At 41.7% G+C, this 60,948-nt stretch overlaps 5 protein-coding genes across 10 annotated transcripts; 2 read left to right on the top strand and 3 right to left on the bottom strand.

The window, feature by feature from the left end:
- The first annotated feature begins 672 nt into the window (after window positions 1-672).
- Window positions 673-2,683, top strand: cmbl (carboxymethylenebutenolidase homolog (Pseudomonas)). Of its 3 annotated transcripts, none has more exons than XM_080865620.1 (6): window positions 673-732; window positions 1,020-1,237; window positions 1,364-1,471; window positions 1,574-1,716; window positions 1,796-1,887; window positions 2,008-2,682. In XM_080865620.1, exons 2-6 carry the CDS (start codon window positions 1,023-1,025, stop codon window positions 2,185-2,187), a joined length of 738 nt encoding a protein of 245 aa, XP_080721746.1. In that variant the 5' UTR covers window positions 673-732; window positions 1,020-1,022; the 3' UTR covers window positions 2,188-2,682. The 3 variants fall into 3 exon arrangements, with proteins under 3 accessions (XP_080721746.1, XP_080721745.1, XP_080721747.1); XM_080865619.1 differs by having other exon boundaries at window positions 675-732; window positions 1,023-1,237; window positions 2,008-2,677; XM_080865621.1 differs by lacking the exon at window positions 673-732 and adding an exon at window positions 784-913 and having other exon boundaries at window positions 1,023-1,237; window positions 2,008-2,683.
- Window positions 2,684-2,750: 67 nt separating this feature from the next.
- On the bottom strand, window positions 2,751-6,748 carry cct5 (chaperonin containing TCP1, subunit 5 (epsilon)). The gene is made up of 11 exons (XM_080865617.1): window positions 6,508-6,748; window positions 6,062-6,122; window positions 5,705-5,869; window positions 5,306-5,504; window positions 4,649-4,841; window positions 4,340-4,489; window positions 4,089-4,208; window positions 3,743-3,928; window positions 3,510-3,647; window positions 3,227-3,407; window positions 2,751-3,061 (listed from the first exon to the last, which is right to left on the bottom strand). The coding sequence occupies exons 1-11, from the start codon at window positions 6,610-6,612 to the stop codon at window positions 2,934-2,936; spliced, it is 1,626 nt and encodes a 541-aa protein (XP_080721743.1). The 5' UTR covers window positions 6,613-6,748; the 3' UTR covers window positions 2,751-2,933.
- Window positions 6,749-6,945: 197 nt separating this feature from the next.
- mtrr (5-methyltetrahydrofolate-homocysteine methyltransferase reductase) lies at window positions 6,946-43,007 on the top strand. Of its 2 annotated transcripts, none has more exons than XM_080865615.1 (15): window positions 6,946-7,052; window positions 8,026-8,170; window positions 8,600-8,753; window positions 8,926-9,043; window positions 9,166-9,670; window positions 9,760-9,873; window positions 9,979-10,135; window positions 10,228-10,316; window positions 21,221-21,401; window positions 26,001-26,043; window positions 28,216-28,396; window positions 29,050-29,168; window positions 35,150-35,242; window positions 39,071-39,265; window positions 41,963-43,007. In XM_080865615.1, the coding sequence occupies exons 2-15, from the start codon at window positions 8,027-8,029 to the stop codon at window positions 42,105-42,107; spliced, it is 2,238 nt and encodes a 745-aa protein (XP_080721741.1). In that variant the 5' UTR covers window positions 6,946-7,052; window position 8,026; the 3' UTR covers window positions 42,108-43,007. The 2 variants fall into 2 exon arrangements, with proteins under 2 accessions (XP_080721741.1, XP_080721740.1); XM_080865614.1 differs by lacking the exon at window positions 6,946-7,052 and adding an exon at window positions 7,082-7,450.
- On the bottom strand, window positions 9,987-17,021 carry LOC308386221 (uncharacterized protein; the record flags this gene model as incomplete). 3 transcript variants are annotated; one of them, XM_080865612.1, is made up of 3 exons in its annotated part: window positions 9,987-10,123; window positions 11,871-11,960; window positions 12,981-17,021. In XM_080865612.1, one exon carries the CDS (start codon window positions 17,019-17,021, stop codon window positions 13,173-13,175), a length of 3,849 nt encoding a protein of 1,282 aa, XP_080721738.1. In that variant the 3' UTR covers window positions 9,987-10,123; window positions 11,871-11,960; window positions 12,981-13,172. The 3 variants fall into 3 exon arrangements, with proteins under 3 accessions (XP_080721738.1, XP_080721737.1, XP_080721736.1); XM_080865611.1 differs by lacking the exon at window positions 11,871-11,960 and having other exon boundaries at window positions 9,989-10,123; XM_080865610.1 differs by lacking the exons at window positions 9,987-10,123; window positions 11,871-11,960 and adding an exon at window positions 12,630-12,665.
- On the bottom strand, window positions 17,080-19,669 carry LOC308386224 (uncharacterized protein; the record flags this gene model as incomplete). The annotated part of the gene is made up of 2 exons (XM_080865616.1): window positions 19,534-19,669; window positions 17,080-19,218 (listed from the first exon to the last, which is right to left on the bottom strand). Exon 2 carries the CDS (start codon window positions 19,009-19,011, stop codon window positions 17,080-17,082), a length of 1,932 nt encoding a protein of 643 aa, XP_080721742.1. The 5' UTR covers window positions 19,012-19,218; window positions 19,534-19,669.
- Window positions 43,008-60,948: the final 17,941 nt, after the last annotated feature.

Raw genomic sequence — 60,948 nt, 5'->3', positions numbered from 1 at the left:
AAAAGTGAACATTTTCATCATTTTACATCAAAAAAATTCATTCGTTCATTTATTTTTGTGTTAATGTGGGTCTCTTGTTAAAAAACAACAACAAAAAAAACCCAAACAAAAAAACAAGGAAAAAAGTCCCAAATCTATGCAAAACCAGCCCGATTGGAGTCGTTTCCGGGGTTATTCTGGGCTCATGTTTCTATCCTATGCCATTCTATGCTATTCTTATGTTTGACACTCCCTGCATACATACGTTATCAATTAATAACACTAAACAACAAAACCCTATCCCATTTAAGCAAGCCAGAGATAGGAAAGAAAAAATATCAGTCAGCATGACTTGCAGTTACAGACACACATACTATGAAAACAATACCAGGTTTGTCCTCAGATAGTCACTTCTCACCTGTTTAAAGATTAAATACAGTTTAAATTCAACTGATTTCATTCAAAAATAGGACGCGTACAGTTTGCAGCATAAAAATATTCCCTGTAACCATGCATGAAAGAAAGAAAGAAAGAAAGAAAGAAAGAAAGAAAGAAAGAAAGAAAGAAAGAAAGAAAGAAAGAAAGAAAGAAAGGATGGAGAAAGTCATAAAAGTGTTATCACTTTAATTTTGAAAGTGGGAGTGGAAAGGAATTTCAACTTTGTCCAACTGCTAGCTCTCTCCCCTCTTTATAAGCAGATCAAGATTTTGACTTTCAGCCAGGCAGCTACGCAGAAACTCGCAAACCAGCAAGGTATGTTTCTCACGTCGTCTTTGCAAACGGATTTTTCTGTCCAGTGTTGGATTTCATTAGTTTACATGGAAAAAATATAGAAGGGGTGGAATCGTTTAACTGAAAAGAGTTGTGCAGCAAAGCATGTCGAAGTATTTTGCTTTGTCATGCTTTGTTGCGCAAATGTCACAAGTGAGTCCAGGTGTGCACACGGGACATTATTCTTTTTTTTAATTTTAATACATCCCAGTTTTGCTGTCTCCTTTTTTTACCAATACTTTCTGTGCTTCTGTTTTCATCTCTGCCAGCAGATGGCAAACGAAGCCAAGCCGTGTCCCTGCGATATTGGTGATCGCATGGAGTATGGAGCGCTCGGCCAGGAGGTCCAGATGGAGCACTTTAAAGCTTATGTAGTAAAACCATCCACTGCATCCGACAAGGCTATTGTTGTCATTCAAGACATATTCGGTTGGCAGCTTCCCAACACCAGATACATGGCTGACATGCTTGCTGCTAATGGATACATGTGCGTTTATGTGACTGACTCATTGATAGACTGGATTGAGATTCCTGAGGCGAATGTAGGATTTCTAGAATCAGTGATTTTGTGAGATTTTGATTCCTCCTTTTTCTGTTGTTTTATTGTGAGCAGAGCCATTTGTCCAGACTTCTTTGTTGGAAAGGAACCTTGGAGTCCAACAAAAGACTGGTCCAACTTTCAAGAGTGGCTTCAGGACAAGAAGCCGACAGCTATTAACAAGTAAACAAACGCGTGAACTACGTAATGCAGCAGCTACTCATAGCTTTGATAGCTTTCTGACCTTGTGTGATAGCGCACACTCATTGAACTTTTCCTTCTCAGAGAGGTGGATGCAGTGCTGAAGTTCCTGAAGAATCAATGCGGAGCCAAACATATCGGAGTAGTAGGCTTTTGCTGGGGAGGGGTTGCCACACATTACCTGGCCTTACTGTATCCAGAGATTAAAGCTGGAGTGTCTGTTTATGGTATGCCATTGTTACAGCAGAACACGAGGCATGGTATACGGAAAATGTTTTTGTTATGGTTTTATGTGATCCTGTGCAGGAATAGTTAGAGAGAGAGAGGACAGGTATGAGCTGAAGAGTCCAACACTGTTCGTCTTTGCAGAGAATGACAGCGTTATCCCTTTGGACCAGGTTAGTGTGAGTTGTGGACCGATTAGTTTTAGCAGCAACTTTTGTATGCAGACAATGTTAACTTAAAAATCTCAGAATTTCTGCCATGACATGTGCGCTGACATCATTTTTGCCCATCAGGTGAGTGCTCTTGAAGCCAACTTGAAGGAGAAATGCAAAGTGGACTACCAGGTGAAGATATTTCCTGGTCAGACTCACGGATTTGTCCACCGCAAGCGAGAGGACATCAACCCCGCTGACAAACCCTACATCCAGGAGGCCAGAAAAGACCTGCTCAACTGGCTCAACACGTACATGTAAATATGAATGCCAGGAAACACCTTAAAACTCTGCTTTATATAATCATATCCACAATAATTAATCAGAACATTATAAGACGATCTGTAAGAGGTGCTCGTAATGAGTCTTTCTGTTGGTTTTGTCTGAATATTGATGCCTGTGTCTTATGGAAGCTTGTATCAGCAACTGTTTTTTGCCATCCGTAAATCAAAATTTCAGGTTATTGTATATCTGACTGCAAATTTGGTTTGAAACTTACTAACTCCATATTGACAATAAAGACCTTCAAAGGTATTAACTAAAAATTTTGATATATTGAACCAAAATTTTGACTTATATAGGCAAAAAGCCCCCCTCCCCCAAGCCATAGCAGAAAAAAGCTTCCATGTTATCTTAGGGGTTTAGGAAATTATGATATTATTGTTAGTGAAATAAGAATTTATATCAAAACTATATGTATACTGTTTTGTTAATCTCAGATCATAAACAATAAATATGAACTATTTCAAGAGTGCATGGATTCATTACATAATTATATCTTCTTGAATAAAAAAATAAAGAAAGAACTTGAAAGCAAAAGTGTGGAAATTTCAACAGACCAACATTTTAATGGTGACTGGTACTACAACAGCTTGAACATGTTGTATCCAACTATAAATAGCGATTCGTGGTGCAGCTTGGACACGATGCTCGGGGAAGTGCTGAAAACCTCTAGAACGGCATTTGTTTAAGAGGGCGCCCGAGCCTTTCTCGTGTTCAGGAGGGCTTCAGTCCTCGGTCTCCCCGGGGCTTCGGATGTCGTCTATCTTCAGGATCATCTTGACTACCTGAGTAGCGAGCAGGATCTGCTGCTTCTTGCCAATCAGGGTCTCGATCACATGCTGTTGCTTCATGTCTACAGGGGGAAAGAAGGGAGGGAAAAAAAAAGAATTCAATAAATCATTGTGCTTTAACATTGAAGTGCAGTGCTGTCATCTCCAAAGGTGGTAATCCAGACTGAAGCCATGTTTAGTTCAGTATCTACTGCAGTGTATTATGTGCAGAGCAGGTGGTTGCTTACCATTGGTGTTTTTGTGTAAACAGTCAATGCCCAGGAATGGGTTGTTCTCTCTGACTTGTTTGGCTCTGACCTCTGTCATGGTCTGGATGGGGTTCAGCCCGCTGTTCTCAGCCAGGGCCATTGGGATTACCTCTAAAGCATCAGCAAAAGCCCTCATGGCATACTGTTCCAATGACGGGCACTGAAAAGGAAATTGACAGATGTCAATGAGAGTCGAGCAGGAACACAATCATGTTTATCGTAAATGCTAAGGTCAGAAAGTCTCTGATGCAATTTCTCTTACTTTGTCTGCAGCCTGGTTGACAGCTAGGGCACATGCGATCTCTGAAGCACCACCTCCGTACACGACTCTGTTGTCCTTGACCAAATTGCGGATTACGCACAGAGCATCATGGAGAGCACGCTTAGCCTCCTCGATGATCTATCAAGAAAGATGACACTTAATCAAAACTGGAATAATAATTGGAAAAAAACAAAACAAAAAACATGTAATTATGAATTTGCTTTTGGGCTCACCATCTTGTTGCCTCCACGGATGAAAATGGTCACAGCTCTGGTGTTTTTGCACTCCATGATAACCAACATGTGATCCTTGGTAGTGCCGAAGGAGATCTCCTTCACCAAACCAGCTGTGCCGAGCTTCTCCGGTGTCAGCTCACAGAACCTCGGGACAATGCGGCCTCCTGTAGCTATTGCTATCAACTGCAGACAAACAATTGATATCGACACTTCAACATAAACTCCACTTTATATTTTGTACTTGATGTAACATATGGCAAAAAGTTGCAAATACCTGACTGATCAAAGTGACAAAGGACAAAAAAAGTGTTTGATTAAAGAGTAATTTTGCATCTCGTCTTACCTCAATCTCAGGCCCTCCAACCCAACGCACAGCAGGCAGGTCATTTTGCAGCAGAAGATGGTTGGCTTCATCATCAAAGCCCCACTGGCAGATGGCCAAGTTAGCCCCATTACTTTTGACCTAAAATAAACGTGTCCATAAGCATGTGTGCCGATATGTGTATACTTATTTGCGGCTGCGATTTCTATGTTAATCAGTCAATAAATGAAATGGTTAAACATCAGTTGTTAACAGACTCTGAGGGTACCAACCTGTTGGATCATCTCCTCAAATTTCTCTTTTTCATATTTCTGGAGAGCTTTGTAGTCTTCCACAGAAGTCACATCCAGCTTATGCTTGGTCTTGGGCTTAGGAGGCTCAAACGGGCAGGTAAGAATGGCAATTTTAACATCTTTCAGAACCTGTGAAATAACAAAGGACAAGCTGTTAATCAAATTTTACAGATGGAGGTCAGAACAGAAACATTTATTTTGCCCCAGAAACTTTCAACTGATTTGATTCTTTTTGATCAAACACCAGACAGCCAATGACATCGTGTTACAAATTCCCATCGATCATACCTTGGGCATCTGGGGGTGGCTGAACTCTTTGTCGACTATGACTCCCTTGATGAGCTGTGTGTCCTCCAGCTTTCCTCCGACCTTGCCTTCCATCTTGATGAGCTCGAAGTCGACATCCTTCCTCTCCATATCAGCCACAGTGAGGATGGCATTCACTGCAATCTCTGCCATCTGTCTGTGGCACCGGTTGATGCTGAAAGACAAACAGAACTTTAGATAAAGCGTGGTAACAATGCTATTGCAAAATCACTGAAAAAAGGTTTTGCATTTGTTGCATGATGATAAGTCTGTGTCAGTTCTGACAGAAACACAAGTGCAGGTTCATTTAAAATGAACAAAAATATTTCTGCATCCATGCTGGAAGAACTTTAGAGATTTTGTTAAACAAAATGTATTGAAACATCTTTTCCCTTCCTTAACTCAAAAACAGAATAATAATCAGGAAATTTCTCTACTGACAGTTGTTATTATCTGCTCTATGACAATGTAGAAAAAGACGTGCCAGCTAGGTCAAAAGAGCATTTGGAAATGTAGACAAGCAGAGGAAACTAGTCCAAAAATAATTACTGTTAATTGTATTACTTATAACATAATAGTAAAAATAACACTAATAAACAAAAAGAAATAACCCAACAATATTTTGTATGGGGGACTTACACTTTGGATCCCAGTGTTGTCATGGCTGTTTGAACGAGAGGTTCTGTATTGTTGGGATCGTAGGGGAAGGTTTCAGCAATTTTGTCCAACTGCTCGGTGGCGATACGTGCGGCCTGGTCGTAACCGTCAGAGATCCTGATGGGATGGATTCCACGGTCCAGCAGCTGCTCAGCCTGTTCCAGCAGAGCTCCGGCCAGAACTGAGGGCAACAGAGAAGATGCAAATGCAAAAGCTAATTAATCTACAACCATAGTTTAGATAAAAGTTCCCTCATACGATGGAACAGTCTATATTGAGAGCATCAGAACTTCTCCCAAGTAGTCCCAAGTCTGTATTTCTTTTTTTATTTAAAAAAAAAAAAAAAAAAAAAAAAAACATCCTCATCTTCCTTTTCCATACCTACAACTCCAGTGGTTCCATCACCAATCTCATCATCTTGGGACTTTGACAGCTCCACCATAAGTTTGGCAATCTGGTGGTCCACATCCATCATGCTGAGAATGGTGGCGCCATCGTTGGTGACAGTTACCTCTCCATCTCTGTCAACCATCATTTTATCAAGACCTGCATGGAAAAAGTAAAAAGAAAAAAAAAAGGCACAGGAGAAATAAGTGTTAAAAATCGGTATTCTAACGGCCAACTCTAATTCACGAAAAGCAATAATGACATATAGTTTCAAACACAAATGCTTCACTTTCAAAATAACAAACCGTTTGGACAGTTTGGTATGACAACACTACACTGGTTCAGACTTACCATTTGGTCCCAAAGACGTTTTAAGCGTTGACGCGACTGCCTTGGCTGCCATAATATGAGACTGCAAAATAGAAACATTTCCGAGTCATGCACACGTTTTTATTTTATTCCAAAGATAGGTATAACTTCCCTGTGCCTGAAAACCCCCAAACCTAAAATTCTGTGCATCACCGATGAGAGAAGTGGGCACAGCCCTGTCAGCAGCTCCTACCGGCTAAACGCATTACAGAAAGCACATGGGCCCCACCATTAGCATGACTGGCTAGTTATTTGGCTAATGCTATAGAGATGCTCTTGCACAAACAACTTAAGATTACATGATGAACCTGTGCTTAGTAATCGCAATCCACCTGTCATACGAGATCTGTGTACCCAACTCATTAAATTAACTGTAAAACAGCAGCTTTCTAACGAAAAGCTGTGTAGCGCTTGCTAGCCCATTGTACCTTCAATGCGTCAATTCCCGTTAACCGTGTCTTCTTATCCTGGTCTTTAATGATGATAAAAGGCCTTCCATACTCATCGAAAGCCAGTGTCCCCAAAGTGGACATGTTGACGGAGGGATTGGGTCACGTATTAAGTATATAAAGAATGAAATAATGAGTTTTAATAATAGAAATCTGGAGTATGACTAAGCTGTGAGCCGCACGGGTCCGCCGGCGACTTCTGGAAGGCTCCGCGGGCGGAGAGGGCGGAACCAAGTACTGCTCAGTGTATCCTATAACATAGTTGTAATCTCTTTCTTTATAAGATAGCATTAAGAAATTTAAAAAGTTTATACATATTCTAAAAAAAAAATTATCGCCTCATCGCACTTAGAATATTGTAAGAATTAAAGTAAAAATACACTTTTTTACAATATGGTTTCGCCCGATCTCGTTCAATCTCAGTCTGTGACCTGGTCTCGCGTGAATTGCAGTGACAATATTATAAAATTCCATGGGAAGGGCAGGACATATTACTGTATGATTTTCACCGCACTTTTGTAAAGGTAAACACCCACAGAGAACTGAATACACTAGATATATCTGATTTTAATTCCATATAAGCATATTTCACAAAAATTCGTGTTTTAAAGACGGGACTTATACTTTGACAACGTGACCTAAATGCGATGTGTCAGAATTAAGTTGTTAGCTGTCGCCTCTAACTAACTTTTAGCGAAACTTGTAACTTTGCTATCAATGTAAATCCGCTGCTTTTCACGGAAATGCATGAAACGTATGAAACAGCACGCTAATACCCACGTGCACTATTATGGTAACTTCTCTAAACGTCAAGAAATGACGTAACGTCCGGTTACTTGATGGTGGTGTCCAGGGCTGCGAAAGCTACGAAGGTTGTTCTGTGGCAGTCTGTCTGTCACCTGTCAAATGTTCACGGATGTTGGTAAGCCAAAACACCTGTAAAGACTACCTGTTTTTCTTTCCTTACCTTTAGAAAAAATAAAATATTACGGTCACTGTCATGTCCACTAAGTCCATCTATGTGTTGATGTATCTTTGAAATTACTGTATGCGCCTCTGTATGTTTACCACAGATTACAAGCACAAATGTTTGTGATCAGAACTACATTAATACGCTAGATATGCAGTTAGAGCCGGTCTACAAACACTTCCTTTGATTTCCTTTGTACGCTGTGGTAACATAGGTAAGCATAGGTAGCAAATCGACTTCTTAGTACTAGGTATGAGTAATGATATATTTGCATCTGTTGCTTGATCTTTGTTTTACATAATTTTGGCATCATGCTTGCGCTGACAACCCTTCACACCCGAGTGGACATAGCAAGTTTGTAAACATAAAAATGAATCAGCATTAGCCTCCTGGTTGTGTGCACTAAGTCCTTGCTGAGACACACGATCAGAGCAGCCATGGTCTACTGTGAAAATTGTTAATTATAAAATGTCATGTAGTTATAAACACACTGCACAAATGACCTCGTTTCTGTATGGATTTTCTAGCATGCCCTGTGAAGTGAAGCCTCGGTTTGTGGTCCTGTATGGGTCTCAGAAGGGCCAAGCCCAGTCCATAGCAGAAGGGATAGCCGAGGAGGCGGAGGAGCACGGGCTGGTTGCTGATCTCAGTTGCTTGAATGAAAACGAGAAGGTACATTCTAGTTTTCATTTATGTAGCGATCTTAGTCGTGTGTTGTGATGTACTTTTCCCAAATAATGAAGATATTGTCCCTTTCTTCTTTGCTTTATTAGCATCTGTATAAAGGGAGTTTTTACCATAAAGGCACCAGTTTGGGAATGGTAGAAAAAGATTAACACATGAAGGCTCTAACACCATAAAAGCATAAATATCAACAACAATTAACAACATAAATATGTCAATAAAACAAATACAATCACTTTAGGTGAAGTACATATCTGTATAAAGTAAAATATTTACCAAGTCGCCCTCAGTTCAGCGATAGTTTAAAAAAGTTTAATATAAGAAAAATGATACCAAACAACACATCAACAACATTTTAATAAATATGATGCTGACTGATGGTTGTGTTTCTCTCGTCATTCACATAACTGGTTCCAGTACAATTTGGAGAAGGAGAGTGCCCCAGTGGTCTTTGTTGTTTCTACTACTGGAGATGGGGAACCGCCGGATAATGCCTTAAAATTTGTAAAGCGCATCAAGAGGAAGACCCTCTCCACTGACCACTATAAGCACCTTTCTTATGCACTTTTAGGTAAATTCTTTTATAAGGGTCTGTGGTAGCGCTCCTTGTAGCTCATCTGTCCGTATGGGAGTTTAATTTGAAAAACATGTTTGTATATATCATCACGATGCAGAGCATTGCGCTGTTTACTTTCTGAACAGTTGCTGGAGAGTCTCAATCTGTTTCCCTCTGTCTGCTCCAGCTTTAGGAGACACAAATTATGCAAATTTCTGCAACTGTGGCAAGACCATTGAGCGCCGTCTACAAGAACTCGGAGCCAAGCAATTCTATGCTACGGGTTATGCAGATGATGGTATAGGGTAAGTTTTGCAGAGAAAGAAAATGTAAACATCCATCTTTAAGAGCACATGCAGACACATTAAACCCATTTTTGTTTTCTTTTGTTTATGCTGCTGTCATTTGTGAACTTTGTTCTCTCTAGGCTGGAGTTGGTTGTGGATCCCTGGCTTGGGGGACTGTGGAAAGCTGTCAAAGAATCCTTATCAAAAATGGCTTCTGTTGGGACAGCTCACTTGAAAGAGAGCCCAGAGGATTCAACCAAAGAAACTCCAGATTCATCAGTTCCAGATGTCCAACTGAACCTCTTAAGCATCGCTGACCAGCAGAACTGCGAGTCAGTCAGAGCATCTGTACCCGCGGACTCCAAATTTGCATCTGTTGCTTCATCTTCAGTTTCTGCCGCTTCTGATCTCAAGCCAGCTTCTCCTGCGGGGAGCCCTGGGTTGGCATCCCAGTCTGGTGACGCTGCCAGTGTTTCCACATCAGCATCAAAAACACACACAGAGGAAACTGGAGTTCCCCACGTTGCACTGGCACATTCACTGTCATGCTCCATGCCACCCCTGTCTGAGTCCTCGCTCAATGTTCCTGCTCTGCCTCCTACCTATCTAGATGTTTCTCTTCAGGAGGCGGACACTATGGAAGAGGTGATGGATGTTCTTGCTGCTAGAACTTGGATTTAGCCCATGTTTCCTCCTTCACTGGCCACTAATTTTTTATTTATATATATTTTTAGATTGTGGGGCCATTAAACAAAGAGGCTCTTCATCAGGTGCCTATATCCAAGGCAGTTCAACTGACCAGTGGAGATGCAGTCAAGACAGCACTTCTCCTGGAACTGGAGATCTCTGTAAGCATGAGAAAAGATGCTCATTTAAATGAAGCTTTAATTAATCCCCAGTAAAGATTTAGATTGCAAGTTCAGTGTTGTAAGTTTCTTTTTTTCCATTCTCAGGCTTACCCAGTGTTGGCTTATCAACCAGGGGATTCCTTTGATGTGTTCTGCCCAAACAGGGCCGCAGACGTGGACCACATGCTCCACAGGCTGGGCCTTCACAGCCAAAGGAACCACCATGTCAATATTTCTCTGCAAAAAGACACTAAGAAAAAAGGTAATACTACAACTGGTACATTCTTGAAAATAACACACAATATGGACCCCATTAAGCTCATCCTTTTAATTTTCCTTCTTCCCCTCTTAAAGGTGCCCAGGTGCCACCCTACATCCCACAGAATGTTTCTCTCCTGTTTTTGCTCACATGGTGTCTGGAGATCAGAAGTGTTCCTAAGAAGGTACCATTTTCCCTATATTGCTTTGCAGCTACTTGCTGCATAAACAAAGTCACTTTTTCATGTGACAATCTGCTTGTTATTTTACTGTCTTAGCATAATAAAGGGAATGTGTCTTTCTGACACCGCTACCTGCACGTTGTTTTTATTTGTTGTGTCAAAGCTGGGAGAAAAATGTGTCGAGTAGTGTGAGTCAGCAGCGGGTCTGGACCCAGAAGATTTGCAGGTGTTTGTATAGTTTGGTTTAATACGCTCAGGCAAGGCTGGATTTACTAAGTCCTGGTCCAAAGCTGAAATAATCATTTAACCTCCGTGATCCCTCTGTTGAAACGTTAAAATTAAGTTCACATTTGGTGCGTGAAAATGTCAAATTGCCCAAGTGTTGAGCTTTCGTCAGTTTGTGAGCTTTGGCTGGCGATGTGGCCTGCGGTAGTTTCCTCTGATTCCTTAGATGTGATTCATTAGAAACTGTTAATGGTGAAGTTATTATTTTCACATCATCTTGTTATTTTGATTGTTTTTTGTTGTTTTTTTAATTAGAGAGCTTAAGTGATTATTTAATGAAAAACAAAGAGAAAAAGTGAAAAGAAAATTCCATCTGGCATGAGCTGTATCAGTTATTTACTCTTCACTACACACTTGCAGAAAACATGACAGTATATGGTAATAACCCTAAAGCTCTGATAAGCACGTCATTGTAAATACTGGTCTGAATCCAGTGCTCGATTCCCTTTGAAACCCTTAAATCGCACAACATTTAAAACACAATTTATATTTAATGATACACGCACACTACAGGTTTGCATTTATTTAAAAAGGTTACATTTTCTGGGAGTAGCAGTGGTTGGTATTGTCACCTCACAGCAAGAAGGTCTTGGGTCTGAGTTTGCATGCTCGCTCTCCAGGTACTCCAGCTTCCTCCCACAGTCTAAAGGCATCTAAAGAGATTTTAGGTTATCTGATGATTCTAAACTGACTGTAGGTGTTATGTGTTAGCCCTGCAACAGACTGGCAACTAGCAGCCCCGCCTCTTCCTTTTGATATCTGGCATAGGCTCCACTGCTCCATCTTGCAACCCAGAATAGGATAAGTGGAAGAAAAAAGATGGATGGGTTCCTTTTTCTCGTTAAGCATTTCAAAATATCTGACACGCTTATAAAACCCTGTGCAATAAAAAGTTGCTTTGTCATAATCATGAATTAAGTTAGCGAGCCATTATATATTGAATTCTGCTTGGATTTTATTTAAAGACTCTTTTTGAACTGCACCCAAAAAATTGATAAAGTGTCAGAAAGATGTAGAACATCTAAACGTTAACGGCTTCACTCAGTTCAGTTCCCTCAGAAGTCTTTATAGACGTTTTGTTCACAGCTTCCTCTATTAAATTCCTGCACAGAAATAGATTTTTTTCCCCTGCCACTGTGTTGTTTAAAGACTTACAAGACAGTAAATGTTTTATTTTACAACACCTGCCTGTGTAATGCACTTCAGCTGTTTCACTAAAGCCAGCAATTTTTAAGCTTCACTTTTTTTTTTAGGATCGGGAAAGATAATAACCTCTGGTTCTTTGGCAATGAGACTTCCCAGTCTTATGTGTAGCAGCATCAAACACAGGGAGATATAGCTGTACATCCCGATTCTCCAATTCTGCTGAGAAAAATGTTACACTCGATCCAGTGCAGTGAAGAACGTGCCACAAATCTTTGCATACATGCAGTCAAAGCTGTAATGAATCACTGAGATTATACAGAGCACTTCTTGACAAATACCTAAAGTTCAGATTACAGCATCTGATTGATTCATGGTTGCAGATAGGGCTGGGCCATATTATACCGTTCACGGTAATACCGGTATAATGTTAGGCAACGATAGGAAAATGAAATATCGCGATAGAATGGGAGTAAAACGCGCATGCGCAGTGCCTTTGTTTTCATACGCACATGGCCGATTGTTGAGTGAAACAGATGAACCAGAATTGGTTTGTAAAAATGGTGCAACTTCAGTGATGTGGAACTTATTTGGTGTTTGTCCGTCAGATACACGACAAAGCACATTTTTTTGCAGAACATGCAAGCGGCCGTCGTTATTGTCGTATTTGTCGGACTAAGATGCTCTTAAATCTGGGAGTAATCTGGGTCCTAAACTCCGTATGCTTCAGGTCAAACAACACTGCAGCATCACTGAGCGTTAAAAACTGTCTAAATTCTTTCATCTTTAATAAAACGATCAGTATTCTGCCCTCACTAGGGTGTAAAGCTGGTTTCTAGCTTGGCAGATAGCTAACAGGTCCACAATAAACATCCAGGAGTCAGCGGATACGTTTTAGATGTTTACTGTTGAAGCACTGTAAAACTGGTACAGAAACAAAAATAAAATATTACATTTCTGCTGTAATTGTATTTTCTTTACAACATCAAACATTAAGCCATGCACTACGATGTATATAACACATAAACACAAACTTATCCAAACCCTTTCACTGGTTATCAGGCTCACGCATTTAGCGATTAGCTTAATGCTAACATTACATGGGAAATCCCATAGACAGGCTAACGTGTTAGCATCGCGGCCGTTTTCCCTCACAAAAGAAAGTTTTCCACACAAACCTCTAAACTGCTACACAAAACTATCGCGGGAAAGCTTACAAAACAGATAGCAACTACTTACAGGCATGTGCTCTCTCAGGCTCAGCAAGAAAAAGTGAACAAAAAGTGGAATAGACGACAGTTTGTCTAAAGGACTGTTTTTCACTGGTGAGGTACTACGGCAAGTCTGCTGGTACAAAAAACACACACCCAAATGATCATGCCTGCCTTAAAGGGGCAGCACACTCCCCGCCTGGTATAGAGTACTATACCACTATGTCCCTCTGAGTAACAACACAACTTCAGTGGCGGGTCTCGAATACACCCTGGGGGTGCCTCCTTGAACAACTCTCACCTCCACTTTCCGGACCCTGCTGTCTTGACCCGGAAAGGTATTTACCACAAGTCCTGTGGGCCATTGATTTCGTTTAGTCTCCTTGTCCTTTAGGAGCACAACATCTCCAACTTGCAGGTTGGCTTGTTCTGCTTGCCATTTCCTTCTTGGCTGGAGTGTCGTTAGGTACTCTTGACGCCATCTTTTCCAGAATGAATCCGCAAGACTTTGAACTTGCTTCCACTGACTTCGGTAAAGATCCTTGAGGTCGATGTCTTCCAAGGGAGCAGACACGGAGTCCACCTTTTGTGTTAAAAGCATAGCAGGGGTGAGTATGGTCGGCATGTCTGGATCTGACGACACAGGGACTATTGGCCGGGCATTCATGATGGCTGCGACCTCTGCCATCAACGTGGTGAGCACTTCGTGTGAAAGACTAGGGGAATGCATCTTGAGTAAGATGCTATCCAAAATGCGGCGAGCCATCCCTATCATTCTTTCCCATGCTCCCCCCATGTGGGAGGAGTGTGGAAGATTGAAGTCCCACGTGCAGCCTTGGTCTCTGAGGTAAGAATGAAGTGTTGCATCTTCTGGGGTTATACTAAGTTCTTTACATGCACCGACAAAGTTTGTGCCTCGGTCTGAACGAAAGAGCTTTGCTGGACCTCTGATGGCAGTGAATCGCCTAAGCGCATTTATGAAGCTTGACGTAGACAGAGATTCTATCACCTCCAGGTGAACTGCCCTTGTTACTAAACAAGTAAACATAACAGCCCAGCGCTTACTCTCTGCAAGGCCTCCCCTCGTGCGACGGGCACAAACCGTCCATGGTCCAAAAACATCTAATCCAACTTGGGTGAAAGGAGGAGATTGGGTCAACCGATCAGCAGGTAAGTTGGACATTTTTTGTTTTTCCAGACTTCCTCTCAACCGCCTACAGATGACACACTTGTGTATGATACTTGATACAAGTCTTTTTCCTCCCAGAATCCACAGTCCAGCGGATCTGATGGCCCCTTCCGTGAAGTGCCTACCTTGGTGTACTACTTGCTCATGATAATACCGCACCAACAAGGTAGCAATGTGGTTGCTTTTGGGAATGATTATGGGATGTTTCTCTTCCCATGAGATTGCGGATAATGACGTGCGGCCACCAACTCTCAGTACACCATCTGAATCCAAGAAAGGGTCAAGTTTCCTGAGAGGACTGCGTTTTGAGACAAGTTCTCCTTTGAACAGGCTCTTGAGTTCTTCTTTGAAGGCCTCGTGCTGTACAATCTGTACAATTACTGTTCTTGCCTGTGTACGCTCATCTACCTTTGTCAAATCTCCCTCCAGGATCTTAGCACAGGATCTGACTTTCCGGATGAGCTTTGCTATCCCACATACAAGTGTCTTCCAGCTGGAAAAGCGCTCGAACCTGTGTGAACCAAGCTGTCTTTCAGAAGCTCCTGTAGCAAAGGTTGCTATCAGTGGACGCACATCTGCATCCCCGTCTGGTTCAACGAGCTCAAAGAACTCTGGTGGGGTAAGTGCAACTCGCTCGTCGTTTTCAAGAAATGATGGCCCAGAAAACCAGTTTGTATCTCTCAACAGTGCAGCTGGAACTGGTCTGGTACCATGGTCAGCAGGATTGTGTTCTGAACTGACAAAGTGCCACTGTTCAGGCTGTGAAGACTTCCGGATGCGTGCTACTCTGTTAGCAACATACACATAAAACCTCCGGTTGGCGTTGTAGATGTAGCCCAGCACAACTCTGGAGTCGGTGTAAAACCTCACTGTGTGGATTTCGACATCTAGCTCATCCCTCAAGATATCAGCCAGCTCAACTGCTAGTACAGCCGCACAAAGCTCTAGACGGGGCACAGTATGGGAATGCCGGGGTGCTAATTTAGATTTCCCCATGCAGAATCCTACAAGACAGTGTCCTTCATCATCAACTGCCCTGAGGTAGGCAACTGCAGAGATGGCCATGGTGGACGCGTCGCAAAAGACACATAACTCCCTGTGCCGTGTGGAAAGCAGAGAAACAGGTAGGTATGGCCTTGGTATGTGAAGTTGCTCGAGTGCCTTCAGTGAGTCTCTCCAAGACTTCCACTGTGCCACTTTTTCAGCAGGTATCGGGGTGTCCCAATCGCAATGCTCAGCGCATAACTCTCTGACTATAGCCTTGCCCTGGACTACTATAGGACCTGCAAACCCCAACGGGTCGAATATGCTGTTAACTGTGGAGAGAATACCTCTACGGGTAAAGGGCTTCTCCTCCTGGGAGACAAGAAAGGTAAAGCTGTCGGTTTGAAGGTGCCAGTTGAGACCTAAGCTTCTCTGCATAGGTAACGGATCCACACCTAGCTCTAGGTCTTTCAGCTCTTTAGCACGTTCCTCAGGTGGAAACGCCTCCACTACTACGTCGTGGTTGGAGGCTATCTTATGTAGCCGTATGTTGGAATCAGCCAACATCTCCTTGGTTTCTTTCAGCACTCGGATGGCATTGTCATCGGTGGGGAAGGAAGCAAGACCATCGTCCACGTAGAAGTTCTTTAGAACAAACTGCTTTGCTTCTGCACTCTGGTCTTCCTGTCCTTGCAAAGCTGCTCTTCTCAAGCCGTATATGGCAACAGCAGGAGAGGGGCTGTTGCCAAATACGTGCACGGCCATCCTATACTCTGTGATGCGCTTGGTGGGGTCATTGTCCTCGAACCAGAGGAAACGTAGGAAGTCTCGGTGATCGTGGCGAACTTTGAAGCAATAGAACATTTGTTCTATGTCTGCTGCCACCGCTACAGGTTCCTTGCGGAAGCGGATGAGCACTCCTAAAAGTGAATTATTCAAGTCAGGGCCACTCAGCAGGATGTCATTCAGTGAGACACCATCCTGCTTAGCGCTGGAGTCGAACACTGCCCGTACCTGACCTGGTTTTCGCGGATGATACACTCCGAAGATTGGTAAATACCAGCACTCCTGTTCACCAGTGGGTGGTGGTACTGGTTCAGCATGACCTGCCTCAAAGATCTTCTGCATGAAGGCAATCATGTGTTCTTTCATATCTGGCTTCTTCTCCAGCATGTGCTGTAATGTCAAAAGACGCTTGACTGCTTGGGCTCGGTTGTTAGGGAGTTTGTGCCTTGGTTGCCTGAAGGGTAGTGGTGCCACCCAACTATTCGAGTCATCTATGAAGACCTCGTTGTCCATTATTTCCAGAAAGAGTTTGTCTTCCACAGACATAGCAGGTTTGTTGTCGTGTGGCGTTTGCCGGAAGACCCCTTCACCAAGGCCATCTTTCCCATCAAACAGGATTTCGGATGCGTTAGCTCCTAGAAACTGATGATGCTGCTCTGGAGTGTCAAGCTTCTCTTTGATGTGGAGACTGTTAGTGCAAGGGTCGAACAGAGATGTACGACCGTTACTCAGCACGTTGCACCGATAGACGTTTACAAACTCTGGTTTGTGAGCTCTTCCGAGACAAACCTCTCCCACAATCACCCATCCCAAGTCGAGACGCTGGGCGTAGGGGGCATCGTGGGGCCCATTGCATCGCTCTCGAACCTTGTGTGCCTGTGGTACATCTCGACCGAGCAAGATCAGGATGCTTGCTGATGGATCTATAGCCGGGATTTTATCCACAACCCGCTTGAAATGTGGATAATGTCTGGCGATCTCAGGTGTGGGGATTTCAGACTTATCGTCAGGAAGCATGTCACATTCGATTAAGGTGGGGAGTGGAATGTGAGTCTTACCATCTAATGACTCCATGATGAAATTGTTAGCTCGGCGCCCTGTTGTTTCCATAACTCCTGAGCAGGTCTTCAAGGTGTATGCTGCTGCGCCCTCTGTAACTCCAAAAAGCTCAAAAAAACTCTGTTCTTGCCAAAGACTTATTGCTTTGCTCGTCGAGAACAACGTACGCCTTAACAGCTTTCTCCCTCTGGCCAGCTGGATAAACTCTGACAAGACAGATTTTGGAGCATGACTTTGCTCTGACGGTAGACCCACAAATGTCTGTGCATTTTGCTGTGACAGCTTGAGGAGCTTCTTCTCCTTGCTCCCCGCCTTGCTCTCTTGCGGTTACAGGAGTCTCTGATATCCAGGGGGCCGGCCCTGGGTGTAGCGCAGTAGGGTGGTTCTCACTCTTGCACTCTCTGCACTGAACGTTTTTGTGGCAGTCTTTCGCTAGATGAGTGAACGAAGCACAGCACTTAAAGCAAATATTATTCTCTCTAAGATAAGCTTTCCTTTCATCCAAAGATTTACTCCTAAACCCACGACAGTTTCTGAGGGGGTGTGGTTTGTTATGGAGTGGGCATTGTTCATCTGGTTCGGCCCTCCTCTTCCCTGAGGGGCTGGCTTGCATGCTTTTAGAGTTTGAGGAGACTTCTGTCTTTTTGACAGAAATGGGTATTTTCATGTTTGATTTGAAGGGGTGTTCTGGCTTCCCCGTCCTCCAACCACTTGTAAGAAGGGCAAAGCTTGGATCATTGAGCGTTTTGGCTTGATCACAAACAAACTTTGCGAAGAAGGAGAACGGTGGGTAAGACGCTTGATGATTTTCTTTGTAACGAGATGCTAAAGAGACCCACTTGTCATGCAGGGAGTATGGCAACTTTTGGATGATTGGAGTGATGCCCCGAGATGTGTCCAGGTAACTGAGGCCTGGTAGGAACCCATTGGCTCTGGCGGCTTCAAGCTCCAAGAGAATGTCTCCCAGCTCTCTCAGCTTTTGATTTTCTCGATTTGAGATTCTTGGAAAATCATCCAGTTTCTTTAGGAGAGCTTCTTCAATTGCTTCTGGCGATCCATAGCAGTCTTCCAACCTTTGCCATACCATTCTTACACCTGCAGCTGCATCGTGTATGTGGACTGCTCGTATCCTCTTAGCATGCTCTGATGACTTTGGTCCCAGCCATTTACATAGCAGATCAAGCTCCTCTCTTGACGTCAGTTTTAAGTCCTCTGTAGAACCATGGAAAGATTGCTTCCAGGCCCAATAATTTTCTGGCTGATCGTCGAACCTTAACAGCCCAGAGCTTATCATCTCTCGCCGTATTAGATACTTGGCCAAGTCTGTGGTCGATGATGAAGTGGGCTCGTCAGTCCTGGCAGCACCTGTATGAGACTGAGGCGGTTGGTAGCTACTGCTGTATTGTCTCATATCATGTGACTGTGTCTGGTGTCTGTAGGTATCCCTGGATGGATTTAAGCTGTGTGAATGTTCTTGCTTGAACGGGGCTGTCCTGCAGGGGCTTTGAGTACGAGGGTAAAAGGGAGTGGCATCTTGACTCAATTTGGATGTTCTCTGAACAGGCAAGTCGTATTTGCTGATCTCATCACTGTCGACTGGTAGTTGGTGCATCAGAGTTGGTATGAGTTCTGGTAGCTGTGAGTTTTGGTGAGGTTCAGGACTTGGATTACGCTCAACGTATTCATTTTTTAGGCTAACCCGATCTAACTCCCCAAATTCGTTTTCAACGGCTGCTTCAAGAACATTCGCTTCAGCAATGGCAGCTGCAGCCGCGCTCTCAAGCCTCAAGGTATGCAAACTGGCTTGCAGCTCTGCTTTCTTCCTAGCAGCCTCAGCTGCTGCTTTTTGTTGATCTTCCTCAATATATGCTTGTGCTTTTAACATATCTGCCTCTTTTTGTGCAAATAGTGCTTGAGCACGTGCAGCCTCTGCTTTTGCCCGTGCTCTGGCTGCAATGGCACTGGCTGAAGAGCGCTGACTGGCACGTGAGGTGTTGGAGCATATTGACCGCGTCTCAAGCGTGTCGTCGTTACTATCCATTGTAGCTTAGAAGAAACAGAAGAAACTGTGTTCCACGCAGATCCACTTTTCTGTAGGTAGCCGTGTTGGGACGATGCCTTTTTACTATTCTGCCCTCACTAGGGTGTAAAGCTGGTTTCTAGCTTGGCAGATAGCTAACAGGTCCACAATAAACATCCAGGAGTCAGCGGATACGTTTTAGATGTTTACTGTTGAAGCACTGTAAAACTGGTACAGAAACAAAAATAAAATATTACATTTCTGCTGTAATTGTATTTTCTTTACAACATCAAACATTAAGCCATGCACTACGATGTATATAACACATAAACACAAACTTATCCAAACCCTTTCACTGGTTATCAGGCTCACGCATTTAGCGATTAGCTTAATGCTAACATTACATGGGAAATCTCATAGACAGGCTAACGTGTTAGCATCGCGGCCGTTTTTCCTCACAAAAGAAAGTTTTCCACACAAACCTCTAAACTGCTACACAAAACTATCGCGGGAAAGCTTACAAAACAGATAGCAACTACTTACAGGCATGTGCTCTCTCAGGCTCAGCAAGAAAAAGTGAACAAAAAGTGGAATAGACGACAGTTTGTCTAAAGGACTGTTTTTCACTGGTGAGGTACTACGGCAAGTCTGCTGGTACAAAAAACACACACCCAAATGATCATGCCTGCCTTAAAGGGGCAGCACAATCAGCATTGCTGCTTTACCAGGTGTAACTATAAAGTTTAACTTCCAGGCATCCATGAAAACAAAAGTTATTACATTTAACGGAGTTAGAAGTTAGCAGGAAGCTAGCGGAAGTTAGCTCGCTAGGTTTGCTAGTTACCTAAGCATGATATTGCATGTTCTGACTGAGAGATTTCTGAAAAAAATCAAACGTACAGCTCTGCTATCACTTCCAACATAAATGAAGACAGGAAACTAAACAGCAGTGACGTTTGTAGGGTTACTGAAGTTGGGCTAGCTGGTATATAATGATGTGCTACGTGATCGCTAGCGACACAGCTATGTTAGCATAACATAAACAGTGAAGCTGGAGGACGAACACTAACACTTTTCCACTTATAAAAGTTAACGTTAAGGTTCTTCATGGTTAGAGACAAATGCAATCGCATGGCAGGATGCTGTAAACGGACCAAACTTCAGTCAGGAGAACAACTGAGATAATCCATCCACAATACGAGGTTAGTCATTAATATACTGCAACATGGGAATAGAGCAGCTGCCAGAGAATTCAACATTAATGAATCAATGGTACAGAAGTGGAGGAAGCAAGAAGAATGAGTTTAATCAAGTTTGATTTATCTGACTGCTTTGTTTCGCTTAATGTGCCTTATAATCCTGTGCACCTTATGGTCCGAAAAATGCGTACTGCACACTGCAGTTTAATGTTGCAAAGCACCTCTTTTTAACTTCAGTGGATATTATACATGGTTATGCTCAGGATATGTCAGCCCATTTCTACTGGAAATGCCTTTTGGTTAAACTTTCAGCAAGGAATTTGCATTTGCACTGTTACATTTTTATAAAGCTTTAATGTACATAAAAACCAGCTTCTTGTTTAAGGGAAAATAAATGGAAGGTTGTCTTTTTGCGCTAGTAATGTTGTGGAGTTGTATTTTGTCTCGCATCAATTATATCGTCGGTTATATCGTTATTGCAAATTTTCAAATATATATCGTGATAAATATTTTTGGCCATATCGCCCTGCTCTAGTTGCAGACTAAATTTTAAGCAGAAGCGTTTTAATGTTTCTTTGTGATCCCTTTAATCTTTTTATTTTAATTGCTGCCTACAATAAAAATAACAAGCAGTTGCTAATGAAACGAATGAAATGCCGATTAAACCGCAGCATGTCCTCTGCAAATGTAACTGGGTAATTGATTGCATTAATCGATTTTTAGGACTTTGTTTGAGAATTAAAAGATTGCTTCTTCGCCTCTGCTAGTTTCTCAGTCGTCTTAAAGGCCTTTTTTTCTCTTTTTTATATAAAAAAGAAAATTATAATTTTGTAGTGGAAGAAATGGCTTTGTGCATATTAAAATAACTGTACTACATAATGGGGTTGGAGTCAGGGTCTACCTGTTTAGATTTCAGACTTTGTGTACAGTGTGGCTGGCTCTCCTTTTTGTAAAAGTCACGACAATTGTGGCTGACGGAGGTGCAGAACAGCTTCGGGTGACAGCGCATCTGATTTCTGTGTCTCTGTCAGGCGTTTCTGCGAGCTCTGGTGGAGCATACAGGGGACAGCGTGCAGAGGAGGAGACTGCAGGAGCTCTGCAGTAAACAAGGTGCTGCAGACTACAACCTGTATGTGAGAGACCCGAGCCTCAGCGTTTTGGAGCTTCTTACAGCCTTCCCATCCTGCTCACCTCCTCTCAGCCTCCTTATAGGTCAGACTCCCACCTCTTAGCTCATTCAGACAGAAAATTTCTGTTTTTTTCCACCGACTAACAGAGCGTATAATCATCATTGATAAAGTGATCTTTTCCAGGTTTTAATGGGGATTCTGAAAGTCTCTCTAAAATACACAGTGTGATAAAAATCAGTTTTAGTCATAATTTTGACCTATTATCATAGATAAGTGTATTTTATGTTTTGGATTTTTCCAGTGTCTTCAAAAAAATCATTGCATTTTTTTTCAAACTTGCATGTTTAATTAAAACAAGTTTTCAATTTGCTTTAAAGAGAAGGAGAATTACAGTGATTGACGTGAGAGTGGGATTTTGACTGCACCCGCACTAAGTGTCAGTGGAATTATTTGTTTGAGAACTATTTATTTCACTTTTAATAACACCTCGTGTTATTGTCGCGCCTGCCTTCTGTCTTTTGTGATTCAGTTTGTCTGACTGGATCATTTTCATCCAGTAGGGGTCACTGTAGCCTTAGTAAAGCCCTGTTCTGTGAGCACAGGCTCATGGTTGATTTGGTCAGAGCATTTAATTATACCTAACAGTCAGAGAGAGGGCATCAAGAGGCTCCCCAAAGGGTCAACGCTCACTTCCTCGTCTCATTTTAAAATCTGCAGCTCCAATATTGTTTTGTTTCCAGTTTTTTGTAAATATAACGATATATATCAAGTCAAGATATATATTTTGAAGTTTATCCATGATCTCGCATTGTGCTAATAATATTGATGATTTTTTTCCCCTGCTGTCTGCCACCTATCGTCTCCTTTTTTTTGACCCTTGGTGTGAACTGTTGGTAAGAAACTAACATTTTCCTTTCAGCTCATTAAGATAGTTGGCTGGTCATTCATTCAGTATAGATCTAATAAGCTTTGACTGAAACTTAGCAGACAGTGAAATTAGTTGGCTACAGCTTCATATACAAGTTGAGCTGTCCTCTAAAACAGCTGTGTCACAGCTCCTGGCCTACCCCAATGTCAGCTATTTTAGGCCTACTTGCCAACCACAGCACCTTTTACTCTGGTGAACTGATGCAGAAATTGGCAACGGGGACAACCGTGCCCTCGTGAAGAATGCGGCGTTGCAGACCCCTCAGGGCAGCAGCTGTTATTTGGTATACTGGTAAACCACTGAGCTTTGCAAGGACACGAATGCACAGGGTCAGTTTGGATCATAGGTTAATGGTAAACTCTGACTCAGGGTGTCGCTGTTAAAGTACACTGCTGTATTTTTGCAGTGTTCTTGGTTCATTACCTCAACTGAAGGGGAGGCATTTGCTGATTAGGGTTTAGGCTGATTTACACTAAGTGTAAATAATGAGGAGAGATGTCTCTGGACCCACATGTCTTTGGCCAAGTGCAGGCTGGTTACAAAAGTAGATGCTGGGTCTAAATTGAGAAAGATGCCCACTTTTCAGAGCCAGATGTCGTGTTGATAGTTCATTGATTCGTACAGAGTGTTAGATAAAAACTTTGGGGTCAAAGCCCCTGGGAACTGAATGCTGTCCATGAGCATCTTTTTCAATTACTTTACAGCAGACCTCAAATGAAATCGTACCAAGGTGCAGTTTTCTTTTCTATTCTTTTACTTTTTTGCTGGACTTAAACTTGCAGAACAAAATAATCCTCACTAAAGTAAAGTAAAGGGAATATGTCTGTATCCCAAGAGGTTATTGGCCCTTCTGTTTTGAGGAAAAGCATTAAATTTAAAATGAAATTTCTTGGCCACAGAGAACTGATTGCTTATCACTTCTATTCCCACTTTATTCACTTAAGTCGCAATAAAAACGCCACAGAAAATGTTTAAATGGTTTCGGAAAACCATGAGCTAGCAGGTCCTTCGTTCAGAAATAACTTGAAATTAGCATTTGCAGGCTATTAAAAGCTGCAAAAACCTTCCTGAGGAGAATTTCACTTAACACCTTAATGCTAACAACTTCTCTAATTCCATGCACAGCCAAAGAAACTCTCCATAAATCTCGAGAAGTATATACTTTTATGTGCAACCACATTTCTATCTCATTTATTCTACTAAAATGGTACCTCTGCATATAAATTGCAGCACAGAGACTTTTGAGATGAAATAGATTATATTGTTGTGCACTATGATCGATGATACCGCTGAAAACATAGTGGGGATCTTGGGACTGTGCTTTTTTTTTTTTCTTTTCTTAAGCCTTTTTTGGATTACATATTTAAAAATGTATCTTCAAGCCACTGACTGCGACAAAAAAGCTTTGCATTCAGAGGGTTTTAAAAGTGATCCATCCTCTGTATCTACCACCAGTATCATTGCAGCGCAGTGATGCGAGATGATGGATTGATTGTCCTCTGATTCAGACATGTGCTGTCACTCTGTGATAGAAAGGCAGCAACTCAAGCTCTGCACAGCTGTGGAGGATAGCGCTAACATACACGATACACCCTCTGATGGAGAGGTGTACACTTGCACCGACTGAAAGGATCTTCAGATATTTTGTATGTGAGGATTTGTCCCATTAAGCAGCAACTCACTGTTGGTTTTTGAGAAACTTTAAAAACAGGAACGATTTATTTATCCATTCTGGTGCAGCGCTACGCTGAATAAATAAATAAATAATAAATAATTAGAGCTACTCTAATTATCTCTAAAGATTTATTTACAGATGATTCACTGTGGGTTGTATCTCCAGTACATGCACATTGATTACAACTAAACAAGGCCGTCCTGTAATCTTGGCTCACCTTGTGATACGTTAATACATTTTAAGCCTCTAAGTCTGAAACATTTGGACTTCTTTCAGAATATAAGTCCTCTTTGCTCCGGCTAGTTTTAATATTATGAGTCGTGCTGGATATTGGAGGCATCTCAAAGAGAAATACAAGACACTGCTATTTCTCCGACTTCAAATATATAACAAGGAATCTCTTTATTGAGTATATTTATGCAGCTTTTCAAATACTGACATGCAAAACTGCCCTTTCAGTTAAATTTACATCAAAGAAAAGAATATGTTTTCCCCATAAAATACTCTTTTTAACCTAATCTTCCAGGTTTTCTTTACACATCTGATTTTCTGTGATAGTGGAAATAATTCAATGCTTCACTAAGATGGCAGGTCATGAAACAGTTACAATACAGATGGGCTATAGCGGCAGAAGACCACACTGGCTGCCACTTCTGGGAGCTAAGAACAAGAAACTGAGGGTGCGGTTTTCAGGCTCCCCAAAATTGGGCAATGAAAATTGAAAAAACATTGCCTGGTTTGATGAATCTTAATTTCTGCTGCAGCATTCGGATTTAATTTAGTGTAAACGACATGAAAGTATAGATCCATCTTGCCTTTGGGGTGCTGGTTACCCTACTGGAGGTGTTGTAGTGGTGTGGGGGATATTTTCTTGGCACACTTTGGACCCCTAAGCACCAACTGAGCATTGTTTGAACAGCACAGCCTACCTGAGTATTGTTGCTGAACATGTCTGTCCCTTTATGAACACAGTGTACCCATCTTCTTATTGTTGCTCCAGCAGGATAACACAATGTTACAAACTCAAATCATCCCAAACTGGGCTCCCAAACATGACAACGACTTCACTGTACTCACTGTACTTAAAGTGGTTAAAAACCCAATCGCAACCAAGTATTAAATATCTTTATTTTCTTAGGAAATGTATTAAAAAACATGTGCATTGCTTTTATTTAGTTTATTTTATTAGCCGACTGTTCTTTACTGTCTAAAACTGATGTTAGCCCCTGGCCCTGTTTTTATTTTTCAGTTTTGTTGGTCTTTTCAGTGTCTGAGGGTATGTGGATAAATTATTAGTAGCTAACTGCTGTTTCAGCAAAGCCTTTGCGTTTGTTTAAAATATCTCAGCGCAAAGAGATGAAATGGACGTCAAAGTGCGGAGCTGTCTCTCTGAAACCTCTGAGCTGTTTAGATGTCAGAGAAATCCAGAAAGAGAGGAGAGAGCAGATTTAGACCAGCTGTTTGTTTCTCTGGCAATTTAGCAGAAAAATGTGTTATTGTACAGCCTCAGCTGGTACATATGGTGGTGCTTTACTTGTCCGGCTTCATCTATCACCGAGATACAAATAAAATGTAGCGAGTGCACAGCAAGCACGTCGCACAACTCTCAATCTCTCTCTTTGCCAGCGTCTAATCAGTGGTGCTGGGCACTGGATAGAGAATGGCATATCTTGTTGCTGTCAGGTAAAAAAGTTATCTCAAACTCTTAAAAAAAAGTTTTCTCGATGTAACTGACACCTCCTCGCATATACAATGTGTGCGACATATTACCCAAAAGAGGGCACCTTCATGGCTGGCATTGAAATAAGGTCTGCATAAGCAATCTGTTTCCTACTGGCGCCACATCTGGACACTTGGGATTCTATAACCCTGAGTTTGTAATTTCATAAATATAGAAGTGTGTCCTAGAAACAAGACTGTAACCTGGGTGGGGGGTTACTGAGGATAGATTGGTAGGTAGGACGTTTCAATGGACCGAAATGACTTTCACATAATTCGTCTCCTCTCTGTGGTGATTGACTGCGTAACCAAATCTTAGCAAGACAGCGCGGTGATTGACATTTGTGCTTGCCTTTCAGAGCATTTGCCAAAACTGCAACCCCGGCCTTATTCAGCAGCCAGGTAAGGTGACAGAAAATTACACTGAAGAATACGCTTTGTACTGTAGAGCTGCACAAGTGTGCTTTATCACCCAAGTATGTCTGTTTTATTCTCAGTGGTCTTGGAAGACTAAATCTTTAAACGCTAGCTGGTGTTTTCTTTCTGCACAACAGAACTATCCTGTTTGGTTTGGGGCTGGATTAATGCTGAACAGTTTCGTTGGGGGGTGGGGTGTGTGTGGTGGTGGTGGTGCGTCAAGTAAATATGGTATCGTGATTTCATATACATTTTACATGGCTGTGCATGAATACTGCGTTACACAAGTATAATAGAAATCCATTTGTGTGTGTGTGTTGTTTGGTCTCATAGCTGCCTAACTTTGTTTTGAAAGTCTTGTTGCTGTTTTATTCCTACGCATGCATCATGATATATCACTGAATGCCCAGGTTTGTTTATTAGGCACCGCTGGACAAGAGAGTTTGGGTTTGCATGATAAAATATTGATTTTGCTCTGTTGGCAGCTGGGAAATGCAACAGCATCCACTGGAAATCTGCTATTTTGCCAATCCCTTCACGGGGTGGATTGAGCTTTCAAATTATCGGACATTAAGAGCGTTAAGGAGAGGGAGTGGGAGTTAATAACATGAGAGAGAAGCTCTGTTAACTTAATAAAATCTGGCATTAATATAAAATCAGATTTGTTGAGGTACTTAGAAAGAACTTTAAAAAGTAATAGTCATTTGAATTGTGTAGGGTGACAAATTAAAGGAAAAACCTGAACATTTATACCTACAGCAAGGGCGTCCAGGGGCGTGCTATGTTGTGTGCAGGGCATTGTGTTGGCTATGAGTGACCACCTCTAGTGAAGAAATATTTCTTACCTGGTATGGGTTGTTTCTTGCAGCATGACAGTCTCTCCTCCTTGGGGCACAAGGGGACATAGAGCATGAAAATTATATGAATCATATGGTGTGGCCTTTGTAGCTGCAATATTTCAAGCCAGATATACACCTTTTGGAAGATTTTGGGTTCAGCGTGTTAGATGCAGTCTCATCACCAAATGTGGGAGTATCTTTGGAAGAAGTGTGTTTCATCTCTCCAGTAGAGTTTCAGAGAATTCGTGCCATGGCACAGCGAAGCTCTTCTGGTGGCAATTGGCAGCGTGACACTTTAGTAAGACACTTTATGTAAGTTTTTCGTATCTGTGTGAAGCTTGTTTTGGACTCCTTTTGCCAGACGTGCACATTATGTGGTATACATTCGTTTGAATGGCTGTTTGTAGATTTCATTGATAGGAAGAAACTGCATAAATGAACGGACTTTAAATATTGCATAGACTTTAGCTAGCTGTGCTTAGTTTAAATAGGCCAAGTGTTCCTTCTTTTTTCCTCACTTAGCTAGTCATTGATTTGCGCTCCCTTTTAAGCTAGTGCCCATTAGGTTTGCTTTGAGACTCATGTTGAACAGCAACATCTAACGCAATGTCAAAACGTCTCCGCTCCTCTCATTAGTCTCTCCCTTAGCTGCTTGTGTGTGTGTGTGTGTGCACGCGCGAAGAGAGATGGGAAATGGACAGGAGAGAGTGGCTGTAGTTTATCAGATGGTGCAGAGACATTAGAGACCTGCATTATTGATGCTGTGGTCAATAGAGGTCTCCAGTGGCCCACAGGAACCAGAGAGCGAAGGATAAGAGTGTGCGAGAGTGCTCTAGCCGACAGTGAATAGAGAGGCATCTTTATCGAGGCAAATAAGACAGAAGCTTTTATTCTTCGAGAAGCAGAAATCACATTCTGGTTTGATTTTAAGAAAATATGTACACATACGTGTTTATTAGGAGGCTAATACACAGTATGATGTCAATCTCAAGCGTAGGATCCAAAAAAACACTACTAGATACAGTGGGTGAAAGCTCTGTGAGGCTTCCTCCAAACTGAGTCATTTTACCACTTGTTGTGCCTGAGATATCACTAAACAGCTGAAATTGTTCGAAATGGGTAGCTGTAAGTAACGGCCATGCTGAAGTAATTGGCCTAAAATAATCTTTCCCAATTTTCTGCTCTCCCTGTGCCGCTCTGTGTTTCACTCTGTTTTCACTTCCTCCCTGCTTGTCACTGTCTGTATGCCTTGCACACACACTCTCACACTGTCTCTGCCTTTTTCCATCTCAAACCATCTGTGGTGCCATCTCTGTAGCTCTCGTCTTAGACACCCAGGAAAGCTTCATTTTGTCTTCAACGTGGTAGAGATCCCAGCATGCTCCGGCCGGCCCGCGGGGAGGCGAGGCTTGTGTACTGGCTGGCTGTTTGACCTCATCAATCCTGGCCTGGTTTTCCCTGGGAAGGCTGATTCGTCCAGCAGCCCAGCACTGCCAAAGGTAATGAGTAGACTGGGGTAAAAAAAGCTGAAAGTAGATTGTGCACATTTGTGGTCTTGGCTGATAAATTTCTAAGTGCTCATATTTGCTGGTACAAGCGCTGTAGGAGTTGCAAGAAAACGCTCATAGGGTGAGAAAAAATAGATGTACCCTTCTGGCTAGGTTGAAATCTTGCTACACTTTACTGGGCCTTACTTTGTCTTTGTTTCGATTTTTCCAGTAAAATAGCAAAAGAGGTTGACTGCCCCATTCTCCTTCTAGTATTACAGTTCAAGAGGTACTAGAAGGGGTGGGAAGCAAGAGTTGAAACGGCTTGAAATTGTGCTGTGCTGGGCGTTAGGGATTCAGACAGCTTCCACTACGTGTTTTATGTCCCTCTGAAAACTCGGCTTTACTAGCTCAGACATGTAAAGAGAGTGAGCTTTGAGCCAGTTGTGTGTGGTTAATTAAAGTAAAGTAGTTTAACTTAGAGGAAGCAGTCTTCCCTACCACATACCCTATGGATTTCAATTGCAGCTCATGAGTTTTCTCATTAGTATATCTTAGAGTAAGAAGTACATCAATGAATCGATTGGCAAGCCCACAGCGGCTCCTTGGCATTGTTGTAATTACTCTAATTATTGTAAATGCGCTCTAATGTCCTTTGATGCTAGATCCATGTGAGTTTGAAACCCAACGCGTCTTTTCGGCTTCCCCCTGATCCATCAGTGCCCTTCATCATGGTTGGCCCAGGCACCGGAGTCGCTCCATTCATCGGCTTCCTCCAGCAAAGGTACGCTTATGTGTTTTTTTTTAAGCGCACAATAGAATATCAGCTTGCAACACAAGTGACTTTTTTCCCCAAATAAGAGGCTCATTGCATATTTTGAGATCTCCCATTTTGGAAATGTTTCCGTCAAGAGGATTCAAGTACATGTAATAATGCACTTGAATCGGCGCCAAAAATCGCAGCTGAAGCGGGTCAGCGAAATGTCCGTGTCAAGCATCGGGTTATGTGCTGATTTGTGCGAAGTGTCGCACACACATTTCCAGCTGAAATTACGCAGCCTTTAATGAATATTCACAATGTTGAAGTGATGTTAAGTGCTCATCATCTGTGCATATTTTCTAGTAATCTGCAGAGACAATTAAATGAGACCCTTCTCAAAGCCGGTAAAAAGACCACGTCATGTACATCACATAAGCCATAATAAATCTCGCAGCGAGGGCTGCGATCACATCAGGGATTATGTCAGGTGCTTTACTTATCTCTCCAGGAATAAATTACACTTTCTCTGATGCACAAATTTATGACTTCTGTAATAAAGGGCCAAGAGTTAAAGCAGCACGTGGAGTGATATTGATTTCAAAGTAAATTCTCCAGTAGGTGGTGGTCATGTTGGAGCAAATCATTGCTTGTAATTGCCAAAGAGGTGATTGGAGGATATTGACTGTTAGCTTAGTAGGCAGTAGTTCTCTCCAGCTAGTTAAACCATCGCTGCGTTGTACGTCTGTGATTGAAGAGTGCTCTCAATTAGAGGAAGACGTGACATTTTGTTTAATTGTCTGAATTGATGGCTAAATCGAGATTGCGAGAAGATGACCTGTCAGAAGGATTTAATGTGATCCGGGCTGATGGCTGTGTGTTGAACCAGGCTTATAGCCACCATGAATTGTCAGAAAGCGCAGTAAGCCTTTTTAGTCAGACTGACATGTCTAACTCTTGGGTGGCTTTGTGTAAATGAGGTTGTGCCCCAGTCAACTCCAATTGTCTCTAAATCCCCCAGATGTCTGCTCTGTAGTGGCGGGTGGTGTCCGCGCGTGATTGCTCTGAGAGGTGACCGGCTGAAGTGATGGCAGCGGTGGATTGTCTGCCGCAAAGATTCGGGGAAACTTGAGTGGTCATCTCGGGTGATGCTTTGCTAGTGCCTGTGGGATGGAGCGATGAAGATAGCACATTTTCTGACTGACCTGGTCGCAGCACTCACAGGCAGGCTCTTCTTCTTAATGATAAAGGCTCAGCCAGAGGGACAGTGCTCTGATGTAAGGCACTGATATGAACATATTAGTCTTACTTTCATCCTTACAGCAGAGGCCAAATATTGCTCTCCAAAATGTAAATCTCTAAAAAAAGCACATTCGAGTGTTTTATTACAGCAGCGGACGAGGATTTTGATTGATTTTTACAAGGCTGCGTGTTCATAACGCTCAGCCTCCTAATCAAATATGTCCTTAAAGTTCAGTTTAAAGACTTGTTTGTTTTTTTTTTTTGTTTTTTTTCTTTTCTTTTTTTTATATCACGCAGCTCTTGACTGTTCCAGCATAAGCCCACGTGAATCAATTCATCCCAGCTGTCTCGACAGTCGCTTCTCCTCGTCTGCGTCTCTCATCTTCTCCCCTGCCAGCTGCGTATTCTGCTCGAGGATTGTAAAAACCTGTCGCGGTGCGCGGCATTGTGCACAATCTATCTTGAGATTCCAAACAAAGCCTCGGCGGCTGACGCTGCACTCTGATAGGAGATAACAATCACCAGTTTGTCAACGGGACGCCGTATCTGCCTCGAGGCCCGAGAAGGGCCCTGTTAGCAACAAAACAACACGGGGACACTTCGATCTTCCTACCTCTCCCCTCGTTCGCCCCCACTGTTAATCGATGGCTGTTTTCAAAAGTACTTTGTACGGGTTTGTAGCACTGGTAACAAGTAGAAGAAGAGTCTCTAAAGGTCAGAGGCTCACTTGGTGGTACCAGGAGATTTTAATAAGGGCCTCCAGTAGTCTGGTATTGATTGCTGTTGTGTTCGTGGAAGGATTTTATGGAGAATGTGATTTTCAGCGTCTTTCAGTTTAGCTGGGAGCAGTGACAGTTAAACAAATATTGTATTTTAAGTGAGTGGTTTGCCTTAATCCTCTTAGAAGCCATAACATAACAAGTTTTTCTTTTGGAGTGGAAAAAAAAGAATCTTTTTTCCTCAGTTTTAGGTGCACCAGTAGGCATATTTGGTACATTCAATACAACAATTTGTATTAAAGTTTGTGTTTTTGTGTGAGCAAATATTTAGCTTCCATTTATCAGTTCAAACAGAAAGCTGACTACAATTAGGCAGCTTAAGCATCTTGCTTCCGTATTATGAAAACATTTTGAATTCATCACTTTGGATGTATATTGTAATTCTGCAATGCAATGTCAGTGATTAAGTCTCAAGCTGTTGTTGTTTTTTGGCTCTTTTGTATTTTTAGAATGTAAAAATGCACTCAATGCCACTCGCATTGAGCTGCAAAGATGAAAATGAAAGATATGAGATAATTGTGATGTTTACCAGGCCTTAACCTCAGCTTCCCTTGCAGTTTCCCCTCCTGCTGATCAACTGAATGGCGCTGAAAGGCAACCGCCTCTGATTTCGACCCCAAATGGAGTGCTCTGTAGATGCTGCATTCCCCTGGGATTTTATTGCAGGCTGTTATAGTGTGGGTATGTGGTGTGATGTGATTTGTATTCAAGGAAAGGCGCCGGTGTGGTCTACTCAGAATGGAATCCAGGTTTTTCATATTGGTATTGATCCCTTTAGGGCAGGCGGCGAGAGGAGAGATGAGCCCACTAAAATGAGTTTACTTGAGGCTGTTTGCAGATCAGAAGAATCTCGTCCAGGATGCTAATGGACGGGATCTGAGCGTTCAGATGAAGTCAGCCAGACAGCTCTGTTACCCAGTCTCAGTCGCAAAGTTCAAACAAATGTATTCCCTGAATCTTTCTTACTTACTGGTCAACTTTACATTTAATTAATGAGAGCTAAGCTTTGTTTTTAGTATTCGCAGTCACACTTGCGCATTGATTTGTTTTTGCCTATTGCTAATTACTGTAGCGCTACAACAAAACAGTTGATTACTCTCTTCATTATTTTAAAAAAAAAAATGTAATGAATCTGGTAATCCAGTCAGAAAATGTCAGAAAATACAACCTCATTTCCAGAATAACCTGGGATGCTGTGTTAAATGTAAATAAAAACAGAAAGCAATGATTTGCAAGTCATTTAAACCTTTATTTGGTTCAGTGTACTGCAGAGACTGCACAGATGCCAGCAACATGCTTCAAAACATGAGATGGAGGAAATGAAATTCAGAGATGTGTTATCCTAAATAGACACTTCATAAACATTTCATTCCTCAATGAGAAACTGGCAACACTTTAGTTAAATGAGTGGCAATGAATAGAAACTCCTATGGAGATGTTTATTTATTGATTTTGCTTTTCCCAAAGTAAAGAGAAGGAGGGTATGACTGCTCTTTGGAAGACTTTGTGGGCAAATAATTCAGCAATTTCAGGATAAAAAAATGTATTGTTATGTAGAATCTGGGAACTCCATCATCTGTGGTACATCATATCAGTAAAATCACAGTATACAGGGAGCAATCAGTCATGATTTTTCTGTTCTTCAGGAACAGCTTTGAAGACACATCTCTGTTGTGAAAATCACCACGTGGGCCCAACAAGACTTTTTTCAGTGTCAGTTTATCACGGAATCCAGGATTGCAAGTTAGATCTGTGCCTTCCAAGGGAAATCCATACATAAACAAGATTTCGAAATTGACCCAAGTCAATTTAAGACAGACTGAGGGGAAGTGGAAAAGTGTCCTGTGGTCTCGCCAGTCAATATCTTAAATTGTTTTTGGTAATCGTGGACGCCACGTCCTTCAGGCTAAAGAGCAGACGAACCATCTGGCTTGTTAATGGCACTCAGTTCAATGCGAGCATCTTTGATTGTATGGGGGGAGGGCATTATTGCACATGGCTTTATAAACTTGCACATCTGTGAGCGCGCCATTAATGCTAAGTTAAGTTTTGGAGCAGCATATGCTGTCATCCAGACACTTTACTTTTTCGGGAATACTTTAATTATTTTAACAAAGCAAGTGCTGAACCATGGTTTTCATGTTTTTTCAGCAGCGTGCCTTCTTAGTAAAAAAAACAGTTGGAGAGTGTTAAATTTAGTTACTTTTCTGCAATGTGGTAAACATAACTAAATAGAGTTTTTAATGAGATTTATTACTGGCATCACATTCAAAATGAGCATGTTTTCTAAAAGGAAAAACAAAACGTCAGAGTTTCAGTGTTCACTATGTTGTCTTTATGCAATCTGTAATTAAATATGAGGGCTAATAGACCTGCAACTCATAGATTCTGACCTTTATGTACAGTTTACATAGTGTTGTTTGGAAACACTGTAATTAAGAGTTCTTTGTGGTCTACAGGCCAAAGTGACTTCTTTGTGTTGCCGAGTTCAAATTTATATTAAAACAGTACAAATCTTTTAAAAAACAGATACAAGTGTCCTCTACCTTTTTAAACCAATTCAGCGACCTGTCATCCAATAGCATAGTGACAATAAAATCCAGTCAGTCTTCTGCTAAATTTAGATTCTTCCTGGCTTTGACTTAAACCTTTGTTTTTGTGCAGTGGATATCGAATATTTCATCTCGCCTTTCCAATCAAAGATGTTTCCACCTTGTTTATGTCATCTGCATCGTGCTGTTTGAATCATGCTGTTTGAACCGTCTTGGTTACCTGAGTCTTATTAGCTGTTGTTGTGCAAAAGCAATCTAGATTATTTATTGTTCCCTCATGAAACATATCCAGTCCAATCCAGTTCTAACCTGTGCCTTCAATGGAGGTCTTGCCCACAAAACTGCCTCCAACTCCATGCAAAAATATCTTTTGCCTGGAGATTTTCTTATCCACATCCTGAGTCTTCGTCTCTGCTCATCTTGCAGTTTTAGATGTAGATGTGAGATGACTCAGACTGTCTCCAGTAGGTGAAAATTTGCAAAACATTCAGATCATTTAAAAATATTTCAATAAATGTAGTTCATTTTGTCTTAATTTTGAGGTTAGTCATTTATTTTTTGTGCTGAAATACTTATTAGATTACTTATTAGCACAGATTTAAAAGTATTATCACCTCTTTAAGCACAATATCCCTCCATTAGTCTCAGGAGCTGGCTGCTATTTTCATTTTGTGATAGCTGGAAAACACAGCAGGATTCAGTCTGTCTGTGAACAGCAAAGGATGGGATTTAGGGAAACAGGCACCGTATCCTCGGAGCGCAGCGGTGCAGCACAAAGAGCCCAGTCTCAGTGTCTCTCTGTGGTATTTCTCAGCCCCTTGTCATGGTTGGTCACTTCAGCTAGCCCCTCCCCAAATCACCCACCCACAGCTAGGGTAACAGATAATGCCGGTCTCTTTAGACAGTCAACTGACTGATGGCATCATGAAAGGTTGGAGGTCAACTGTTATCTGGGAGAGAGCTGTCACCTTTGCGGCAGGTGTGTGGCACAGATAACGGCATCCTCAGAGCCGCTTTGTGTTTCTGCATTGCTGTTGCCTGCAAAGGACTCTGGGAGATTTGCCAAACTCCAAAGCCACAAGAGAAATCACTTTTTCAGGAGCAGGTTTTTTTTTTATGTTGTTGCACCGAATAACAGACACACATAAATGTAGGAGTAAAACTTGTACACACTCACACACTGAGCCCTAGTTTCATTTTCAGCAGCTGCTTATTGTGATGGAACCTGTGCTCGGGTGGAATTTAATAATGCATATAATGTCCTTCCTTAAACACACAGGTCGTCTCTGTGCACGTGCCACTCCTGTCATTACAGACAGTGCTCAACAGCGTCACATCTCTTCTTTAGCCTTTTGCTGTGACTAAGGACTCTCCTCCATCGGGCCTGTGTCTGTTTGTATTGATTGACCACTAACATCTGTTGTTTGACTTTCAGAGAGGAGGAGAGACAGACGAACCCCGAGGCCATATTTGGAGAGACCTGGCTGTTCTTTGGATGCCGCCACAGAGACCGAGACTACCTGTTTCGGTAAAGTGTATTTTTCCTTTCAGTTCAGTCGTCATTCAGACCCACATACCTTTTGTGATTAAGATTTAGTCCTCTCCATAACCCTCTTTACCTTGCTGCTGCACTTCTCCATGTATTAAAATCTGTGACCTGCATAATGAAGACTGCAGTCTGAATGTACAATGTGTGAGTTTTATTATTCACTTCTATATATCTATATCTGTATATTAAATGCTCAGGGTATGTTCTAGGGTGTTTGGGAAGAAAACTAACATGCATAAGCAGATACTTTACTTAATGTTGCAAGATCCTCTGACCTTTTAACATGGTTTGGTTTATATAGCTGTTATCTGGAAATTCCTAGAATATCCAAATAATATTTTAAAAATTAAAGCATTAAAATATGTAATATTAAAGCTCCACTAAAGGTATATTTTATAAAAACATGGGATCTATAGTGTGGTTAATGCTGGTTTTAGGGATAATTACCATTTAATTTATGAACGCAAATGGATTGTGAACACAGTCAGTCCCAGCAAGTCTACTCAGAACTCACTCAACTGGTTGTATTCTGGTTATAAATACAACCAATGTCATGTTACACTGAAATCCAACCTTTAGTGGAAGACTCCAGGTTATTGCCAATTTGCCCCCCTCCCCCTCCAATGCCATTTCAAAGGCAACATCCACTGTTTTCCCTCAGGGGGTCTGTAGCATTAGGATCACTTTTAGCTTCTCTTAATTCATTGTTTTAGCCTATAAATCTAATTCTGACTGTTTTGGTTCACTTTTATATTCAACAGCCTTAAAAGCTGTAAAAAGCTTTAAAAAGCATGTAGTTAGCAAGTTAGCATGTGGTGGTGGTAAAGCATTTAATAGCTTAATACTAAATATTTTCCACAACAAATACGGTGCAGGATTCACAGCTAAAAATAGATAAATAAAGTAAATGTATTAGACTTTAATTTGTCTGCTGCCCAGACCTCCAAATGCAACAGTTATGTTAGCCATAGCGGCTTTAAATGTCGACAGCCAAACCTAAACAGATTCAATATTTGCTAATGGATTTAGACTCAATGAATGGTTCTACTCAATCACAGCCCGGCTCTGTTTTTGTTTTTGTTTTTTTAACTGAAGAAGGGGTTGTTTTTTGTGTCCCCCCCCCTCCCCCCCTTCTCTCTCGCCCTTTATTTTCTTTAAAAAAAATTAAGATCTGAAGGACCGCCCCCCCCCCGCTCCCTGTAATGAGCTTTGTTCATCTCAAGTAACATTATCTTGGTTGTGTGAGGAGAGTTGGACTGGAGCAAACAATGAAATGGACACACACACGGTAACAGGGAGCAGAGGAGGCGAGTGTTACTAGCTCAACTGTAAATGACAGAACAGACTCTGACACAGTGCTGAAATCAAACAGTTTCACATAAAAAGCCTTCAGTTTCTTTTTACCTTCTTTTTCTTTTGGGTGGGAAGAGAGCAGTCCCTTGGAGGAGGGGAGGTCCCAGAAGGCACTGGTAGTAGAAACACTGAGAACATCTCAACACAGGCACTAGGTTGTATTTTAACGCCAATCTTAAGTTACCTTAAGTTTGATCCATTTAAACTGTACTAAATATTAAACCACCGCTCTTGATTTCTGAGCTGACATCAGCCTCAGAGGAGATCTTTGCTCTGATTAGTTTGTTTTGGCTTTTCTCTCTCCTGACTCCATACTAATTGATCAGCTCTTGGTAGTACCAGCAGTGAGCGTGTGCTCAACACCGGTGCGCTGATCGAGTTCTTTTGCAGGATTAAAAAGCATGAAAGGATTAGCATCCTTACTCAAACAAGGATAGATCACAGAGGATGTTGTTTGTTCGCTTTTGTTTCCTCTATCTCATAGTTAAATATGAACTCGCAGCCAGGTAGAAGGCAGTGTTTGCTCACAGTGTGGGCTTCTCTGATGAATACCCCCACAGTGTTGACCAATATGATTAGTCTGTGTTTTATGAGCCACCCATGAAGCGTTGTACTTAATTTAAATAGGTTAGCAGAATGAGAACAACATGCCTGCAGTTGAATTGACTGCCTGCATTCATCCCTGCTGGATTTCTCTTCAATTAAGTGCAATTTGATGTCTGGCATTGCCCTGGAATGCAAAAACCTTCTTAGCATAGTATGTAATGTAATGTTTTTCCTTTTTTTGTATAATGTCCCAGATTTTAAAAGAAAAGTTCAGCTGCCTCTGTCAGAATCACAGGTCTAAATTTAAACTGAAGCATATACTGCTTTTAATGCTTATAAATATTAAGAAGAATGTAAAGGTAGGATGTGACCAACCCCTCCGGTCGTGCTCTGAATGCAGAAGACAAACGAGGCTCGTGACACGCCTCAATCAGCCGCAGCACTTAACATCCCTGCGAGAGATTCATGCTCATCTGCCTGCATGCCACATCAAACCTGTCCTCCCCTTTCGCCTCTGCCGCACTTATCCTCTCCCCCCGCCCTCCCTGCGACGCCTCAGCCTCTTTATGGCGTGTGATTTCACGCTGTAGGGAAAACACGACTGGAAGGCCCGCTGGGTTCACGTCAGGGTCCGGGAAATTGCCACAGGCTGTTACGTGTCGAAGCACACAGAGGAATCTGGCAGGTTTTGGCTCTCATAAAACCCCGGGTTGTTGTGTGTTTCTAAGAAGTCAACTGTCATTTATCATCTGCCGGTTTCTGCTCGCACGGTTATCAATCTGTGATGATTTATATTCAGACGTCAAACAAACAAACTCGGCAATCCTTCTCCTTGTTATTCATCTGGTCGCTCCTGTGTTCAAACAGACTTTGTAATCACATATCTTGGTCAAAAGATTTTTTCCTCGAAGGAATTTTTTTTTCTTTTTAATTTAATGATATCTCTAAATGAAGGTTAGATGGTAAACACGCTGCAGAAGAACTAACAATTCTGGACATTTCAAATAGAACAAAGGGCAACAGCGCTCGCCTCTCCCTTTAGTATTCACACCACAGCGTCTCTGTGTTTTCAAAAAATGCCTTATTTTAGTCTAGGGGTTACTGCAAAACACAGACCCCCCCCCGAGGCAATGACCTTCACCCCTGATCTAGGAGCTGGGGCTGTTATGACTGTGTGCGTGTGTCTGCGTGTGTGTTTCTGCTCATTCCGACTGCTTAACTTTAAACAAGATGCTCTGAGCCACAATAAACCTTACTCCCTCACCACCTTCCTCCTGCCTTCCCTTCCAATAGCACCCCAGGCCCTGTAAAAACACTGAGGCAGAAGAAGAAGTAGTTGGCAAGCAAAACACAGATAGAGAGCAAGGTTACACCCCACTGCCAGACTGGGAGGATTGATTGTAAAAAGACGCTTATAACAGTGACTCGACCTTGCTTATGAAATCCATTTTTTTTTTTTTCAAACTTCTCTTGTTAAAGAAGACAAAGTGGTTGTCTGGCACATTTTTGCTCAGACCTTTTGTCCATCAGTGTTCGGTGTTGAGCTTGACAGTATTTTTATTTTTATTTTTTTTGGTTCATAGGAAATGTTTGTAGTTCCGATCTTGTGAGATGGTGCGAACCATTGCTAAATATCCCACGGGAGTGTTGGATGTGAAAGAATAAACAGCCAATGAAAAAATGTTAAATTAAATTGGGGTTTTTTTTCTTGTAAAAAGCACATAAAAGTGCTGTCTCTCACAGTTGCTCCCATTCACGTATCGCCTGATCTTCACTCTGCACCAGCAGCTAAAACTGAGGCCTCCCGACTGCTTTTGACAAGTCTAATCATCACAAAATGAGGAACAGACTGTCCAAGATTACAGGAATAACTTTAATAACCTCTGCTTGCAATTTGTCTTGTCCCAGAGAGGAACTCGAGGGCTTTGTGTCCAGAGGTATCCTGAGCCACCTCATGGTGTGTTTCTCCAGGGACCACGGGGAGCACGAGGACGCCGCCACCTCAGCCGCACGTCCCAGATATGTCCAACACAATCTGCTGCTTAACAGCCAGCACATGACTGACGTCCTGCTCAAACAAAACGGTTACCTCTATGTCTGCGGGTAAGAGTGGCACACTGGATCTTATTTCACCCTTAATTCGTGTTGAGTGATGGTTGTTCTTTTCTTTTCTTTGTTTTTTGTTTTGTTTGACGTCCACCTTGTTCGGCTTTATCATGTTACGGCTGCGCTTCTATTAAGTTTATCACAGCCTGCATCTCACTCACAGCTCCTCTTTCTAACACTTAGGCCTGGTTTTGTCACATTGCTTTGCCTTGCAGTATAGATTCCTTTCAATGCTCACGTTTGATGTTCATAAATTTCACATTTCCAGTTTTGTATTTTTATTTTAGAGTAGCTTATTTCCAGTTCAAAATGTTTCTTAAATATTGTATTTTAGGCCTTTGTGCAGCCAGTGTCTGAAACAAGACATTTCTGCTCCTTTCCCATTAAGCTGGCTTTCTCCTGATAAGCTGACCCACACAAACAGAAGGTTGGTAAGAAGGTCACTGAGGCTGCTGTGCTCACAGCCGGAGGTGTGAATCCTGTGAAGCCAAACTTTTGGCTCACTGGATAATTGCACATATGAAACTTCAACTTTTTAATGTAAGAGAAAGCTCGATGAGAGCTAGACTGTTTGGGTGGTTCAGGAGAGAGCGAGGGTTCACAGTCTGCCAGTTCGGGGGTGTCCCGTCTACCTGCAGAGAACTGTTGTCAGATGGAGGCAGTGTTCAAGCATTGTACAAAATACAAGGCTTTTGCTGTTGTCAGTCCTTCAGCCAGTTATAACATACAGAGAGCTGAAGTGAAAAAGTGTAACAAAGAATGTGACGCCACACTCTGCGCTTTTCGTGCAGTGTTTTTGATCTTTGATGGTTTTTTTGTGGTTTGTGGTGCTGTCGATCCCTCACTTATTCCGGCCCACTTGTTGTCCAATCAGCAATCAGCAGATGTATATGTCATCCGCTTCCAGCGATGTGCAGCTGGGATATTTGGTGAGAAGCCCTCTCTGTCCAAAAGGAAATGTGTGCGCAGACCGACACATTTGTGAAACTATAAGTTACATTTTAGTTGTAGTCGTGGTGAAATATATTCTGAATGTGGTTTATTGTGTATAAAGCCAGTGCTTCCAAATAAAGTTCCTGTAGTTACTGTGGCGTATAACACCATAATCAAGTTCATCATTTCTCGCAGAATGAATTTTTGGGTAACTTTGAAATATGGGCAACATTTGGGATCTAGGCTGTAACTCTGTTAGGCTGACTATGTGCCAGCGCACACAGAACACAAGGCAGAAGATTTGAGTCAGGCTTTCTGAGTTAGCGTGCAGGCTTCTCGTCAGTTTTGCCAAGGACTCCTGAGTCACTGAAGACAATCCAGCTCGATCTGGTGCTTTCAGAGTGGTCGATAGCAAGTGTGCAGCGAATGAGCATAAAATCCATAAAGCACATATGAATCGTCCTTTTTGTTTATCCACTCAGCATGCAGTGATCCAGAAAAATGTACACACTAAAAAGTAATGAAGCTTTGTATTTTATATGACCACCTTTTGGCTTGTAAACGGCAAACACTCGCAGGTGTTTGGCAGGTACGTTGTTTCACTCCTGCTGGAGAATTTGCCACGATTCTAATGTGGGTTTACAATCAGGAGCTCTTTTTAAACCAATTCTGCCTTAATGCGTTTAAGAAGACCCCTGTTTATGACACGTTGGCTTGTTTAGACTAAACCACACCACCCCGACGTGTGATTTCTACAAGGTATGGCAACATTGTGGAATCAGAGAGGCGTTACATCTAACACGGCGGCGGCGGCTTCCCGCTACGGCGGCTCTGACTTTTACACAGGCTACGATTCGGCTCCATCACTTGCCTCTGCTGCTGGCTTGAAGGAGCAACAAGAAAGCCTTCCCATTCTGCCTTTGTACCTTTTATGCAGAAAGCTGCAGGCAAAATAAAGGTGCAATATTCCCATCTTGAACATGCTCTGTGAAGAGGTTTCAGTTGTTTCATGTTGTCTCTTCGTGTAATCCCAAACTCGGTTGATGACGGTGAGATCAGGGCGCTGAGGGAGCAATACCATCTGTCGCAGGACTTCTTACTCCTCTTAACTTTGAAGATATTTCTTTTGAGTGCGACTGTAATGTTTGGGTGCTTCATCATGAGCTCACCGATGGATCAAATAAAGCACCCTACAAGAAAATCTAATAATTTAGTTTTGAATTGCTTTGACATGAAAGTACAACGAGGTTTTTTTCTGAGTGATAGACGTGGCTTGTTAATAAGAAAGATAACTGTCTGTCTTCTTTTTTCTTTTTGTTTAAACAGAACATAAAATCATTTTTCTGACATCTTTGCAACAGTTGCCTTCACTCAAATGGAGCATTATGTTATCATTTATATTGCATGCGCAAAACCAACATGCCAACTCATAAATGCATGATGTAGCTACATACCACATTCCTTTTCTCATGTTTCACCCTTCCCCACCTTGGAGTAGATGACTTTTGAAACGTCAGGCGTGTGGGAATTTTTTAGAGTCAGAAAATATCTCAGTTGGATGATGAATCTCCCCCAATACGACTGCTACAGCAAGATGGATATTTCAGTTATTTCCTTCCAGGATAGACTCCAGCATCGGCTGTGCTCAGTGGTTTTCTAAAAGATTGCTTGCCGCAGCGTATAGACGTATAAAAATCCTGTCGCTTGATTATATTGCTCTTTTGCCTAAAATGACTGTTGTTTTTTTTCTCCTTTCTGCAGGGATGCTAAAAACATGGCTAAAGACGTGAATGAGACCTTGGTGGAAATAATTAAAACGGAGCTGCAGGTGGACCAACTGGACGCCATGAAAAGACTGGCAGGGCTTAGAGAAGAGAAGCGCTACTTACAGGACATCTGGGGCTGACAGTTGATGATTAGATAAGGGCACTTTGCAGGATTCACGGGGCTTTCTTAAACCTTCTTTAAAAAAAAAAAAACCAGCATCCTCAGCTGTGACCCAGAGAACCATAAAATTGTCGTGCTGAAGCCTGGAGATAGTTTACACAATTCAGTGCTGCCAAGAAGGAATGCACCACACTGACCCGGGGATATCGGTTCACTACACCATCTTTGGCTTTGCTTTTTGAACAGAAATGACCTTGGTCAGGGCAGTGGTGCTGCAGATTAGTCCTGCAGTGTGGAAATGCTTTTAGTGTAGACAAGCCTCCTCCGTTTGTCCTTGCCTGGGGAAAAAAAAGAGGCATTTACTTCCGTTGGCTGTGATGGAGTGATTTCGATGGGGTCGAGAGCGGGATATCGCTCCTGCGTAGATGGAAACAACTCAGCAATCTGTAGCTGTTAAACAAAACACACACGGGAAATGGTTTATGATCATTCAGGTATAAAAGTTCGGCTGCTCTTTGCAAAACTACTACGCCTTCTTCATTTTACCTTAAGTCTCAAATTTCAAATGCAGGTTTTAATGTATGCGATCCTAAAAAAAGGGCTGATTGACAGCTGTATAATTTAACTCCATGGAGATGAGGGAGGATTTTCAGTCATTTATCATTACCGCGTGTCAAGACTCAAGCACAGAGGGCGTGATTCTCAATGATAATGCAAAGGCCCGACTAGAGCAATTTATCTAACTGACTTTGTTTGTGCCTGTCTGCCCCCACACACCCAGCAGAGTGCCAGCTTTGGAGGCAGCGAACTGCAAACTTTTCTAAGTCCCGAAAAACCGACTAAAACCTCTCAAACTGTGGGTAAAACAAACACATCTGTGCTTTGTGTGATCGGGAAATAAAAGACATTTCACAGTAAACCTTTGTTGTCTCGCGTTTCTCTCTGCTGCGCACCCACAGGTGTGTTTGTAGATGACCTTACACGCGTACGTTTGAAGTGCATGAAAAGGAGGGGCGTTTGAGAGGCAATGGGAATTATATGGCGCTAATGAACTCCGATTGATTGGGAGCGATTGTTTTATTTAAATTTAAAGATAATTTGATTGTTCAAGGTGACTTTGGTCAGAAGATGAAGGCTTGCTCTGCTAATTGAAGACTTTTCACAATAGGCTTCTTAGTGCAGCGCAGAACCCCAGAGAGAGGCTTCTCAGAATTAAATCTTCTAACAGCGGTCTTCTTTATTTATCCTCTTGTAGGAGGGGGGGGGAAGAAAAACATGTTTACAATCTTCACCACTGCCTGAGCTTTAGATGACAACTTATTCGCTACTTTTTTTTTTTTAAATTTTCTTTTTTTTTTTTCCAACCACAAAACACAACATTTACTTTGGCAGGAAACAATCCCTGATAGTGAATAATTGGTTTAATACAGTGTCATCAAAGGTGGAGCTGTCCTTGTGTTTGTCCAGGCGCAGCTGGCTGCACCTCCTCACTCTCATCTCTCACCGTCCCGCTGCTTCACCAAGTCACCGAAGCAGAGGAGGACGAAATCAAAATAATGATCCTGTGTTAAATCTAACGGCGTCACCAATCTCATCTCGCACTCATATGCATACACACACGCGCGTGGTGCGTGGCCTCTGTCGAGTTCAAAGCTGCAATCTGATGCTGCAGAGATTAAATGCCGGTACACAAATTGCAACAAGAAACAAAGTTTAATCAAAGTGACGTGACTGTAATCGCTCTGCCCTTATTTACCTGCTCTATTAACATGCCCTCATCTCCATTTATAAAAAATGATCCCAGCGTAGAGCCTGACGGCTGCTTATGTCACCCTGTCCAGCGACCACCTACGACTGATGAAGTATTAAATTATGTGTTGATAATTAAAAAGGCTCACAGTGGCAGTTTTGTCCTGCAGCGCGAGTGAAAGACGGAGCCGAGGAGACGGTCAGGAATAAATCAGAGTGCTGGAGGTCAGCGCGACCGCAGAACAGTAGCACCTCCGTGATCGATGCTCCTTGTTAAGAATGGCTTAAATGAAGCAGAAAGATGTGTGCTGAAGATAATGACTCTTATTATGGAAGTGTTGAGTGAGCCAAGTGGGGAGATGCACTTTATGTCAATGAGCTCTGAGAATTTTTGAGAAGACCTGCTTAACATTCGACTCCTCGGTGCAGAAAGTACAAGTAGCGATGATGATGATGAGGGGGAGAGTCACTGGACCTCCCACACGCTCCCTCCCTGAGGTCTGCTAGGATGGCTCCTTAATTAGGCAAGTGACAGTATGTCCAATTCATTTGGCAAAGGTCCTCAGACAATATGACTAACGCTCAAACAACGGTGGGAGTTTTGAAAGTAAACCGCAAGTTTTGACCCTATGGAAGATTTCGTTTTCAGATGCAGTGTGTGTGTGTGTGTGCGTGTGCATGCAGGAAATGGGTAGTGTGTGTTTGCTTTAGCTAAAACTGATAGTTGCCCTGAATGGCTCAATTTTTTTAAAGTGCGTTTGGTCAATCCAAAATGTAAATTTAAGTCAAAGCTGACTATTTAATAACAGTAAAATTGAGGTTTAGGCTTTTGTAGGAGAACGTCTGTGTGTGCAAAATTAAGAGTGCAGAATTATGATGCGACTACATGACAAACAATTTCACTACCTGGATTATTTTCATTTGTTGAACTCTTTGCCCCATAAAGATGATCTCCTGCACCCGAAATGATGAGTTCTGATAACTCAGTAGGTATCAATAAAGACCTGGTTTTGCAACCTTTAGAATAGTTTTTGAGTTTTTCTGAGGGCAGGAATCTGTAAGCAGGCCTGAAATATGACACAAACTCAGTTCAGAAAAGAGCTTCAAGGGTTACTCCCAGTAGACTTTCAAGGGGTAAAAAATTAAGGTCTTTGCTGGCTAGTGGATGCGATGGAGCATTGTTATAACCTTCTTGCATCACTGCGTGAATAAAGTGTTTTCTAAAAGCAGGCGGTAGATTTCTGAGTTCATTTTGAGTTCATTTTCAACCTGAAAAGGTCCAACTAGCTCATCGTTAATAACACCAGGACCCCAACTCCACCTTGCTGGCATCATTAGAGGTGGAGCTCTATTTCCGTTACTGATCCAGATATTTCTTGGCGTAGTGTTGACATTTTGACTTATGTGTCTTGTTCAGTAGTGGTCATGTTCTTAAATATGACAGCATTGGAGCTGCAAGCTTTACACTTGATTCTTTTCAAACCTTCTGCAGTTAATTTGCATCCCCCCCCCCCCCCCCCCCTTTTTAGAGTTTTTTTGGTGGGTCTGTGATTACAGCCCAACATCTTAGCAATTTCAAGAATATTGCATTCCATTTTCACTTTTCCCCAGTCAGTTAAACATCTTTTTTGGCCCATTTTACCTGGACAACAACAGCAGCAATTGCCTAATAATTATGCACTTATTCTTAAATCCAATAAGCTTTCAACTTTATAGAGTGGAGTTGGAAAATGTGCATAAAAATGAAAATATGGTCAAAAACACTCATGTGCATAATACTTGTGCACATGGTGTATTTTCTGTGAAGGTTGAGGCCTTGATTTAGGCTGAAAGCTAGTGAGAATCCTTCCACTGACACAAGCAGAGAAAATATGTCTCCTTAAAGTTCCAATAACTTGTCCTTAATTGTGTTTAGCCATCAGCTCTGTCTGCCATCAGTGACTCAGGAATGTAAAGTCATTCCTGTCACGTGGCATCGATGGCAGCCCTGTGAACACACACGCATGTATGAGTCAGCCTGCGCTTCAGCATCCCAGCTGCATCCCAGCTTGCGCACACACACTTTAACGTCAGCATCTGTCATTGCTGGAGAAAAATCTATGTTTTCCTGAAGAGGCTGCAGCGCTTCTATTGAGTTTCCTGTTTTCACTGTGAGATACCAGTGTTGTTCTGGTCTCTGTTTATTGATGCACCGCGAGAGATACCCCTGCTTCTGATTTGGCAGAACAAACATTTGCTGTAATTGATACTGGCAGGAGGAGGAAGTGCTCAATAAGAAAGTATTGTTCTCCCACTGGAATGGATTCAAATAGCTACAGCGAGCGCTCTGTGAGAAGCGTCAGAATAAATTTAAAACATATACTCGCGGACATTTACATGTGACCTGTGTGGGAAGCATTTTTCCATACCACTCAGGTACTGTGTGTCCAAATGAATTAAGCAGAAAGTGCTTGGCTCATCAAATGTATTAATGATGTTTCAGCGATGGATGTGCTTTCTGTCTCCATTAGTCAAAGAAATGTAAAAATTGGTTGGGCATTTTTAAACTTACAACGACAGATGAACACTTAGCAGAATTTATGGTCTCCTCTGTCCTGACAGCCATAATGACTTATGCAAATTGGAGGTTAAGTGCTGAGATGAGGCAGTTCAGCAAAAACATGCACGTACCACCCAGGATGGATGGAAAGGTGGAGGAAAATGCAGATGGAAGGGTAAACTGTGACCGCTTGACATTTGCCCAACAGACGTCTTTATTTGTCAAGAGGGATACGGCGAGCTTGTGTTGCTATGTAGCGCAATTAACGTCTGGAGATATCTAAAAATGCACTTGATTAAATGAATTGAAAAATCTAACAGATACCGTGGGTGAAAAGTGCCACTTCATGTTTAGCTTGATCTCACAGTGATATATTTGCTCTGTGACTAAAAGACGATAATAAAGTTTTAAGAGTTTAGACAGCCAGATGGTTGGGATCTGACCCCCACAACCCTGTCAGATAGACTCAAAACCCCTTCAGCAACACCGCCTCTTATTTAAACTCATTTCAAACTAGATATGGACCACTTTAGCAATTACATGGAGCCTGAAAGGAGTTGAGGTTCGATGTTCTGGGTATGTTATGCTGGGAGGAGGCCCCGGGCCAAACCCAGGAAAAGCTGGAGAGGTTACATCTTTTGACTGGCTTAGCCCAGAAGAGCTGAAGGGGGTGGCAGGGAGATGGAGGAGGTGAGGGACTGCTTAGACCTCTGCGACCCAGATGGATGAATGGCATTTTTCAGTTGTAGTGGAGACAGTTTAAAAGGGACTCACTGCACCCAAAAGAAGTCTGGTCATAAATCTATAGGAGAAATTCTGTCCCAAAGAGCCAATCAAAAGCTGAGCTGGGAATTACAGGAACCAGTTGTGCTGTTGTACACAGTACAGCTTCACTACACTTTCAGCTGGAGCCTGGAGCCTATGTATTGTTAGCCTTGGCTTACTGTACCTGTAGCATAAATTTACATGACATTTTGTTCACTGCTCTTAGTTAATAAAGCTCAGTGTTAACTTTGCACACATCTAGCAGAAGGATAACTTTCTGTAAATGTAAATGTCCGAAGTGAAGGCAAACTTTTTAAGCACTTCTTCTGGGACCACTGACTAGCTCTCTCCCCATTAATTTAGGTAAGTGTTTTTTAAATATTACAACAGAAAGCATGATAGCTGGACATCCTGGTCTGTAAAGTAAAGCAGACAGGGAAGATTCTTAAACCTGCATGGCTTCAAAAAACCTGGAAATGTAGCTGAAGCCCTGAAGTCATGTCCCTGGTCAAAACGGATCATGGCACAACTGCAAAAAAAAAAAAAAAAAAAAAAAATGAATCATAAGATGCTGTCAGTGTTTCCATGTAGAATACAATTCTAACAAAGTGAGAAGTATAGATGAGATTATTGCAGTGAGGCAATTAGATTCACGTGTCTCACATGTCAGCAGCTAATCTGATTAGCATGTGGCTATTAACACATTTTTACATTTTTTTTCTATAAATTACATTTTGACTAATTGGTTGCATGGTAAACTGAACATGTCTGACTATAACAACCACCAGCTCTCTGTCCTTGAGATAAACTTTTTGTGTTGAAGTCAGTTAGCCCAGTAGGAACTAAAGAGACAGCTGTGGCTCTGTCTCTGTAAACGCTGATTAGTTTATAATCTCAGTCACTGATTTCGGGTCATTCAAAATAAAATAAGACAATTTTCTAAATTTGGGGGATTCTATGTGTCACAAAGAGAGAGGCTTATCTGGTGAATGCTCATTAGATATTGCTCAACGAGCAAGAGGGACTAGAGCAGGGGTGGCCAACCAGTCAGAGACCAAGAGCCACTTTTTTTTTACTGTGTTACCGCAAAGAGCCACATCATACGCATGGGCACACATGAACATCACCCATCCTTTCCTCCCTCTCTCTCTCTCTCTCTCTCTCTCTCTCTCTCTCTCTCTCTCTCTCTCTCTCTCTCTCTCTCTCACACACACACACACACACACACACACACACACACACACACACACACACACACACACACACACACACACACACACACACACACACATCTCTGCTCAGCCAGATTTATTGTAAATGTCACACACCAACATGATAATGACAGAAATGGACTCCTACAGTACTAAAACCACAGGCCAGTCATTTTCAACAATGAACATTGTGTGCACTGTCTCACACACACAAACTCTCAGTTCAACCAAGTCCACAAACAAGAATATAATAATCTACAATAGCATTTACTTTTGCTTTCGTGCAAGTTTTCAATCAGCGTTGCATATCTGGCTCTTTGCTTACTCAGGGCAGCACTGGCGACTTGCCCGCTGGCTTTTAGCAGAGTGGGAAAATGCGTTAAATCTCCCTTTTGAATATGTGTCTTGAACAGCTTCAGTTTGTTGACAAACGCAAACACACTTTGCACTAGGTCAGGGAGCATTTTTAACTTACCCTGCAGGGTCAGGTTCAGTCTGTCCAGTGGAAATTCCAAAAGTCAGGAATAGTTTGGTCAGCTTTGCACAGCCCCACAAGCCCGTTCACAGATCCCATCATGGCTGGTGCTCCATCCGTGGCTATTGCAGTTAATTTCGTTATGGGCAGATTTGCTTTTTCAAATGCAGCCATCATGGTTTCTTTCACATCTATGCCACGGGTTCTGTCTTTTAATGGCACAATATCCAGGAGTTCTTCTTTGATCACACAATCGTTTGAAACAGACCGTGCAAATATTGCCAACTGAGGCTTGTCTTGTATATCACAACTCTCATCCAATGCGACACTAAAATACTCACATGCTTGAAGGTCAGAGTGCAACTGTGATTCAATAGCCGTGTTAATGTCCGATATTCTGTGTTCAACAGTGTGGCGGGACAGTTGGACGTCTGATACCATGCGTTTTAATTTGTCGTTTTCAGGAGACAAGATTTCAACAACATCACTGAGGCATTTTTTAACGAACTCCCCTTCATTGTATGGCTTTTTAGCCCGTGCAATGTTCCAAGCCAGCTGATAGGATGCGAGCGTTATGGTCTCTGACCGCTTCGTAAATTTTTGGAAAAACTGTATCTGCTTTTCTGCCTGACTTTTCAAAGTGGCCAACTCGTGCTTGCGAAGTTCAGTCCCTTTTGGAAATTCCTGGTCGATGTTAGCATGGAGTGAGCTGAAGTGGCGCTGAAGATTTGAAGCTTTGAAATGCGCTAATGACGTCTGACATATAAGGCAGAATGGCTTACCATTGCGTTCAACAAAAAAATATAAACTCTCCCACTCTGTTAAAAACGTCCTGTGTTCATCTTCATATTTTCTTTTTGCTGTGCATTTTTTTCCTGCCATTTTAAGGGCGAACTTGCTCCTACTGGGAAACTTTGCGGTATTTTCATCTCACACACATGCGCATTTGATGAAAATACCGTATTGAACTCAAGCGAAGCGAACGCGCACATTTTAAAACAACAACATAAAAAAAAATCAAAACACAAACATAAACTTTGATATGAACGTAAGAGCCGCATGAAACCAGGCAAAGAGCCGCATGCGGCTCGAGAGCCGCGGGTTGGCCACCCCTGGACTAGAGGGACTTCACAAAAGAAAAGATGATGTCAAGGTAGCTACATCCATCTTTTATTGAGATTTGCAGACTAACTAACTATGATCACGTTAACTTCCAGGCCATTTTGGACGCGTCATGATGGCGATGCCGGATCAAGTGAATACGGCCCCAGTTAGACATGGTTTAAGAGCAGCAGCCACTGGTCAGAAGGGGAAAATGATCTATTCCCTGACTGGGTGCAAGTGTTTGCTGGAGGTTGATTGCAGTCACTGGGTAAATGATTGCTGAAGTCCCAGTCACACACATACTACAGACCAGTCAGCGACCCCCATTTTTCTCTAGCAACCCACCTGTTTCTTGTATATTTCCCAGCTGGTTGACAAAACCTGGCAGATTGCTGTGGTTGTCATTTGAATAGAAGTGACAGAAGTGGCTATGAACATTATCTTGCTACTCTCAGAGTTTTAGGGAAACTGTCAAAAGTGCAACAGGTGTGAGTTTTACTTCAAAGTAAAAGTTACACCTGTTGAAACATGTTGGCTGCAGCACAGAGGCACAACTTTTACTTTGAAGGTGAACCTTCTGCACTTTTGCTGCTGCTCGGCTAGTAGTTAGCAAGTACTTGCAGATAAAAAGAACAGGTAACACTGGCAATCTGCTTGCAACCAAAGCAGTCACTAGGAGGTTTTTGGTGCAACATCTTTGTAGACAGTTTTCCCTGACGAAAGCCAACAACCTCCACTGCCAACTAATTGGAGAATATACATTTCCCCAAAGCAAGCAGTGATTGTATTACATCCAACATGGCAGGTAAATCTTGAACAACATGCATACCTATACTCTCTAAGTTGTGAGACTTGTATCTAGCTTCAGGGATAATTGTTAGCTTACTATTTGTACCAATCGATCGCTACTTTTGCCATTAAAACCTCTGATAGCTATCCACTGTTTAGTTAGCGCGCTCAGTAGTTTATCCATAACTGTTAATCCATACTGTTAGCTAATAATTTCAGCGGCTGCCCTAGTTTTAGCTAACAATAACTACTTACCGGTATTTGGAATTTTAGCTAGCTACATTAACTGTCTTATAGGATAAAAAGGTAAATAATTAATTTACTTATGCATACTTTTCACTTTTTTGGCTCTTGCATGTTTTGCTTTCACCATTTTTGTCATTATTTCCTATCCATTTTTATTCTTTAACCACTTTTGATGCTCTTCCCCCTCAAACCTGTTCATGTCCTCTCAGCTCTCAAACAGGAAATTGTAATGTACTGCTGTTTTCAGACTAGTTTAGCTAACGTGTCCACTCTGAATTCAAAACACTGTCATATCAGTTTTTGTGTGCAGTTTTAAAAAGCTTCTCTGCTGTGACAATGTTTTTATCCAAAGCCTTCGCCTTGTACTTTTGCTATTCTACTGTGGCACTGGCAACTGTCCTAATATCACCCAACGCCTGATAAGCAGGCATGAGCTGTCTGGTGAGTGGGGCTCATCAGTGGCAGATTAATGCCCAGCTGTACTCCCCGCACCGTGCTGTGAAAGGGATGAACAAAGTGAGGCTGAAAGTAGAATGACACAGTTAAGAGGGAAAGACTAACCATAAAAGCCTGGAAATTGGGCTAAACTATAGAAAGAGAGCGGAGACCGAGAGAGGCATTCAAAATCAATTTTCCTCTGAGAGGATAAGGATGGGCAGATAAAGATGGTGAAGATAAAATGGACAACAGGTAGAAGTGCGACGGGAAAATGTTAGAGGTGCCTGATCCTGAATCTATTAGTGTGCTTTCTGTGCAGTGGGAGGGGAAGCAGGTTGAGTTACAACAACACCTGAACCTTTTTTTTGGGTTTGACTCCTGTAGAGATGGGCACAGAGTCATCCCACAGCACAAACACACACGCACACTTTAGCACATTAATAAATAATACACCACAAACTGGCTGTCCTCGTATCCAGGGTCCAAGAGCCACGTAAAAAGTTTATACCTTCATCAAAACTCATAACGTGGAAAAGAAGTGAAATATAGCCCCCGAGGCAAAAGAAAGCATTAAGGATGCATTTAAAAACGGGCAACTACTTGTGTGATTAATCATCGTCCCACAAAGTGACAGCCTGTGTGCATGTAATGGGACGTCTGGGATTTTGCTGCGTAATTACGGTTTTATTGAAAAATCTGTACATACGGAAGAGCAATTACGAAGGTTACAACATAAACTGTTTGTAGTGCAGTTTATCAGTGTTCAAGGCAAATCATGCATCAGTGCAGGAATAATGTTTTCTGCCCATTTGAGAGATTGGGCATTAAATGGATTTGATATGCGAAGATATGCACACGTATTAAGAATGGAGATTAAAAACAGGGTAAACAAACTACTGGAAGGAAAAAGTAATTTTCAAAAACAGACTTTAAGTGCATTTAAAGGATAAAAGTTTTTAACCATATGGCTAGTATGGGCAACTCCATTATTTTACCTTTCTTTTTTAATAAAACAGCATGTAGTATTTTAGCAAAGAAACTTCTGGTGATACAAGCTTTCATTCTTCCAGCTTTAGGCTAATATAGAGGTATAAAAGTATGTTTGTTTGTTTGTTTTTTAAATGGTTCTGCGGGAGGTTTCTTCCTATTAAAAGGGAGTTTTTTCTTCCCAAAGTCTCCAAATGCATTCTCGTAGGGCATTGTTTGATTGTTGAGATGACTGTTGTTGTGATTTGGCACTATGTAGATTAAATGGAATGGAAGTAAACACACTTGAATAACCACTTGTGGCCTTTGAACATAGTATTGGACACTTTTACCTCTGTTTGGGTCTCCACCAACCCTGGGGATAAATTACCAAATTCTTAGCTGCTAAATGTTCCACTGTGCTCAACACTAAGCTGCTGAATTTGTCTGATATTTGGAGCTTTTCACTGTGGGGAGAGCTTAACAGGGGCAGTGAGAGTAATTCAAAACAATAAATCCAGGGTTGTAAAACACAAGGATAGAATGAATATACTTAACATAAATGCACTGCTCTAAAAGAAGAAGGGAACACTTGACCATTATTGTATAACACAAAGTCAGTTAAACCTCAGGGATATCGGTCCAGCTAGGAAACAGAAACCTTTCACCTGCTTTGGTGCAAATGAAAGTATCAACAGGTGCACTGGAGAGGCAACAAGACAGCCCAGGAAAAGGAAATGGTTATGCAGGTGGTAACCACAGGCCATCGCTATTTCTCTTTATATCTCCCGGCTGATTTTTCTGCTACTTTTGTTCCCGTCACCGCTGATACCGTGAGACAGCACCTGCACATTCAGGTTGCACAGGTAGTCCAGCTCCTTCAGGATGGCACATCCATAGGTGCCGTCACGAGAAGGTTTGCTGTGTCTCCCGGCACAGTTTCAACAGTGAGGAGGAGATACCGGGAGACAGGCTGTTATGTGAGGAGAGCTGGACAGGGCCACGGGAGGGCATCAACCCAGCAGCAGGACCAGTATCTGCTCCTTTGTACGAGGAAGAACAGGATGAGCACTGCCAGACCACGACAGAGTGACCTCCAGCGAATGAAAGTGCATGTGTTTGCTGCAAATTAAAGTGACAACAGGTGCACCGGTGACAAGACAACCCAGAAAAATATGTGCATGTTTTTTTTACCAGACTGTCAGAAACAGACTACGTGAGGATGGCAACAAGGACGTTTAATGAGACTTCTTCTCACAGACCAGTGCTGTGCAGCTTGATTGGCTTTTTCCAGAGAACACCAGCACTGGCAGGTCCTCCGACAGGGCAACCTTTCACTGTGCTATACTGTGACAATCAGGTGATCCTCCACTGTGCTGCTCCTTTTCGTTGTGATAATAAAGGGCTGTTCTATTCTATTACACAAGACTGTTGTTAGTATGTGTTTTAAAGTGTTTGAGTTTTTACCCTGTGCTGACCTCAAGGTCAAAGTTAGAGTTCAAGTTTTCTGAAAATCTTGAGAATGTGATAACTTGCTTAATGTAATATCATAGGTGTGTCTACTTGGAGGCTCAGGGGGTAGCTGACAGTTGTTGTTAATATTTTATTCTTAAAATACAACAAGCTCTTGTGTTTCTATTGATTTCAATGCTTGTATTTGTAATTTCTCTACATGTTGGCAACTCTTTACTTCTCCTGTGTTGTTTGTGAGTCCATCTTTTTGCTTTCTTGTATGCATTACTAATGTTTTTCCCCATGTTCCTTGACTTTCTTCAGCTTTCTGATTAAGCACTACCTTTGCTGAAACTGCGTCCTTGGATTTTGTGTTTACTTAGACTCATGTAAGTTTTATTCAGCTTCTTGTTAAAGTGTATTTAATTTTTTTTCTTAACTGCCTCTGTCTTCTTTAGTTTAAAAGTTTCGAAATAACTCATTCCTTACTGAAATACTGATAAAAAACCATTATGTCAGTGCAGCTTTAATATAATCTTAACCCACCAAAATAGATAAGCTTCTTTAAACAATTAAGGCACAATGAAAGCTTCTTTGTTTGTTTTCTTTTGGGTTATTTTTTATTAACTTTTCCTTTCTCCGCCCTGTCTGTCGCCTCCCCATCTGCCTCCTTCATTGTGAATTTGTTATTTTAGTCATTTTTTAATGCAAGAAACTGTTTTTGGTGCAGTTTAAATGTAATCTTAATCCAATCTACTGGTTATCAGAAGGAGTTTAAGAACACAAAATATATAAAAGCGCACTAAATGTGCAGATGATGAAACTTAAACTGTTCATGCGAGCTTCTTATTGAAGCACTACTGGAGAAACTTTCATGCAGACATATTACAGAATGCATTATATCAAAGGGCTACAAACAATTGAGCTGAGACACACATTCAGCGAAGGGTCGAAGTTCTTCCAAAAACCATTAAACTGGAGTTTGATCCAGAGCCAGTGATTAAAAACAGCTTAAACGCGACACTTTTCTTTGGGAGCTGTGATGGTACTACAATGCACTGCCGCGGCTGTTGCTAAGTAACTGCTACAGCAACTGATCTTTTCATTTTTGCACTAATAATAGAGAAGGCTTTATTTCTGGCAGTCAACACATCTTCCTTTTAAAGTAGTGGCAACGACACAACTCTCACGTTGTTTCGATGACAGTAACGATGAAGGAGGACAGGAAGGGCCTTCCCCGCAAGCACTCCACATTAAGTTACGCTTGTAGCTCCGGAGTAAAGTTTTCATTACAGCAGATAAATAAAACAGATGAACTATAGGACAATACAGAAGACACGCTCATCCGGTTGCGGTGATGATCTAACGATTTGATCGCGTCCTTTTGCCAGCTTGCGAAAAGCTTTGATTCCTTTTTATGTGATGCGGTGAAAAACATTTGAACATAATTCATTTTCACTACATATTCAGCAATGTTTAATTGTTAAAAACAGCTGCTCCAAAATGTAACAGTCTGAAGTATAGAAAACGCACCACAAAATCAGAGCTAATAAATCTATTAACACCGCTCTGTTCGTGCCATTCAAACACTGGTATTAATGATGAAGTTGTTGATCAGAAAAAAAGCAAACAAACTAGTACAAATGCAGTTTTAACCGATGTAGCTACAAACTTTAGACCAATCAGAGATAAAACATACCTCTTTGCCATCTTTGGCCATCATTTTTCTGGTACTTTATTGACCATGTTCTTCTTTTTAGCTCCCCCCCACACACACTTTCTTTTCTTGTTTTTGATGGTGCCCCAGTAAGCCGTGAGCTGCAATCCGCAATACCAGGAATCCAAAATAAAGGCAGCTAAAAGGAGTCCGAGCATAATTTGTATTTCTGTGAAATGGAAAACGTCTTCCAAAGCTCCCCCTCTAAAAAAGGGGGGAGAAATCTTTATAACTAGAAAAAGACTTCATATTTAGCTCCGTGGATTCTGTTTTTTATATTTCATTTGTGTCTTCTTCGGGGAAATGAGGTTATCAGTAACTGTCGACAGGCGACAGATTAATATGTTTGATCTGCAGCCACATGTAATCACTCTTTGTCTGCACTAGAATGGGTCTGGATTAAGCCTATTGTGTTTCACAGAGGTGATCGATAATGATACTGCCGAGATAGTTTTCACAAAAAGAATTTAACAGTTTGTTGCGCTCTTTTCAAATGAAGCAGTCTTTCCCCTTAATGATTTGAATGTTGAGTTTTAGTGAGAAACAAAGGATTTTTTTATGTGGAGGTGGTGGTTTGGTAAAAACATCCAATTAACGCAAGAACGTCGTGATGATAAAGTATTGATCCGATTAACTCGCACAAGCTTTGAACTGCTAATAAAGTTGCTTACATTGTCCAGATAATTAGACGAGTGTTGCACAGCAGATGTTTTGGCATTTCATAGCTACAAAATGTCTATTAGTTAGAATGGCTCCATTTAGATGAGCCAGGTCCTGGTATGGGGCATGCTGGCTTGTTGTTAGTACTGGAACACTTAATAGAACTGAACTGAATTTGTTTCACCTGCACTTTTCCTCTCATGTCAAGACAAAATGTGTGCCCTGAAAAAGGTTTGGTGCATGCTCACAGAGATTTTGGCTCATTTGCCCTCTGCTGAGGTTAAAGCTCCAAGGCAACTTTTGTCTTTCTTTTTTGTTGTTGTTTTTTTGTATGAGCTTTTCCACAGTGCACACACACACACAAAAGCAACAGAGTCCTTACTGTTGTTATTCTTGTTTAATTCAACGCCTTCTTGTTGAAATGAAGTTTCTAACCGGCTAAATTGCTTTCCCAGTTATGTTTAAGTGCAATTAAATTGTTGGCTTGATTATACCTTAATGTAATTTTTTTCTCATAGTGTCATAATAACAACAAATGTCCACAATCTTTCTTTAACCTTAACCGAGTGCTGTGAATAACGCTAGAAACTGTACTCCATTATCACCCAACATCTCAGAGACGCATTCAACATTAATGACTGAAATCCATCGTTATGTTTAAAGAAATTGTAATTTTTGTAGTTAGATTTGCTGTGGTGTAAAAACAGATCCAAATTGCAGTGGCTGTTTTTGGACACAGAGAGAACATTATTGTCAGATCAACTATTTGGACTTGTACCCTGCGTCACATGACCAACCCGTGGCTTCAAGCCAGTTGTTGCCCCAGAAAAGTCAAGTGCAGTGTCCAACACAGGATATGAGTCAGTGTTTGGTCCATAAACTGGAAATGTGAAATTAAGGGCAAGTTAAGATTGTACAAAAGTGGATTTTCCCTAAAATGTGTCTATTTTACTTGTCGTAGGTCATTAATGTGGTAATGTAGTATGTTTTTGTGCAAACTTATAATGATGACGTAAATACTGATATGCAAAATGTGGTTTCTTTAATATCAATGAAGGACAAAGTCTTGAATGTGTGTGTGTGTGTCTGTGTGTGTGTTTTGTCTGCTAGTCTTTGAATTCAAGAATCAGTGGATCTACCATGTGGTCGTTGTTTAGGTCAAGTGCAAATAAAAGCTTGTAAAGAAAACTCAAGTGCAGAAATAGAGAAAGAAAATTATTTTATTCCTTTGGAGAACAATCAGCCTTTCAAATAATATCCACCAGTCCTTATTATGTTCCTTAGTTGTAGATATTTTGTAGATATTTTATACAAGTTGTTGATTAATTTCCTTGCCAAAAAGAAAGAATAATGTTGCAGTGACAGTCTCAAGTCCAAATACTGCTTTCTTTTCAGTTTTAGGTCATCTGGCTGAAGGGCCAGTGAGCTCATGCCATGGTGAGGTGTCAGCTGTCTCCCCTTCCTGTAGTAATGGTCAGATTTTAGTGATACTTGATACACACACCAATCACCTATGGGTCTTGTTCTAAGGCCACATTTGTTGTTTTACTGGCAATAAACTTAGATGAGTTATGTCAATAGCAAAGTGTGTTTTTAAGATTATTGAGCCTGTGTTACAAGATCAACACGTCTACAAGATGATTCTTTTGAATTCTTGGATGAGTAAAAAGGCTGGGGTTGATTTTTCATATTAAAAATAGGCTATTATTGTGTTCAAGATTAATCATTTATCAGCAAATTAGTACAGACAACTGTATTTACTTGTATACCTGAAATAACTAAGTAATTTTCCTCCTTAGCCATGGGATTTGGTCCATGGACTCTAGAGTTGATCTCTTTATCTCTTTGCCCAATTATGTGCATTTATCACTGAGCAAATGCTGGTCTGGGACACGAAAGGTGGATAGGAAGGTGGAAGTCCTGGGTGTAGGTTTCACTGCTTAAAACTATTTTCCTTTTTCTTGAAAAGTATGAAGTTGACCAAGTTGTACCAAAAACCTGTACTTTTAACTTATTTGTATAAAAGCGTAATGTTACGTTTCATTACATGGCTACTTTACATTTCTAAGAAACACTTCTTCGCTTCTCCTCCTACAAGAAGTCAAAAAGTCTGCTGTAAAAAGAATCATAGAGGTATAGGTTGTTCTGGCATAGCACAACAAGCAGCATAGTGATGATACATTTGGGTCAAACTTGAATGCATCCATGTGAGAGTTGCAATATCCACCCTATCAAAATGACTGATTTCACAAGTCGGTATGGCCGGAAGCGACTACTTCTTAGCAGCAACAATGTCTCCGCACAAACAGATCACTTGCTGTGGCTTTGCTCTCAGCCCACTTGTTTCTGTTGGGTTCTTGCACTTGCAACATGGTATCATCACACATTGCTGCTTCGGTTTATTGCAGTTATTACTTGTTCTGTCCAATCCACTGGTTTTAATTCATGGTCGCTCACCCAGAGCGCTGCTGATTTTCCCGTTCTGCCAGCTAGTTAATTGCAGTTAATTACAATCACCTGGGTTTGCAGGTGTAACTCGGTCCATAATCAGATAGCCTGAATAATGTGGGCTGTGAGGACTGCGAAGCCAAGGTCAATGCTCCAGTTTGTCTTCGCTGTGGAGTATTTCATCAAAACTAATAAATTGAAAAGGCTGGTCTTCCTACCGTCCTTAAAAAATGTAATCGCAATAATGAAAAGTCATCTGCTCTATGAGTCTGCAATATATTTCCCTCGAGAGCTAAGCCACATGCTTATGTATGCATGTTTGCATGCTATGAGCTCTCTCTCTTTCTCACACACACACACACACACACACACACACACACACACACACACACACACACACACACACACACACACACACACACACAAAACCTTCAGACAACTGCTGAAGCCTAAATTTTGCTGTTTATCTGCAGACCGGTGTTGGTTCTGTGATAAATCACCCTCTTTGACAGATATCTCTCGCTTGCATGCAAGCACATGAACCTTCTTCTAAGAAAGGGGCGAGTGAATTAGATGTTTGAGGGCTGGCAATATTTCCTGCAAACCTCAGAGGAAGCTGGATAGGAAAGCTGGAGTCAAAAAGCTGAATATGACACCAGTTGTGCAGTGAATTGTCGTGAAAAGGATGCAGTTAGATAGTAAAAGCATAATATCTTGCCACAATGAAATCTCAAAAGGTCAAAAAAAAGAAAAGAAAAGCTGCCAAAATTGTATGTTTTATTATTCAGACTGAATACCAGAGTTCTAGAGATGGCACAGCATCACTATGCATACTTTGCAAAGCAGTTTGGGAGATCTGCGAAACCTACCACCTTCAAGTCATCGTATAAAAATGCAAAGCGCTTCTTTTAAAACAATACGTTGTGAAGACAGTGACTGTCCTTATCAAGGCCTTTACTCTCTCTTTGTTTCTGATTTAATTGGAGTGAACATCGAGCCTGTCCTCCTCAGTGCTGACAGAGCGTCCCTCAGGTTGTCGTTTTGTCCCAGTGGGATCATATAATGCAATTGTTGTTGCGTCTAACAGTGCAAACTCTGAGGAGAGAGAGGAGGCTTGTGCTTTGTTGCATGCAGTGCAAGAGAAAAGCCCGTTTTCTTTTTCTTGGTTTTGCTGATATTTCGAGCACTCCGAATTGCGACAGTTTAGGGGCCCTCTGTGCACAGCTAAATAATCTATGATCCTCATATGGAGCCCAGATTTTGGCATCGTCTTTCCCTGCTTCACCTGCTTCTTTAAGCAGCAGAATCGTGTAAAAAGTTGCAGGCGCTCATCAATCACTTTAAGATCTATCTGTCAAAGCAAACTTTTGAAGATACTTGTTATAAAGGTATGTTAGTGGCAAGGCGGCAAGGAAAATTGCTCCACCTGACTCTGCGTGCCATGAACCAGCAGTATGTCTCATTTCTTCATGTGACTTGCTGCGCACCTGGAGGTTTGATCTGCTTTCCTGCTGCTGACAAACACCCCCCACGTCTCTGCCATGTTTATCATGAGAGATTTTCTTAGTTTCTACTAGCAGGGATGGAACACAGTTAAATAGCAACATGGAAATATAAAAAAAAGTGAAGCATACATTAAAGAGAGTGGGTATATGGGATATTTTTGCACTGACTTACCAGTTAAGTTACAGCCTAACAGGATAAGTGAAGAAGTGAAGCATCAGGAGGAGAAGTTGGGTAAAATACTACGCAGATTTTCCGGCTTGCCGTGTAGCACCGAGGGGCAGTTCTGTGGTATTAGTAGTTACCTTGGGGTCCGACCTGGCCTGAACTGATAGACCAAATCTCATCCTGTGTGAGTTGCTCTCGTATCATATAGCATGCAGATCAGAGGCAGCAAATTATGTACTCCTTTGAGCAATGAAGAAGATGAGATGGGAGGGCAGATACGCAGTGATAGCCAAATAAAATACCTTTCACTCAAACACCTGAACCTTGGAACACCCCGGTGGCCTATTTAGTGATCTAATTTAAATTTCAGCCGGGCTTTGGTCATGGAGGGGGCAACGCAGCTGAACTTATAAATATCTATCTCCTGCCTCCGAACAAACAAAACGGGTGAAAGCTGACCTGTGGGTTTTAATGAAGAATCAATGATTTAAGACCCGCTATAAAGGCAATGAAATAATTCAGAGATTTTTATGCTTGCAATTAGTGCATAATGATCCTCTGTGCCCTGTTGCATAATGCAGAATAATACTTTGGCAATATTCCAGTACACGCACAAATATTATATCTGTG

The sequence above is a fragment of the Rhamphochromis sp. 'chilingali' genome, assembly GCF_963969265.1.
Source record: "Rhamphochromis sp. 'chilingali' genome assembly, chromosome: 18".
NCBI lineage: Eukaryota > Metazoa > Chordata > Actinopteri > Cichliformes > Cichlidae > Rhamphochromis > Rhamphochromis sp. 'chilingali'.
Note: the sequence above shows the minus strand (reverse complement) of the source record. Positions and strands in the feature narration are given on the sequence as shown.

Excerpts from the sequence above, each read along its gene's own strand:
- cmbl (XM_080865621.1), top strand. The coding sequence starts at position 1,023 with ATGGCAAACGAAGCCAAGCCGTGTCCCTGCGATATTGGTGATCGCATG. Across the intron at positions 1,238-1,363 it reads CTTGCTGCTAATGGATACAT|AGCCATTTGTCCAGACTTCT; the intron begins GTGCGTTTATGT and ends TATTGTGAGCAG. Across the intron at positions 1,888-2,007 it reads GCGTTATCCCTTTGGACCAG|GTGAGTGCTCTTGAAGCCAA; the intron begins GTTAGTGTGAGT and ends TTTGCCCATCAG.
- cct5 (XM_080865617.1), bottom strand. The coding sequence starts at position 6,612 with ATGTCCACTTTGGGGACACTGGCTTTCGATGAGTATGGAAGGCCTTTT. Across the intron at positions 4,209-4,339 it reads TTGAGGAGATGATCCAACAG|GTCAAAAGTAATGGGGCTAA; the intron begins GTTGGTACCCTC and ends CGTTTATTTTAG. Across the intron at positions 3,408-3,509 it reads TCAACCAGGCTGCAGACAAA|TGCCCGTCATTGGAACAGTA; the intron begins GTAAGAGAAATT and ends TTTCCTTTTCAG.
- mtrr (XM_080865614.1), top strand. The coding sequence starts at position 7,368 with ATGGTGGTGTCCAGGGCTGCGAAAGCTACGAAGGTTGTTCTGTGGCAG. Across the intron at positions 9,671-9,759 it reads AGGCGGACACTATGGAAGAG|ATTGTGGGGCCATTAAACAA; the intron begins GTGATGGATGTT and ends ATATATTTTTAG. Across the intron at positions 39,266-41,962 it reads GGTTACCTCTATGTCTGCGG|GGATGCTAAAAACATGGCTA; the intron begins GTAAGAGTGGCA and ends TCCTTTCTGCAG.